The sequence below is a fragment of the Coptis chinensis genome, chromosome 9 (assembly GCF_015680905.1).
Source record: "Coptis chinensis isolate HL-2020 chromosome 9, ASM1568090v1, whole genome shotgun sequence".
Taxonomy (NCBI): domain Eukaryota; kingdom Viridiplantae; phylum Streptophyta; class Magnoliopsida; order Ranunculales; family Ranunculaceae; genus Coptis; species Coptis chinensis.
This window is the reverse complement of record NC_141464.1, coordinates 26875217-26947305: the sequence shown is the minus strand read 5'-3', so window position 1 is coordinate 26947305 and position 72089 is coordinate 26875217. Positions and strand designations below refer to the sequence as shown.

The 72089-nt window shown below is 37.2% G+C and overlaps 3 protein-coding genes across 3 annotated transcripts; 1 reads left to right on the top strand and 2 right to left on the bottom strand.

Annotated features, from left to right (window-relative positions):
* Positions 1 to 19117: 19117 nt before the first annotated feature.
* Positions 19118 to 20458, bottom strand: LOC147475378 (uncharacterized). Its single transcript, XM_086585392.1, has 2 exons — positions 20384 to 20458; positions 19118 to 19810 (listed from the first exon to the last, which is right to left on the bottom strand). The coding sequence occupies exons 1-2, from the start codon at positions 20456 to 20458 to the stop codon at positions 19118 to 19120; spliced, it is 768 nt and encodes a 255-aa protein (XP_086441518.1).
* Positions 20459 to 44298: 23840 nt separating this feature from the next.
* Positions 44299 to 47028, bottom strand: LOC147475377 (cinnamoyl-CoA reductase-like SNL6). Its single transcript, XM_086583686.1, has 5 exons — positions 46843 to 47028; positions 46564 to 46675; positions 45146 to 45340; positions 44862 to 45015; positions 44299 to 44677 (listed from the first exon to the last, which is right to left on the bottom strand). The coding sequence occupies exons 2-5, from the start codon at positions 46660 to 46662 to the stop codon at positions 44424 to 44426; spliced, it is 702 nt and encodes a 233-aa protein (XP_086439812.1). The 5' UTR covers positions 46663 to 46675; positions 46843 to 47028; the 3' UTR covers positions 44299 to 44423.
* Positions 47029 to 51659: 4631 nt separating this feature from the next.
* On the top strand, positions 51660 to 59745 carry LOC147475376 (Major facilitator superfamily protein). The gene is made up of 12 exons (XM_086583007.1): positions 51660 to 51917; positions 51992 to 52127; positions 52348 to 52548; positions 52631 to 52730; positions 52878 to 52990; positions 54555 to 54648; positions 54758 to 54914; positions 56074 to 56220; positions 56356 to 56429; positions 56766 to 56854; positions 58800 to 58914; positions 59154 to 59745. The coding sequence occupies exons 1-12, from the start codon at positions 51725 to 51727 to the stop codon at positions 59346 to 59348; spliced, it is 1614 nt and encodes a 537-aa protein (XP_086439133.1). The 5' UTR covers positions 51660 to 51724; the 3' UTR covers positions 59349 to 59745.
* Positions 59746 to 72089: the final 12344 nt, after the last annotated feature.

Below are 72089 nucleotides of genomic sequence, written 5' to 3'. Positions count from 1 at the left end.
CCTTGCTTTAGCCACGGGGCGATGTGTCATGACCTTCCCCTAACCTTGATGTCTAGTTTAGCTCGATCCCATAGCATGAGGCATAAGTTCCTTCTTATGCCTTTCTAGTTTCCTCAGATATGCTATGTTTCTTTCCTGCTTTTTGTACATGTTTCATGGATTGGATTACGGTTACACTATACGACCCACCAATAGTATTATTCGATCCTTCCGTGCAATGACTTGGCAAGGGTGGAGGATAAACCCTCATCAGGTTGCACCCTACACCCCGTCAGACCAAGTGGCCTTTAATAGATTAGCAATAATAGATGATAAATGGCGGGAAGCCTGGCAAATTATCATGGCATGGCAGGACGCAAAGGAACCTCACTTCTTTATGGAAGAAGAGGATGAGGAAGATAATGAGTAATGCGAGAGATAAGGTAAGTTTTCATTCTAGTTAGTGTCTGCTTATGTCCCAAGCAATTTCATTCTTGTTAACCCCATAATGGGTAGAACTTCATTATAGAGTTCGCGTCGGTTTTATTTCCTATATCGGTACATTCTAACTTTGTTTTGCGGATATTCCTGAATTTCACACGTTTCAATGGTATTTTTCCTACCCTCTTTATTTACAATACTTTGAGGACAAAACATGCTTCTTGTTTTGGGGGGGGGCATAGAAACACATGTAATTAAGGCATCTGTTAGGATATAGATATGTATAATATGCATTTGTTTTCTAGTTAAAATTTCAAAAAAAAAAATTCAAAAATATAAATAAATAAGTTATGATATACACTTAGGAATAGTGGTATTGTTTTCTTTCTCTATGCTCTTAACAATCTAGAAGTCTCACGTAGATTTTGCATTAGAATAATTTTTAGAAACTTAGGTTAATATATAGGTAATAATCTTTGCATCTATCTATAAATATATTACATGGGTATCGATGATTGTTAGCAGTAAGTTTCTGAAATCTAGGCTAGAGTACTTATTCTACAAATCCTGTGAGAATATAGCCTAAAGCCTTATATGAGCGAAACATTTGAGAAATGACACAAGGGAGAAGTAAATCCGGATAGAGAAATCACACGTCCACTTGTTTGATCACTATGCCATATCCTAAGCGAGAATTTAGGCCCTCTTTGGATCGATATAGCCAGAAATTCAAACCTATGAATTATTTTCTGCTAGTCGCCCCTCTGAGCCTTTCTTTAGCCTTTCATAAACCACAATTCCTTTACCCCTGTTACAAAAAACAAAACAAAATAAAAAATTCAACTTACCCAATCTAGAATAAGTCTGAGAATAGAATGAGTGAAGAAAGAAGAAGAGAAAAACACATTGTAAACAAAAGTTAGTTAATTGCATCGAAAATAAAGAAAAGAAGTTTCCATCCAAAGAAAAGAAAAAAAAGAAATAGAAATAAAATAGAAACTCCAAAAAATAGAATAAAAGGAGTCAAAAAAGCCAAAGAAAAGAAAAAGAAAATATGGCTAAGGATGGAAACAAAGTATAGAAGCAAAAAGAAAATAACAAGGCTTTCTCTAAGTTACATAATATGAAAAAACTCTATTATCTCGGACTTGTCCTTTTAAATATCCATTTCTTTCCTTCTTAAACCATCTCCTAATCCCTCGCAACACCTAATAAAGACCTCTAGCTCAATTAGGAATAGGTTAGTGTGATAGTAAGTGGCAGATATGTTTGATCGACTCCGGCTTCCTTTGTCGCCATTGAGATTGTAAGGTCAAGTGTGCCTACTTGCACAATTGGAGTAGCGAAACTTGAGTGGAAAAATCGAGTGTTGTATCTTGACTATTATTGTGAGAACCTACTTAAGGACGCTTATTCGAAGTTTCAAAACGAACCCGCTAGGCATTTCATAGTATTACTCATTGTATATATGTTTATTGTAGATGATTGATTATTATGCATATATTAGGTTAGGTTTCACTTGATTACTCTATATGCATTGCTAGTGAGAGGTATAGTTAATTTAGAGCATGAATACGAGAGACAATAGTTTTATTTTTTAGTCGTTGTAGTATAGATGAAGTTTGTGAGTACCTTCATCGAAAACTCTCACGAGGGTTATAACTCGTCCACTAGGGAATTCCTAGTGGTTTAAGCGCCTTGTTGCATATGGTCAATGCAATCGCACTCAATAAACAAGAGTAGATAGAACTCCATTTTTGGTCACTTATTCTAATTTCTCATCTTTGCTTGAGGACAAACAAAATGCTGTTTGGGGTGGTTTGATAAGAGCCCAAAACTGTAGTTTTAACCCCCGCAATGATCATACTTTTTAGACCAATTATGTGAGTAATAATTAAGAGTTAACACTGATTCGTGTTTTATGCATTTCGGTTTCAAAGTCCATTATGTGCAGAAATATGCCACTTTAGCGAGATAAAGGAGCAAAGGTCAGTTACTAAGTAGTTCCGTGATTAAAGGCCAAGATTCAAGAAGACAAAGCCTTCCTAAAGCCCGGTTAAAAGCTGAAAAGTCGACGCCGGGCGTAAAACAAAGACACAAGTCAAGTCAGAAACTTCCGAAGGCCGTATCTTTGGACTCAGACCTCGGAATGGGGCCTACCTTATGTCAAAACGACCGGCTCGGAAAGAGCTTTCCAATGGTCTACGCCTTGACCCAATCAAAGGAGCATAAGTGGACGAAAAGTCTGTTGAAGCCAACTGTAGCTGAAGAGGCCTTTTTGGACTGAAAGAATTGGGTTTTGGGCCTGATTCTCTGGCCCAAAACATGGCTCCAAGCCCATGCACGATTTTTGGATCTGAAAGTATAAAAACCAAAGCTTAGCTCTTTGTTAATGGTAGCTAGTTAGACCTAAAACAATATAGATAATTTTAGATCTAGTTTTCAGTAGATTAATTAAGTTTTAGTTCCATTTTCAATTCTTGTTTTAGATTAAGTCTTTGAATCATTGTTCTTGATTAATTAGATAAATAAAATAGTTATTTTGTCAATTTCTATTCTTGTCATTTACATTGTGTTAGATTTGATTTCATTTATTACTTGATATTCAATTCTTAGTTATTAATTCGATTTTAATTATTGTTTAATTTATATTAGTAAATTTCAATTCTTTATATCATGTTTAGTTTTAATTTAATCGAAATGATTACAGTAATGATTCTCGGCTAAACCTCCATTAGAGGGGTTGAGAAGCCTTGATGAAAGCTTGATTCGATTATCGTGAGAGTCGTCGTAATTGCCTTTCCACTCTAGAAAACGATTAGTTCACCATGAGAATGGGTTTAATCGTTCACATGCTAGTTATGAATTGGTAGGAATGCCATGTGTAATTAGGGATTAGGAAGAACCAATTGTTCTTCTCAAGGGCGTTCAATTCTGATTCTGACGATTAAATCGTTAATAGGATTAAGTTGAGTTAAGGTGGAATCAATCCCCCTCTAACTCCTTATCATCGAATCAACGTAGCATTCCCATAGTTATTTTGATAACCGACTAGTTGCATCTTGTGGGTAGTTGCATCGTAGTCTAGTTGCCACTTCGTAAATCTCTCATTAGACTTAGAGTAGAGTAATTAGACTAGAAAACACAACATGCGGAAGGACTAGGAGTGGAACGAATCACTCTACTCCACTATATCTCATAGGATTGAGAGTAGAATCTTTGATAAAAAAATAGGCACATAACATAGTTTTAGTTTACTTACGTTTTGAGTTCATCGTTCATTTCGTAGGTAGACTATTCAATTTTATCATTTATCAACTTCCATCTTACGCTCACATCTTTTCACTTTCTTTCACAACGACACAATTTTCTTCTTCAATTTTCTTTCCCTCATTTTCATCAGAATATCACTATCACTAATAAAATTATCCATCTTCCCAAAGAGAATATCAACCTCCTTCATTGCTGACGGATTCACTTGCTTCTTTATCTTATTGATCGTAGTTAGTATGTCTTTGAGTAAATTTACCAACCCAATTAGGGAACGAGACGACACTGACGAAGTTGACATCGAGAAAGAGAACGATTATTATAGTTAACAATATATGTACGTATTGGGGAAGTATGGCACAAACCATATCTTATAAGAAAGCTATTTCACAAGGCTATCTTAGGCCATCCAACCTCAGGAGCAATAACCATTAAAACCTTCCTTGGACGATAGTTAATTAACAGACACTCTCTGGGAAGGTTCTAAACGATGGTAATCCTATACCCAATTGAACCTAACAATTATGTATCAGATTATTGCCTTTTTTATGATCCGCTTATTTAGAATGCACAAGTTAGATTCTACAAGAAAGCAATAGTACTATCGAAATGGTTCATCAACACTATATAAGCGTTCAAGGCATGTTATAAGTTGCTTAAGGCACTATATATGTAGGAATTCCCACGATCATGTTATATAGTGCCTTTCCATAGCTTATCTAGTATCGTAAATAACCTAATTAGTGTCATTAATACGATCATGTTAATAAGCTTATATGAATGTGGTTCAAGGCACGATATACGTTGTTCAAGCCACTCAAGACTCCATGTCCGTTCACGGATAATCCGTTTAAGAGAAGGCATGATATATATGACGTATGTTTGCATTATAAGCTGCGCAAACATGTCTGTTTAATACATAAATCAGTTCTACCAAGGACAAGTCAGTGTAACCATTTATGGCCCCGAACCATTTACAAGTACCAAAATCCAACTCTTGCAACTACCGAAATAAATATTGGCCTAAATAAATAAGAGATAAAAAGGGGGCACCCGTTATTCCCACAAATTCCATCTGTTACTTGCGCGAAATTTACATAAAAAATTGTGATAAATGATACTTTGAATTCAAGATCATCATTTACAGTAAGAGGACGATAATTTCGCCGTTTTAGTCACTTGATTTACAACCTCAATAAAAAATGTCTCAACAATACTAACCACACAACAATTGAGCAACTACAAAAGTTAGAATCATTAAAATCGCAATAGTATCTCCCTAATCGTTTGCCAAGATACCTTTTGCATGGACCTAATATAGGATACTCGGAAGACTATTTAATATTGTCAATAGCTTATATCGTGCTATATACACTTATATAGTAGTATCTTCAAGAGAAACTATAAACAGTTGAAACCACATCAGATAATTGCAAAATTAAAGATAAAGCAGTTGAATCCATAACCAATTATAAGTTCATAAGTACGCACAAAATCACATTCTTGCAACAACCAAAATATCAATAACAAACAGTTGCAATTCCAAAAGGGAAGAAGGGCAAAAAATGTTAACTGCTTTATCTTGTGTCCTAAATGGCGACAAAGTCAGAACTATTACTATCTTGGCCTGCGACTTTTGTCAACCACTTCTGGATTCGCAGGACGGTGCTCAGCCCCCTTGTCATCGACAAAGTTTTTGCATGTACGTTTGTTGTGCCCTTCCATGTTGCACAAAGTGCAACATCTTTTACATTTTGGATCCTTATGCTCTGCTCTTATCTTTATTCTCTTCATAGAAATCCGACCAGGTTTGCGCTTCAAGGGAGGGGGTAGGACGCGCTCTTCCTCCTCATCAATGTCCCACTACTCCTTACTCGGAATGCCAACCCACACCTCACGATAACACCATTGCCAATTTGTAGTATTATAGTACGAATCGACATGTCATATGACAAGCTTGGTGGCTCACACTTATGGCTTTGTATGCATGCGCACACGGGATTCCCATATGTTTGAAATACCCACACGAGATTCCCATATGTTGGAAATACCCACACGAGTAGACCCTATTTTCAAGATTGACACGAAATATTCGACAATGGTCGGTCTTTATTATATACTCCCCAGTCCCAGCTCTTGAGTGTGTGAATTCCAATGCCTTCACTATAACAAATAGGCTTTTTAGAGACAAAACTTTTAGTGACAATAAAAAAATGTGGCTAATGATCATCTTTCACAACGTTTGTAACGTCGCAATTTCTCTAGTGTCGGACCCTTTGATGATAAACTTTTTTCTACGCTTTTTATGTTGCTGAAAGCCTTGTTCAAATTTTTTGGAAATTTTAGAAAATCATAAAAATTTATTTGGCGACAAAAAGACTGTTGGAAAAACATTTTACCAATGACGACGTATTTAAGCGTCGGTGATTATAGAGTTTCCCGACGTTGAAAAAAAAACGTAGCTAGATATTACTCTTTTGGCGGCATTTTTCATCGTAGCCAGTTTGGCATAAATAGAAATTAAAAATCCAAATATGGTGACTACCAATTCTGAATTTGTGATTTCAGCGAGTCAAAATTTTTGTTTTGAAAAATTTCAGGCTCAAATTTTTGGTTATCTCGCGCCCATCCAATTAAAAAGAAAAGGAAAAAAGGAAAAAAGAGAGAAAAAGAAAAAAATAAAAAAAGAAAAAAAACCTAGCTACTACTCAGTACTCACGCACTCTCTCTCTCCCACTGAACCGCCATTCTTCTCGCCTCCACCACCAGTTATTAAATCGCCTCAACCAATGTGAACAACCTTTCCCCATCGGATCGGAGAACCATTTCAATAGAAGGTATACTCTCCATCACTCTATTCTCTCTCTTAGGGTTTTAAATTTGATTTTTGGGGGTTCCAGCTCGATTAGCAAATGAAATTCATTCTAGGGGGTTTACTTAATTCTGGCTCCATATTTTGTTTTTCTCCACTATTTTTTTCAGTCATGGGTTTCTCACAAATTTCTTATAGAAATTATTGCTGCAAGGTTTCTTCTCTGGTCTCTCAAACAGAAGACTTTCTAGAAACCAACCTGCTGCAGGTACCTGTTCTTCTTCCATTTCTTTATTCTTTCTTTCTGGAAATTAATTGTATAAGAACAAACATGCCAATGTTGTTATTTTCTATTTTAGTTAATGAACAAGTGACAACAAATATATACTCCTTTTATTTTTGAAGGGATGGAATCATGCCCTTAACATGTCTAAGAGTGGAGATGATCACTGGGCACTATATGCGAAATCAGTCCTTGACAGAACACGACTTGCTCTTGCAAGCCAGGTTGAGCACTATGATCAAGTTCTCCAACGCTCTGCTGAGTATCTTGGATCATTGCTTGGTGTCGATCAATCGGCTGTATGTTCTATTTATATTCAGGTCTTGTATGTTCTCCTTTGTAGCTGGCTTGAATTCCTTAACTCAAAAGCACTTCGTGCAGGTAAATATTTTCACTGAAGAAATTATTCGTCTGGATCAGTGGCATCCCTGTCGTCACTTGTTAATCGTTTGACCCTGTAGTGAGGAAGACGACTAATCTCGGAAGGTACTTTATATTCTTATTCTCTACCTGATCTGTCACTAATAAATTGAGAACTAGTTTAGTATGCAGTCTCATGATAGGTCTACGGCTGTATTTGGTTTAGTGAACTAAGATTTCTGGTAAATGAGAGACGACAAGAGAATGAGAGGGAAGAAGAGACAGTTACCCACCTTCTCCAATCAATTTAAGGAAAATGAATATCCTTATTAAAAATAGTGTTGCTTTCCTTATGTTTAGAATATGACTATTCGTTTGGTCTCTTTCTCTTTAATTCCATCCATGATATTGTTACCTATCTTTACAAAATTACCCTTCAGTTTCTAGTAATTTTCATTCTTTGAATCAAACACAGCCATATCTCAGAGATTTAAATTTAATTTTCTGAAAGAAATGAAAATTACTTTCTAATGCAACCTTAGCTAGACTTAAACGGTTGGCGGTCATCAGCCCGATTGAAGCAGTTGGATATGTTGTAGTTGTTGATGAACCGCTTTCATTTGTTCGAATAAGTCTTATGAAAACCAACTGTTTTAGTGGCAAGAAGTGTTAGGGGAGAGGAAGAAATTCCAGATGGTGCAGTTGTAGTGTTGACGCCTGACATGCCAAATGTTTTATCACATGTTTCTGTGAGGGCAAGAAATAGCAAGGTGACTTTTTACGCTAATAATCATGTGGTACGTACCTTTGCTTTTGGCTTTTAGTGGACAATTCATTTTTTATTAACTTCAGTTCAAATATTTTAGTTTCATTTATTCCCTTAGCAAGTCTGTTTTGCTACATGCTTTGGCCGCAACTTGAGGATGCAAAATAGTTAACTCAATGGGGACAGCTTTAGGAGAGACAGGTAGTGAGATAACATAAGTGGCTATCTGATCCTATACTCCCCTTTCTTACCGAAAATAGGTTCTAAAACCTTTCTTCAAAAGTTTATCTCTAGTTTAGCGCCTTTTATTTCCACTTTAGGTAAAATCCGTCACTGACAACAGTGAGCGTTCTAGAGTGGAAGCACATCTCTCTTGATACCATCCTCTCTCCCTTCTGTTGGTAAAACCCTCCACTGGATAAAGTGTGAGTTCACAGGAGGAAAAAGCAAGCTCCCCTCTGCTGCCCAGATTCTCTGAGCTCTATGGCTTCGGTTCCTTTTGGACTTGGTAGTGATAGACATCATGTGAGGTTTTCTGGACCATCTGAGGTTGTCGGAGTGGAAACATCTAGACAAGGCGCGCTAAGGAACAGATCTGTGTCTAACAAGGACTCGTATGCTGACATAGCTCGAGGTAGGATGAAACAAACAATAGACATCACAGCTCTTCCTCTCCCCACGCGCAAAGGTGATAAATCGGCTATCAAATTGTCTCGAGATGCGGTGGAAAAAGGCATTGAAGCCTGCAAGTTTGCTTTAATTGCTAGGCTGGAAGCTAAAACTCTGAACTTAGAAAACATTAGAGTGGTAGTCAGCTCTGAATGGGGTCTGTCTGCAACATTCAACCTCTCACCTTTGGGGAAAGGATATGTTTTGTTCAGATTCTCTAATGAGGAGGACTATAATAGGGTTTTGTGTTGTGGTCCTTGGTATGTGCAGAGCCAATTGGTTAGATTCAGTAAGTGGACACCGAATTTTAATATAGAAACTCATCGACAAACTTCTGCGTTTGTTTGGGTTAAATTCCCAGGGTTGCCGTTTGAGTACTGGGAAGTGGAAATACTCATGAGTATGGGAAGAGGACTGGGTAATCCAATCCGTGTTGACCTGAATTCTCTGGAAAGGAATAAGGGATATTATGCTAGTGTGTTGGTTGACATCGACCTAGCCAATCCAATTCCGGACCAAATATTTGTGGAAGTGCCTGAACTAGGGATTGAATTACGCGAAAAATTCAGTTTGGATCAATCCCTAAGTTCCGCAACCACTGCAAGGTGGTAGGACATTTAGTTGCCTTTGAGTGTAGGAATGCCGCAAAAGGGAATGACTTCGGTGGCACAAGATTCTACGAGAACGTAAAACTCAACAAATGACGAGGGAAAGGTCCAAGAGAGCAGAACCTCGGGAGGACAGGGGAAGAATGTCGAAGAACCAAAAAAGGAGACCGAAAAGAAACAAGAAAGCACAGAATGGAGACCTAGACCACTACCGGTCTCTAACAAAGACAAAATTTCAAACGCAAGAACAAGTAGAGGAGAATCAATATGGGCAAGCGGATGAAACTCGACCCCTGAATCAAGTGAATGGAGAAGTTTTAGGAACCGACACCGGGGAGTCCCCTAGTATGAAAATACTGAAGTCCAACAGGGAAGCAGAAGGGACGGGATGGATCTAGACATGATCAATTATGAATTATCTCACTCTGAACCACTCGACTCATTCATGGACACTGAAGATAGAGCTCTATACAATCTGGAATCAGGCAGATTCCATCTGTTGACTGATGTGATAGACTCTACGGAGTCGGAAGCTTCTGAAGTCGAGACGGAGCATTTCCATGATCGTATTCAGCTTGAGGAGGTGGTAGTGGCTGACCCTGTTACTCCGAATGTGGAAATATTGTACGGAGTTACAACAAGATCGGGGAAACAACGTGGTAGAAGAGGGCCTGATGTAAGTAAACAGAAGGACTCGAACCCAAGGAGTTGCAATAGTAGCAAGAAGAACAGGGGTAGACCTCGAGGCTCAAAAAATAGGAATCATAGATGAGGACTCCTATGTGTTTTTGGAATGTACGAGGTGCAAACGAGGTAGCGAAAGCGAGAGAAATAAACAAGATTAGAATAGAGAAGAAGATTAGTGTTTTTTGCTTGCTTGAAACCAAAGTCAGGCAAGATAAATATGATCTCATTAGGACCACTTGTTGTCCACTATGGGAGCATATGAATAATTACAATAAGGATCCTTCGGGGCGTATTTGGATATGCTGGGACCCTATATTGATGGAATTTACTAAGATATCGGAATCGACCAAGACATTCACCTGCAAGGGGAGATTCAAACCGACCAATGAAGAGTTCCTTTTAACCTGCAAAGTATATGCCGAAATACCAAAACCTCGTGACGCAAACTATGGAGAGACTTAATTATCATCAAAAGATCGTGAATTTGCCTTGGTGTACAAAAGCCAGAGACTTTAATAACATCACCAAAGCGGAAGAAAGAACGGGTGGGAGTCCAATGCATCCCAGAGAAGTAGAGGAATTTGTAGAATGTTTGCACAAAGCAGAATTATCCGATCTGAGATTCAATGGGTTTTTTTACACATGGAACAATAAAGTGGAGGGAAAAGGCAGAATAATGACCAAAATTGACCGATGTTTAGTTAATAGTCAATGGGAAGATGAATTTGCAAATTCCATGGCAGAATTTCTGCCCCCCACTGAGTCTCTCGACCACTCGCCGATTCTTCTTTTTGATCTGATTTCGAGAGAGGGGCTTACACCTTCGTGTTCAAGAACTTTTGGCTTGAATAGCCGCTCCCACACTATCCTCCAAGAAGTGTGGGACGGTTAGTATTGTCTGCAATCCTATGTATGTGCTGATGCAAAAATTTAAGCTCTGAAGGAAAGATTGAAACCGTGGGCAAGGAACAACTTTTCAAACATCCATGGCGAGTTCAAGAGAGCCGAGAGAACCTATATGATATTCAAAGGCAGCTCAATCTAAGCCTTTGGATCCTTGGATGGCACATGTAAGGAACATGAAGCTCTACAGATACACGTTGAATTAGCGTGTATTGAAATCTCGAGATTAAATGCAAGCAAGACAGTGAATGGATGCTAGAAGGAGACAAATGTACAACATTTTTTTAAATCCATTGAAGAAAAAGAAGGCTAGAAATCGGTATTTGGGCTATCCGTAATTCTCGCGGATCGCTATCACAGACGCGGAGGTGATCAAGACTATCATCGAGTATTACAATCGGCCTTCCGAACCGGCGAGAGAGATAAGTGATGCAAACTTCTTCACCAGGTTGCAAGTCCGAAATACAATCTCCAACCACATGAAGGCCATCATGGAAGCGGAAGTTATCAGAGCGTATAAAACCGCTCTTTTGAGATGAAAGAGAACACACTCGTAGGGCGGGCGGGTTCACTCCTATTTTCTTTAAGAAGTGCTGGGAAGTAGTTGGTCATGATTTCTCACTTGCTATTCTTAATGCTTTCAAATTCTGCAAGTTTCCTAGAGGAGTTAATGCCACTTTTTTATGTCTTATCCCTAAAGTCAACAATCCCACAAAAGTTGAAGACTTTAGACCAATAGCCTTGTGTAACACTATATACAAATTTATTTCTAAGGTTATTGCAAATAGGATTAAGATAGTTATTGATGCGTTAGTGCAGTCTAACCAATCAGCTTTCATTCCTGGCAGATCCATTCAAGATAACATTCTTCTGTCGCATGAACTTCTCCGAGGATATGACAGGAAACACGGCACTCCTCGATGTACCATTAAGGTGGACATAAGGAAGGCATATGATATGGTCAGTTGGGAGTCTATAAAGGCAATGATCAGGACCTTCGATTTCCCGGACAATATGTATCAGTGGATAGACATGTGCATTTCCTCTCCTTTTATTCCGTCATGATTAATGGTGCACCGGAAGGATATTTTAATGGAGGTAGAGGAGTCAGACAAGGAGACCCCTTATCTCCGTATCTGTTTGTGCTAGTTATGGAGATTCTCAGCTGTGTGATCAGGGAAAAGCTCAACAGTAGAGCTATCCAAAGATTATTCCAAATGTAAGAAAGCGAGAATATCCCACCTAGCTTTTTGCGATGACGCTCTTATGTTCTCGCAAAGGGAGAGATCGCCTCCATACAAGCCATGAAGGAATGTCTGGACATTTTTGGAAGTGCAACTGGGTTACAGATCAATAAGCATAAGACATCACTTCTTGTGGGAGGACTTAATGATCAAGAAGCTAGTGCTCTGGCCACCATCTTAGAGTTTGAGTTGATTAAACCTCCAAAGGAAATATCTTGGTCTTCCACTTATCTCTCGCCGCCGGGCATCAAGGAATGTCAACCCCCCCGATAGAGAAGATTACTCGAAGATCTCTAACTGGAAAGCACGGGTCTTATCGCATGCGGGTAGACTACAGGTAATAAAGTCCATCCTGCTGTCCTTCCACACATATTGGGCACGAACCTTCATACTCCCCAAGACAGTACTCGAGCAAGTGGAAAGTATCTGTGCTAAATTATTATGGACTGGTACTAATAATAGGAGAGGACTGCACCAAGCAAGCTGGAGTACAGTTTGTCAATCACAGGAGGAAGGTGGATTGGGAGTGATGCATACCCATAGATGGAATGTGGGTGTACATTGTGACTGATTTTCAAAGTAGTCACGAAAGCAGAATCCATTTGGGTAGATTGGATATGGAAGCAACACATCAAATCCAACTACTTTTGGACTATGCAAGTGCCCCGAGACTGTTCGTGGACGTGGCGAAGCATCTTGAACAATAGAAACACAGCCAAGAAATTTATCAAATATTCAATCGCAAAAGGGGAAGAAACACTGTTTTGGCATGACATATGGTGTGAAAGATCACCTCTGATCGAAGACGATGAAGCAAAGGCAGAATGGGACTTTCCTCTGAATGCAAAGGTGAGTATCATCATTTCCAATGGAGAGTGGAATGATGCGGTCAATCTGATGCAGTCTCACACTTTACGGGAGGTTATTAGAGTAGTGGACATCAATACCCATCTTGCACAGATCGTAGTAGTGTGGGCCTCACCCAAGTGGGTTGTTTACATCACACGCTGCTTATAAGGCCCTCTCACCCACCAAGGACAAGAAAAGATGGCATAAGCTGGCATGGGGCAAGTGGGTGTTACCGGACACTCATTCACTATATGGCAGCTGTTTTTAAAGTCTCCCGACTCAAGACAGATTGGTGCAACGGAAAATCCTACTCTCTTCATCTTGTTGCTTATGTAATAACAAATGAATTTTTCGGACACCTATTCTTTGAGTGTCCGTATTCCAAGGAGATCATCTCTAGAGTCAAACGACTTCTTGGTATTGTCACTGATAGCAGAACAGCTAACAGGGAGTGGTCGTCGATTATGCGACTATGCAATCAGGTAGATGTGGGAGAGGTCTATAAGGTGTTTTTCTGCGCTGCTGTAGCCTATATTTGGAGGGAAAGGAATGAACGCAGATTTCAGCACTCTACCAAATCAGCAAAGAGGATCTACGAGAAATTGGTCAGAGATACAAGGAATTATTTGCAAGTCCTAAGACCAGAAATGGAGGATACGGTCAGAGCAAGGAACCTATTTCAGCGACTCAACCTTGAAACCAAGTACAAGAAGCAACAGCAAACCGTATGTGTTTGGAGACCTCCAAGTGGCAACTGAGTGAAAGCAAACACAGACGGAGCCTTGAGCAATAACGGTGCAGTCCAAGGAGGGATTATAAGAGACAAAGAGGGACAAGTGGTAGCTGGATTCAGTGGCAGTGGAGGCTGTTTGTCGGTGCTGTTCCAGGAGATCAAAGCTATCGACATTTGCCTGCAAAGATGTCTCGATGAAGGTTACAAGGAAGTGGAGGTCGAGTCTGACTCATTGAGAGCTGTGAATGCAATCAACAAGCTAGAGAAACCTCCTTGGAACTGCCTTGACATGCTTAAAGCTATAGAGATGAAAAGAGACGGATTCACTTACATATCCTTCTCTCATGCTTATAGAGAAGTGAACCGAGCTGCGGATTATCTAGCTTCTCTTCATGATGCATCTAGTTCCGTTGTACATTTTGTTCCCTCTTTAGATCATAGGTTATAATGTATTGTAAATGAAGATGCAAGTGGGCAAATGTATGTACGGAACAGTTAAATCAATACAGGTGAGGGTCTGCCTAACCCTAGCTTAATTTGGGAAAAAAAAACATTATAAATGACCTTATGGAGAAAGAAGGGAAACTGTTATAGCTGAAACCTACTTATGCAAATATTGTATAAGGGTAATCTCATTATTCAAATCTACGAGCTCTAATATATTTACTCATATTGTGTGATTTCACAACTTTTCGTACTTACTTTTTATTTTGTCGGTTCCTATTAATTAATTTATGAGAGATATATTTCTTCAGTTAACAAGATATTTTTCTTCATCAAAACTTTGAGAATTCAATTCATGTTCTTTTATCTCAGCGATGTACCCTCTATTCTCGTTAACCCTTTTATAAATGAATGAGGTAGTGAGTATCTCGTATATGTTATATCAAGGGAGATCTAGATAAGGCAATTCACTTTTCCTTTTTTAATTTTTCATAAAGGAGGGTTAATGATCCCAGTTCATATATATTTGGTTGACTGTTATGATAATATCAGTGAACTATTGCGTCTTTTGCTAATGAAATTACATACATAGGCTGACACACGTTTGTCTTTTGATTTTGATAAAACATTGTTGGCATTGTGCTTACTGTAATTTTTTACTCGCCCACTGGAATTAACAAAACTCCAAATAATTGATGCATAATAAAGTCAATATATTAGGTTTGGATTGTTTACTTGTTTTCGTTCTTAGAGACTAAACTTTAACCTTAGACTTAACTGTTAATCCTTAGCCTGCTGGTACAAGTAACTGATAGGGTTATATACTAAAAACATTACTTTTGTATTAACTCTAATTCTTTATATTTTGAATGAGAATCATATGGGCAAATGTTATGCATATTAGTTATATGCATGTGTCTAATACTTTATATTGTAAATGATATGGTGTGAACACACAGAAGATCATATCATCAATACCTTATAAAGTATAAGTAATCGTTCACAACCTAGATGGATTTGGACAAACCATTGGTACGGTTGTAGTATAATATGGTATTAGTCTATCTTGACTATAGGATTACACTAGTACATTTTGTGTGTATTGAACAGGACCAAGTGAGGTTGTTTCTCTTTATACTGACTATATAAGAGAACAAATACCTCTGTTATTATGGATGCTTGTCCTCTTAATCCGGATATAATAACGGGCACTTATGTGCATTATACATTGTTTTAAATCATCAATGAGTGAGATTCATTTGTCAATCAACAAACTCAATGGATTGGGTAATGACATTGTATGTAAGGTGTGCTGTTGATTATAGAAGGAATATGTGACCCACAGAAAGTCGGGTTGATGATATCCCCTTGAGGAGCTCAAAAAGATTTTCATATAAACCCTGTAGGTGGATTTATTCCAACAGGACAATGAGGTTGAGTGGTACTGCTCAAGGACATAAGAAGTTGATTAATGTAGTTGTCAGTAACTTGACTTAATCAACGGATATTCGATATCTTAAACATGGGGAGATCCACAAGCATATAATATGGAGCCCATAAATGTAATACATGTAATTTGGGATTAGATCAGTAGTGCAACAATAGCCTTTAGTGGAATAAGCCATTTGTTGACGGACTTGGGCCGTGTGTTCTGGGTGAACATGGGAAGCCCAAGCCCGTCAGGAGGCCCAACCCTAATTTCTCCTCATGGTCCCTGTTGTAGCCTATAAATAGAATCCCTTCTCTCCTGGCCAAAATTCACTATTCACTGGATTGAAAAGAGAGGCAAGGAAAGATAGATCCAAAATTGGATCTAGCTTTGTGAGAGAGAAGGGGGTTGGTAGATCGTTGCCCACACAACGTCTAATCTATTGAAAGGAATACAACAGAAGATCAAGGGGTTGATTGTTGATTCGGATTCATAGCTATTGGATTCTCAGAGATTACATCTTAGCCGATTCTAAAAGGTATGTTTTCTATTCCAAAACCGTAAACCCCATTAATTCCTCTGCGCGTGGGTTTTCGCGGTTTGTAGAAATTTGAGTTCTGAAATAACGGTTCCTACAGTAACAAACAAATGAGGTACCTAAAATGAGGTAGAATGGAAGAAAGAAGATGACCCTCAAGTAACTCTTTACTTCTTTTGATCTAGCAAGTCCTCAGTACATATTATTCTCTTATTTGGAGATTCTATCTCAATGTTTGATGTTTCCCTTATATATTTTGCATCTTAGGAAGATTTGTAAGGTCATTATTTTTCATAGTTATGATATCCAGTACAATGTAATGCCTTGTTGTCATGTAGGTGGGTCTTCTACTTCAGGAAGAGTAATTAGACATGTTGCTTCCTTTGGTGACCCTGAGGTGCTTCTATATCACTATTCCTAATTTGCCATGGTCAATTCCAGCAAAATTGTTGAGATGTTTGCACTAACCTTTCTCTGCTTCCCTCCCCACACCCCAATCGATGCTTGGTGAAGTTACCAGACTCTGGCGAAGAAGATGAAGGGAAAATTCAAAACAACGTAACAGAAACCAAGCCAAAGAAACATAAGAAGAAGAAAAACAAAAAGAAGGTACATGTACTAGCTTAAGCCCATACTTCTTGGTTATACTCATTTAGTCATTTTTATATTTTTTATATATATATTTTTAAATGCAAGTGGATTTAATGGACATGGAGTGAAGGATTGAAAAAATTTCCCTGTTCGATAATGTAAAATTGAGATCAAATTAGCCAAGTAGGCATGTACATTACTAATTTATCTTGGCTTTAGCTTGTTGGAGTTTATTTTGGCATTGCAGATTGTGGTAAACCCACCCTGAAAGTGTTATACTTGGAAAACATAGAAATTGAACTAATGATCTCAATATGAAGATTTTCCTGAATACATATATAGAATTCTGGTTTTGCTAATTCGTGCTCTAGATATTAAATACTTTGTGTGAGGACATTCACTAGATTGCCAATGTTTAGCTGGCTTGTTTCTTAAGTGCCCGAACTATGTAGTGCATGGTAACCCTCATAATTTTATTAACAATAACTGCTTGAAAATGTTCTTTGTTACCTTTAATGATGTTTATTTCTTACCACTTAAAAAACCGTGTACTGACTAGAGGAAATGATGAATACAGCCAGAGGCAAGGAGCCAAGGATCCCATATCAACTGACATGCCCACTGGACTAGGTCATTGGCCTCCCTATTAAGCATTCTACTAAGTAATGCAAGGTACCCTCTATTCTCTGATCCTAGCCCGATATTGACCCGACCTTAACCATTAGTGCCCCAACTGCAGTTGGTATTCATCAACTGTTTTTACTCCAAAGGCCTCAGCTATGGGGTGAGAGCCTCCCTGATGCTGGACTTTACAGATTTGCAACGGTCTACACACCTAACACGATGTTCACTACAAATACTACAATAAAATGAATAAACACTGCGGCCTAAACTTGTATTCCTGTGCTAATTTTCACATCGATGAATCGTTCTTGTCATTAACTTTTAGACTGGTGTATAAGTTTGCAAGTATTATGCTGTAAAGAGTGGGCATGCAGTGAACATCTCAAATGAATTGGCAGTAGCAAATATATGCCACCAGCTTACGGTACGCACCCACATTCATTTTTGGATTGTTCGATTAAACTTGGGATTCTTTTGTCATAATCACAACTTTAATTTATTTGCTTAAACGAACAAGACGAAGAACCTTGTGTTAGTATTGTTTATGATTTCAGTTGTTTGCATATTACTTGCTCATGTTATTATGCTCTACAATGCAAAAGGTCTAATAGATAACATTTTTGTGTGCAGATAATCGTACATCAAAACAGGAGTGTTGTGAAGAAATGGCGGTTTGGAATTGTAAGAGTCCTCAGATGAATCTATATGCTATTTTATGTTACTTTGTTTTTGCTTTTTAGTGAAGACAGTTTCATTAGTTTCATTTGCAAACTACTTACTTGAGGGATGTTTAGAATTGTTTTTGTTAAGTTAATACCTTTATTATTAATAAGAGTTTAGAAAAAAAAAAAAATGCAACTCATTTGTTTATAATGGAGTGATTTGACCCAATTTTATTTATTGAAAATTTGTTGTTTATTACATATTATTAGATATTTGATGTTATGGTTTTTGTTTTTGTTTTTAGGTTTATTTGTTAAATGATAGTTTGGGGGAAGGGGACAGGTGAAAAATAATTTGTACAGATGGGGCACAATTGGAAATGATATTAGTGATAAAAATAGTCTTTTGCAGTGTATGTAGTGTCGAAACATAAACACAACTAATAGATTTTTTTGGACTCCAGCGACGATTAAAACGTCGCTTATGACACCAATTTTTTAAATTCGTTTTAGCTTTGTCGACGATGGAAACGTTGCTAAAAACACCTAAAATTCAAATATTTTAAATCTTTAACGACGATAAAAACATTGCTTATATGAACAAAGTTTCAAATTACTGTTATCTCTAGGGACACTAAAAATGTCGCTAATACTACTTTTTTTTTAAAAAAAAATTGGACTTATAGTGATGATTAAAACATCGCTAATAACGCTAAAATTTTCAAAAAAATTAAATTTTTATCGACGATAAAAACGTAGCTAGTCATCCTCATTACCGACGATTTTGAATATGTCGCAAAAACCACATCTTTTGCTACGTTTGCATTTAGAATGCAGAAAAGAATTAGCCATGAAATTAGGTCAATGGCGACACTAGGAATCGTCGGTGAATATATGATATTTGGCGACGTTGAAAAATCGTAGGCCCATATCATTGACAACTATAGCATTAGCGACGCTGACACGACACTCCAAAAACCGTCGCAAAATGCAATTAGCGACAATTTGGCAATTTTCAGCGACAATTGTTTTTGTCGCCAATGACCCTATTTCTTGTAGTGCTTGGTGATGTTGGCTAGCACCAAACCAGTAGCCTTGGGTGTAAACCTCTCACCGCGGGCAGCCCAGTCATCCGCCATTTTTCTGTACTAGCAGTAGTGTGCACTGAGATTCTCCCTAATTGTTTCCACTACACAAACAACTAGAAGGGCTATATCATCCTTAATCATGTTGTTCCAAGACTCAACATGGTTAGTGTAGGCAATGCCATATCTTTTACTATGGAGGCGTGACATGCCCACTTATCCAACGGAATCTCCATAAGTTTATCGTAGACACTTGAGTTCATTTTCTTTATATCTCTCCTCACAGCACGGAAAAACCACTCTTGAGTTGTCTTAGCTGTTGTCTTAATCTTCCTCATAAGCGCAAGTGACGGAGTCAAACCCGACATGTTCTTACAAATGTGGTTCATGCAAAAGACATGTTTCGCCCGAGGAAACACCTCAGGGACTTTGGCTACTAGATTGGGATGCCGGTCAGATATGATAACTAACGAAGTCTCATACCCAATCACTTGGTCTCCTTGGCAACGCAAAAACCAATCGTAGTTCTCGTTATTTTCACCGCTAACCAGACCAAAAGCAATAGGGAAAACATGATTATCACCGCCAACAGCAATGGCTAAAATCAGACATCCTCTTGATCTCCCCCTCAAATGTGTGTCGTCTATTTCTATGTATGGCCTACATGTGTGACGAAAGCTCCTCACAGTAATCCCATAGCTCCAGAAGTAACACTTGAAGCGATCTGTGTTTCCCACTCTTTGTAGATCTGTAAAGCTGAAGCGATCAACCTTCCTCAATTCTTTATTGTAGGTGTTGAATAGTTGATAGGACTGGCCGAAACTACCTTGAATCTGTAGACATTACAATTATAGTTAATACAACTTCTTCCTGTGGGAATACAATAACATATCTGAATACAGTGCTGAACTGAATCACAGTCTATTAGGTCTAAAAGGTGTATAGCTTATATCATGTCTTGTGGGGCATATATAGTGTCATGCACAACCTGTATAGTGGTGTGACCAAATTCATAAGTTTAATTCTAAGCTGTCTTTCACATCGAATATAGTGTCTGTCATAGCTTATATGGCCTCACGAAGAACTTGTATTATGTCTGGAACTACTTTATAAGTTACATATCTAAGCTGTATTTCAATCCATAATTCTTATATAGTGGGAGCGGCAGCTTATATAAGGTCGTGTAGATCTTACGACATCTTCCTATGAAAATACAATAACATATCTTAATACAGTGTTCAACTGAATCAGTTTATTAGGTCTACAGCGTATATAGTGTTGTTCACAGCGTATACACTGTTTTGAACAACTTGATCAGTTACATATCTAAGCTGCCTATATGACACTGCCTAAATGACAGGCATTTCAAATAGGAACATAAGTTGACCGTCTTGCAACGCACGCACCTCTCCGAGAGCCTTTTCCCTTCCCCGCCATGCAGTTCTGTAACTGATATCTACTGAAGTCCACTTTTTAACCATTACTTTCATGTGCATTGCCTTATATGTTCTGTCATTCTACAAAAGGTTAAACTGCTTGACACCTCACGGTTAAACTCACCAGCCTTTTGGCAACCACATGTGTGTCTGTTATATACGGTTCTCACACCCCATATATATGAACCTTTTGTGCTGCAGTACACGTCAAACGGGCATGTGGGACTCAAACTATTCATCTTAGCTCCCTTACATCCTAACTGCACCCTTCTCCAGTCCGTTTTCAATCTTAATAGTTCAAAGTTATGTTTAATTGCAAAAGTCTTCATGTGAAAAATAAACAAACTCCTTTCAGGGAACTCCATACCCACAGTCAGTAAATTTGGATATGGAGCTACCCACTCAGTTGGAGATGCATCTTCTATGTGACCTTCGTCAACCACAACCTCCTTGTAGCGTTTGGATTTCTCTCTTCTTTCCTTCAAGCAGTCAACTCATTCACTACTACACCGATTCTCTTCTGTCAGCTGCGCTCCTTCTCCATCACCCATACCCCTTCCAAATGCCGGTAAAACGAGTGGTGGTTTGTCAAATATGTCATTATTAGTACCACCACTGATATTTGGATTGTCGCCGCCACCATTGTCATGCGTACACACACCGTTATCCATTACTTGGGGGCAGATATACTCAAAAGGAAGCATTATTGGACCAAATGGGCACACTCTAGGAGCGGTGTGCGGAGTTCCGAGGACGTGCTGGTATAATACTCCACCGTAATGTCCTGCACATATTGCCTGACCACCATTGCTTTCTTCCCCCACCGCAACACCAGCAACACCACTAACCTTTTCTGCATGACCACCACTCTTTTCTACCCCTACCGCAGACACACCATCAACTCCATTAACTTCTTCAGCATGACAACCACTTTCCACACCAGATACGACTCCAGCCATTCTGAAGCATACAATAACACAACCTGGGCTATCACTACCACTAAATTCTCCATAAACTAGACCATCATCTTCAAGAGCATACAATCATTGTCCATAACATCATCCCAATCTGTATCCTTCGCATTCTTAGAGTCCATACCTATAAGATCCAGTGGGTTCATATCTCTATCCATCCTCAACGTACCTACCACATCCATAGACACATGACCTTTCCCTTCTGAGTCACTGTGCAATTCAAGCGGAGCCCGTTCGCTACCCAACCCAGTTATAATAACTCTGTCTGTCGGTATGTCCGGAATAATAAGCCTCAAAGTGCTTAGAAGTTGCTCAACATTGAACGTGGTTGCCTTCCCATTGAGCACTTCAGATTAGTCGATTCCAATACAACTACTTTGGACAAGAACCGTTTCTTCCACTCCCGAAATATCCAGACTACCTGCGAACATCACAATCGACTAGTTAATGCACAACAATTTACTCATTGGTATATTGCATCTCTTGAGGGACATGTCATATAGTATCTTGAGCAGCTTATATACTGGGGCAACTTCCTATACATATCGCCGCTTCCGCAAATTTTATATAGTCTCAAATTTCTTTCAACTATTTAATCAGTGTAACTTAATTAACAAGCTGGAACAGGCATTGTATAAGCTATTCAAGACACTATATAAGCTTCCAACAAACATATCAGGTTCTCTCTTGAGGGACATGTCATATAGTACCTGACTCATCAATAGGATCATCACTATCACTTAATTCATCATCACTTGGGTCATCACTATCACTAGATTCATAATCACTTGGACCATCATCCCCGGCCAAAAGACCAATGTCTTCACACCAACTAGAACTGTCCATAAGTTCATCCCAATTTGTCCCTTCCTAATTCGATTTACTTCGACCCACATCAGTAATCCTCCAACTCACCACTTTCTGAATAAGGGAAGTAAAGCCCCCTAGTGTGAGGCTACTTTCTCCTAAGCCTATCGACACATGACCTTTCCTTTCAAACTCACTCGGCTATTTTCCAGGAGCACATTCGCTACCCAAACCATTTACAACAACTCTGTCAGTTGGTATATTAGGAATAATAAGCGTAGAAGCGCTTCCAACTTGATCGGGTCTAGGAAGACAAGATTTCTGGCGTTCCTGCACGTGCTGAGAAGACGAAACATCTACTCCAGCTGCGAACAACAAAGTGTTATACTTTAGTACCGTTTTAGTCACCTCTTTTAACGCAAAACAATGCAGGAGTCCACAATAGCACACTTACTGCCACAAGTGCCAGGTACTAGGCATGCTTCAACTAACTGATTTTGAAGCGTCTCGCCTACAACAATGCTAACTGCAGAAGAATTTAGTCAATTGCACAAGTCAGTTTGATATACATGTCAATATTATACAATATCACATCCTCCAAGTGATTTCGTAAATCCAATACACAGTAAACGACACCTTAGAAAGTGTCCTCTTATTTACCTCTCATTTAATCACAATAATTTAGAACACCATAATAACACACTTACCACCATAAGTGTTAGGTACACGGGATGCTTCGAAGAATTGAGTTTCCAGTGTCTCACCTCCAACAATGCTAACTGCACAAGAATTTAGTCAATTGCACAGGTTCGTTTACTAAACATGTCAGTATTTTACCATCGCAACCGACAAACCACATAAACATTGTTTTTGAAAGACTTTATAAAGTGATTCCTTAAATCATATATATTGTCAGTTAGTACTTATCTAATGTCATAGATCTTTTTTACCCCGTCTTACAATTATGATAAGTTAGAAAACCACAATAACACACTTACCACCATAAGTGTCAGGTACACGGGATGCTTCACCTATCTGAGTTCAAGGCCAATCACTTCCAATAAAACTAACTGCAAAACAATTTACTTATTGCAAGAGTGTCTTCTTGTGCTTATCAACGGTCGTCGTCATGCTATTTCACATTTCTGTAAAACACTTACCACCAACTTCTCCATATTTTATTTCAGGCAAAAATGATGCTTCAGCAAGGACCGTTTCAGTGACTTGGTAGGGTTCATGCAATTGAGATGGTTCGCCCAATTCGGTTTCATGCAATTGAGATGGTTCATAAATATCTGCAAAATGATTTGGTCAATCGGAATATTAGTTTCGAGTGAATCCATTAAATAAATAACAATGAGGATCACAAACATACCTTCTCTTATCCTATTCTCATAAACAGGTGATGAGCATGATTGTGGGACATCCTCCTCCATCATATCTTCGTTCTCTTGTCTGAATATCAACAAATTACCTTCTCCAACGCTTTTCTTCCTATGCACGTCCATCATCTCGATGAAATCGTTCTCATCTTCAATTGTGCAAGCGTGTTCGGAAACTAGATAGCTAAATTTAAGAGGTTTGATCTTCGTTACTTGTTCCAAAAAAACTTTGAAGTCACCAAAACATATGTTCATACGGCAAGACCTAAGCTTGGTTGATCCACTTACATATGTCACAACTCCACTGCCAAGAGTTCTAACATTACCACCCCCCTCCCTCCCCCCTTTACAAATAAAATGTCCTTTCTGGTCTGCTATTGTACTATCGTTTGCATCTACTTTATTGCAGTCGGAGCCCATTGTAGTGTCTGTTATTGTCAATTAGTATGGTTGTCTTATTTTCTACTTCCATTCATCAAATACTAAAACTTTCATTTAAAAATCTCTCTAACATTCAAAAAATGACAACCAGAAACAAAAAGATGAACCAATTACTGTCCGTTGAAGAGAAAGCCTTAAATTGTGAATAGTCTCGAGTATGTATACAACTTTTGCATGAAGTCGATGGCACTGTACTAACGTTCCAGGCTACTAAACTGGATTTTTCATAATGTATTCGATGGTTACTCTAATTACTCTAAATACTTTTTCAGGAACAAAAAGATGAACTAATTACTTTACAAGTTTGCTACTTTAAAAGTTAAAACAGTCATAAATTAAAATATTCTAGTGTGGAAACTTTAGTTAAAGTTTCGAACTTTACTCCAAAAACTAGCTTTTAACTTGGGATGTTAATGTTGTACATAAATGAAACGGCCCTAAATGAAACACATTTATGACCATCATTAATGAGCCTATATATCACAAACATTAAAGAATCTGGAGCTATAAAGTAAATAATTTAAAGCAGACATTATTAATGCTAGAATTTAAAGCGTACCGAGAGGCTTCCAAAGACACCTCCACTGAACCTTATAAGAATCTGTTGGTTGGTGGAAAAACATTGTGCACTTGGGATGCGTGAAATCAATTTCGAAATGAATGACGAGGAAGAAGAACAAACGGGGGCAACTAGTGTTCAGTCCGAACAAGGCCGAGATATTCCCGCGAGATATTTCTTCTCTCCCATGCATTTAATGCATGCAATGAGGTGTCATTTAGGAGGGGTACAATTGGAATTTCAATTCTTAGCTATAAGGGCAAATATGTCAATCTGCGTGGGCCCCAAAAGTGGGTTCCACGTCCTATTTTGGAATGCATTAGTGGGGGTCCGATTCGGTAAATTCCCCAGAAAAAAATGGAGGCCGTGAATGCGGAGCTATCTACGAAACTGAAACTATTTCTCTATCAGAACAACGAAAAGAAACAACATACGATTTTACGAAGTCATATTGTAGTGGACAAGATTAATTTTCTGCCAGTGAGTGCGAATGCTCTTGGAAATTCAATTAGGAAACTGATTTCCAAGAAAACGTTCATGCTTTGTTTCGGGCAAAATCTAATGTTCAAAATGTTAATGTGTTATTGATCATAAATGAAGTCACAAAGAACAACGCTACGAACTAGCATTAGTAATCCTTTGGGAACATGAATTCATTTATCCAATTATACTGATTCAATGATGGCCTTTCGAATTCCAAACGTTGGCAATGTCTCGAGAATCTTGATGTTCACCTTGTGGAACTCAGTCAACTCATAGGTTGAGGCGCCTTCAAAATCAGCCTAAATGCATCGTATAGGCAATATTAAATCCAAGACCATTATATAGACGGGCAGGGAACACCATAGTTTACAACTTTACATAACACTTGAGAATCTATCCAAGTACTCAAACACTAGTTTCCATGACGGACTCTGAATGGGATTATTCAGTCTCTGAAGGAAATGAGTTTAGCGACTTCGAATATAAAGTTAATGAGCAAGTAAGTGATGATTCTGTTGAAGACCAATACGAACACGACTATGATTCTGATGAAGACCAATGCTACGACTATGAAACTGAAAATGAAGAGTACAGCAATGACGAATCCGATGATAATACTGATGATACCAGCAGCAACAACAAAAAAATGGTCTTTTTATTCCTAGCTTCCATGATTGATGAATATGGGGACCTTTATCTTTCCAAGGACTACGGAAATAGCTATCATGAAAGGTTCCTTAATGATGACCGAGAGTCCGAGACGCCTTCAATGAAAGTGTACTACGAAAGTGACCGAGACGATTATTATTGGGATTCAGGGAATGATTGGTTCCTTAATGATGACGAACCTTACGATCTTTCCGAGTTTGATGGAAATTTCTGACTTTGATTTCCTGGATTAATGATCTTGTACTACCTCTCATGATGTTAAAATTTCAATGTATTATGACTACTTTCTATATGTTTCTAAAGTTTAATGCATTATGACTACTTTCTACAAAAATATTGGATGCCATGCAAATAATTTTATTAGATTTAGAGGAGAAGACTACTGTACTTGCAAACTGTCAAGTTTTGGGCCTAAAACTCAGCTGTAGCCGCCCGGGTTCATGCTTATCCAAAACAAGTAAAAAAGTATAGACATCTTCTATAGTTCTATCAAAATGGGGTCCACAATTGTTTTCCATCTTATTATATTAGAAAATTTTGGAATACGAATAATAGTAATTTGGTGTCAAGTTTGTGTCCATCACAGGGGTACAATAGTCAATTCGCTCCTAATAGAAAATTTTATACGCCTCTCGATTTTTCCTTTCTCCCTCTCGGTCTCCCCATCTTGGCTTCTCTTCACACACGCTTTAACCTCGCCCACCCTTTCTCTCCGCCCTATCTCAACAGTTCTTGAATATTCTTCTCTCAAACTCCATAGCTCTTTCTCAAACCCCCATCAAAGAATCGAAAAAAAAAACCACCGTCAAAGGAACAAATTGCATTTAAGGTTGCTTCATCAATTGTTTACGCATATGTCTTTGTAGTTGTTCTATCGTGAAGATTCGAATGGTCAAAATCAATGCACCATGTCCACTAGAAATACTTCCCTATAATGGTTTTATGATGGCTGAGAATCCCAATCCAGGTCCAGCAGCAGAAAGAGGTATCCGCCTCCACCTCGCTCCTTCCAGTTTATTCTAAATCGTCATATGTTTTATGGTTTAAGTAAGGTTCCAGGAAGCACATGCCTTGAGGAATTTCCCTGTAGAGCTCCCCTAAAGTTTCTCTTTCTAAAGTTTAGAGTGTGTTCTCATGGTGTAATGGTATTGTCACTCAATCGGTTGCTTTGACGGGTGTTTCAACCAAATATGATCAAAACACCAAGTGTTGATAAAAAGACGAAGAACGTAGAAAAGTAATTAGAAAAATGATGGTGATCGGGGGAATGATGAGACTGTACCTTGCGGTTGCCTACGTACCCAAATTATCAGTGGGATCAAGTCTCAAGAACGTAGTTCGAATGAAAAAATAGTTTGGTATTTATATAGGTAGAGTAGAGAGTCCTTGTAGCTCAAGTAATCTTGTAACTTGAGTAATTGTGATAGACTATAACTTTCAATTGATAATTATCTCTTTGATAAAAACGAATCCGGGCATAAATCAATGTACATTAGTGGCAAGTCATGTGGCTAAGGTTCACCTTAGACACGTGAGTTAATGGGCATGTACATTGATCCATGGTATTGCAAAAATTGGGTTTAGCCACAATGTCGATTAAATGAATAAAATAGACTCCTACTAATGGGCGTTTGCCACGTAGGTGGGGTCGAACATCGCCCTCTTTGGCATCGCGAACGGTTCACATGGCAAAGAAAGAAAAAAATCAAAGAAAACTTGGAATAAGAAAAGAGTAAGCGGAATGTATAACAAAGTGTCGTGTTAACGTAAACGATAGGAAAATGGACAATCGAAAAAAATTCGTGAATTATCGAAAACGAAATAATGTCAAACTAACGTATACGGGATGCAATGTAGTTAAAAAATGGCTGAAAAATGCACAGAAAAAATAAAAGATGCACAGAAAAAATTTCAAAAGAAATTGATTGCTGAAAACTATACCAAACGCATTACGTAATAATACGAAAGTTGATTAGACCGTTGAAATTAAATGTAAGGGCAGTTTAATAATAATAGAAAGAAAATGAATTTAACTAAGAATTGGATTCAAAGGTTGCGGATAAAAATGCGGAGTAGATAAGAATTAAGATTAGAGACGGAATTGGATTAGAAAAGAATGTAGAGTAGATAAGAATTTGGATTAAATAAAAATTCTTCTATTTGATCCATCCAAAATACGTTGGGGCTGTTTAGTTGTTGGTTGGCGAAACCATAAAAGGGTGTATAAAAGGAATACGGTCTCCGGCCTTAACTCAAAAGGCAAGCCAAAACCGGAAAAGCACCAGCTTGAAGCCATGCAGTTTCATCGTCCATATCTATTGTGATTTTTCGAAAGTTCACGAGATCAATTATAATAAAGGGGACATTAGATGTAGTAGAAAGGCCTTCAGAGTCACGACCACCACTTCTCATTCTAATCTCGAATCCATGTTTCTTACTACAAAGAAGAGCAGCTTGGATTCCAGATTCAAGATTTGGTGTAACTATGACAAAAGGCTTTGGGGCTCTGAAGGATGAAGTTCTAATGGTTTCATGATATGAGGACAAGAGAGACGAGTAAGAAGTTGTGTTAAGGGAATATATTTGCAGTGAGGCATTCAAACAATGAAAAAAGCTTTCATCTGTCGAACTTGAAGTACTACTGCTCAAAAAAAGAAACTAAAATCAAGAAAACAACAGGAAGCAGTGTGAGAAATATAGCCGAGATTGGGACCATGTCTCTAATTCAGTTCTACTCATGGGTGATTTAATTTTATTAAACTATGGGAATCAAAGGCGAAGAACGGGTGCGGTGGGATTGGTGGCATACTACTTAGTACTTAGTAAACCAAGACTAACTATTGCCAGCATTGGACGTACCAAAACATGTACTTGGCTAAAAAGAAACTGATATTGTTGTGTTTTGTCTTTTGTTCCTTCATATGATATGTGGCGTTTAGAATCTGAAAAGGGTGACTAATATACATGAATGGACTAACACGATACTTAGCAGAATTTGAGGGGAGTGGAAAATCGGCCACACAAACAAATTTAAGGAGAAAACTTAAAGAAACACGTTGACCAAAAAATAAAAAAGGTATACTGAACATGTGTAGTTGAATTATTTGGATTTAGTTGCTTTTAGTTAATATGATTGTTGACTTGTTGACTTTGGTAGGAAGAATTGATATGACGAAAAGTTTTTCTTTTTTTGTGGTTTGTGCCGCAGGTAGAACCGGTGGTATTACGGGCAAAAGATATTGACGAAAAGTTTCGAACGGAAATATCACAATGCCGTAGAAAAAAAATAATAATAAAGAAGCTGAATAAAGTGTTCGCTTAGAAAATTAACGTAATGCGAATTTTTGCCGCACAGAGAAACGACGGCTGTACGAGCCTCGGAAAGTTTCTCTCAGAAAGTTCGGCTTAATGCCTTAGAAAAAATAATGAAGCTGTAAAAAATTATCGTTAGGAAAATTTATCGTAGAAAGATTGGCACAATGCCTTAGAAAAAATAATGAAACTGACGAAAATTTTCGCTCGGAAATTTTTTCGTAGAAAAATCGGCACAATGCCTTAGAAAAAATAATGAAGTTGACGTAAAGATTAACTCGGAAAAATTTTCGGAGAAAGATTGGCACAACGCCTTAAAAAAAATAACAAAGCTGTCGAAAATTTTCGCTCGGAAAATTTCTCGTAGAAATCGACTAAAAGTGTCTCCCAGAAATATTGGCCCAATGCCTTAGAAAAAATAATGAAGCTTACGAAAAGTTTCGTTGAGAAAGAGCGGCGCAATGCCTTAGAAAAAATAATGAATGCGGAAGATAGTTAACCGAAAAGTGCTAAAGCCGGCGAATCAGATTTCGAAGAAGAAAACGAAGATTTACTCGAGCGACCGTAAAATAGAAAGAGCGGCGCAATGCCTTAGAAAAAATAATGAATGCAGAAGATAGTTAACCGAAAGTGCTAAGCGAAGCGAATGCAGATTTCGAAGAAGAAAACGAAGATTTACTCGAGCGACCGTAAGATAATTGACAGAGACAATTGATTAGGTAATTGTGTAAATGTAATACCATAGAGCTAAAACTTCTTTTAATGAAAAATAAATAAAAATAAAGTATGCGTTTGCTATTGAATGTTGTTGTTGTGACAGATAACATATCTGTGGAAAACTGACAATATTGTTGATTTATGTAGTTGAAATGAAATAGAACGAGAGGCCCCCATGTAGAGAAAAACGTCCCCAATGCTAACTTAACTCGGCAAAATTAGACTAAGCAAGTGTAAAAACGTTAAATTTAGACTGACGAAATTAAACGTGGTAATTTCGTTTAATTTCGTCAGATTTTGTCGTAGTGATAGTACCGACTAAGCGAGCGTAACAGCGTTCATGTTAGACTGACGAAATTAAACATGGTAATTTCGTCAGATTTTGTTGTAGCGATAGTGACGACTAAGCGAGCGTAAAAACGTTCAACTTAGACTGACGAAATTAAACGTGGTAATTTAAATCAAAGTTTGTCGTAGCGATAGTAACGACTAAGCGAGCGTAAAAGCGTTCAACTTAGACTGACGAATTTAAACGTGGTAATTTCATTAGATTTTATCGTAGCGATAGTAACGACTAAGCAAGCGTAAAAGCGTTCAACTTAGACTGACGAAATTAAACGTGGTAATTTCGTCAGAGTTTGTTGTAGCGATAGTAACGACTAAGCGAGCGTAAAAGCGTTCAACTTAGACTAACGAAATTAAAAGTGGTAATTTCGTCAGATTTTGTTGTAGCGATAGTAACGCGACTAAGCGTAATGCGTTCATCTTAGGCAAAAATTAAACTTGGTAATTTCACGATTTTTTGTTGTAGCGATAGTAACGACTAAGCGCCGTAATAAATAAAATAGTTTTTAGGTATCGAAATTAAAACGTGGTAATTCGGCCGATTTTGTTGTAGCGATAATAATGACTAAGCAAGCAAAAAGCGCTAAAACTTTCACCCAGACGAATTTAAACGCGTGGTAATTTCGTCAAATTTTGTCGGGCGATAGTAACGTTAGCGATGGAAACAAAATTAAACATTAGAACTCGGGTTTTCGCTCAACTTGTTAATTTTGTCCGCTCATTTAGTAAAATAATTTGTTCGCGGCGAGCGAAAACAACGCCGTCGGTATCGGAAAATAAACCAACAATGTCAAGGCCCTATTTCGCAAATAACCAAGGTTTATGGATTGGATGACGCTTCGTCGCGGGAAGTTGACCCATATCATATATCATGTGTTTGACAAGGCACACACTTCTCGGACAAACGCTTAACATCCTTTGGCATGTATGCCCACCAATACCATTGGGTCATTGCTATGTAAGTGAGACTTCGCTCCCGGGAGTGGTGTTTACATAGTCCTGAATGAATTCCTTCGAGGCCTAGTAAATTGTTCGTTCTGCCCAAACAACGAAGGATAGGATTGAGACTTGTGCTGCTGTGATAGAGTTTTTTAGTCATCAGGAATTCCTGAGCATCGTCAGTTGCATAATTGTCGTCAGTAGATACCGAGACATTATCAGTGTCAAGCTCGTTGGAATCATCTTACAGCATAAGTGGTTAATCCAGTGTTGTCATAACAGTGACGACTTGATTTTTCACAGATAAGTATGCGATAGAATCAGGATGCCTTACATCATAACGCGGATCTTCGCATGCGGTAATGATAGATGTAAAATTTCATGCAATTCGTTGAATGAAGTCTAAATAAACGTCCATTCTATCATTGTGAGCCGCATATTATCATTCAAATTGGCTAACGACTAGCTTAGAATAATTAATCGTAACTTAGTCGTCCCCAGCTGAAGAGTTGTGCGTATACCACAAATGACAGTTCCGGACTCGGCCATATTATTTGACGCGTCAAATCCCTAATGTAGAGACCTCTCAATTATGTTTTCATTCAGCTTCAAGATGACATAAACAAGACTGGAGGTGGACTTATTATGCAAACTATCGGTGTAAATCTAGCAATTAGCTGATATATCCGATAAATATTTCAAGTCATCGCCCCCGGGAGGTAATGACAATTAGAGATCGACGTTTTCCTCATCGAGTAATGCTTTCGACATAGGAATATCATCAATAAGAAAATCAGTCATTAGCAAAACCAAAGTTTGTCTCTGTTTAATTGTATGAGTGTCAGAGACAATGTTGTAAACGCTAAGGTAATTTTTCCATTCTGCGACTCGATCCGTAGACATTGCGAAAAAACTTGCGCAGCGGATATTCGACAAGTATAAACTTCGACTACTCCTTCTTTGAAATAAGCTTAAGACGTCTGACAGCATGAAACAAGGCCAGTGTAATATTTTCAATACAAGAATGCCTCGAGACATATGACGGACATTATCCACAACAGATGACGAAGAATCGTCAGAGGCAATAACTTCGTGCTGAATAATTTGGCGCATCGGTGGAACGGTAGTCAGGTCGTATACAATCGGATGTTGAAAAGGAATAGGAGGGAGTAGTGCGATACCGCCAGGTTGACCTGGAACTGCACATTCGCGATGATCGTCAGTAAATGCATCGAGAACTTAGGCTCGTCGAGTATTCGTCATAACTTTTGTAGAACGTGATCGTCGGTTTTGCATAAGAACCGCAGACGGCGCCAACGTAGAAAAGTAATTAGAAAAATGATGGTGATCGGGGGAATAATGAGACTATACCTTGCGGTTGCCTACTTACCCAAATTATCAATGGGATCAAGTCTCAAGAACGTAGTTCTGAATGAAAAATAGTTTGATATTTATATAGGTAGAGTAGAGAGTCCTTGTATCTCAAGTAATCTTGTAGCTTGAGTAATTGTGATAGACTATAACTTTCAACTGATAATTATCTCTTTGATAAGAAATGAATCTAGACATAAATCAATGTACATTAGTGGCAAGCCATGTGGCTAAGGTTCAGCCTTAGACAAATGAGTTAATGGGCCTGTACATTGATCCATGGTATTGCAAATTGGGCTTTAGCCCTGTCGATTAAATGAATAAAGTGGAGATTCCTACTAATGGACGTTCACCACGAGGTGGGAAATGAAACACCTTCCTTTGTGTCATGCGAACAAAGTTCACATGGCAAAAGAAGAAAGAAAAATCAAGAAAACTTGGAATAAGAAAAGAGTAAGCGGAATGTATAACAAAGTGTAGGTGTGAACGTAAACGATAGGAAAATGGACAATCGGAAAAAATTAAGTGAATTATCTGAAATGAAATAATGTCAAATTAACGATATCACGAAGTGTGTCGTGAACGGAAACGATAGGAAAATGACAATCGGAAAAAAAATTAGTTGAATTTATCGGAACGACATAATGTCAAATTAACGATATCACGGGGCGCAATGTAGTTAAAAAAATGGTTGAAAAATGCACCGAAAAAATAAAAGATGCACAGAAAAAATTTCAAAAGAAATTGAGTGCCGAAAATGTACCGAACGCATGACGTAACAATACGAAAGTTGATTTCGACGACGCGTACCACCGGTATAGCGATACTAGGATTAGACCGTTGAAAATAAACGTAGGGGCAATATAGTAATAATAGTAATCAAAGGAAGTTAGCTACTAATCGGACTCAAAGTGTTCGGATGAGATAAGAATTGAGAGTAGAGATGAAGTTGGAGTTGGAGAAGAATCCCACCAGTACTTAAGTCGGTTTGGATAATAGAATTAGATAACACATATACCACTGAGTCTCCCACCATACCATAAACTGTTTTGGATGAGTACTGTGCTTGTCTATTTATTCGGTTTTAAAACTGATAGTCACCCACTTTCTCGGTCTCCTCTGCTTTAAGGTAACTTCTTTCCTCATCTTCTTCTTTCTTGCCTTGATGTTTATGGTGTCGTGATTCTTTACATCATGCAAAGATCTGCCACATGCTAGGGGAGACGGATCATGCGTCTGATGGAGGACTTAAAATCAGTTTTGGTTACCAACGCAATGGCAAAAAAGGAGATTCATGTGAGTTATCTAATTAATATAAGGTCCCATATGGAATCAAGATACCTAACAGGAGCAGCTCTTTCTCTTGCTTGTCTGGGGCTGCCTTAAGTGCCAATGCAATATTGGCAAACACAAATATCTGCAATGGTTTGATTGGCCTTGGGAAATACTACCTACTTTAGATTCTCCAAAGTCATCAATTTCAACTTTTTAAAGTGACTTCATTGTATTGTATCTAGAAGACGATTATTTGTAAATAGCGATATCTTCTCGTATTGACTGTGGTCGTGGATGTTAATTGTTCCTTGAAACATATGTTCAGAGTTTGCAGGTTTGGATAACTCCTTAGCAAAGAGATTATCATATTGACATGGTGCTTGGTAGGGGACATTTCAACCTTCAGATGCTACCACATTTGGTAGGAAGACGAGGTAATAAATCTGGATCCCTGGAGATAATCTCTATAAAGAAACCACATAAGCTTAGGGTGGATACATTACACAGCCCCGTCAGAATCTTATTCAGACCTTCATAAAGAAAAAGGTGAAAATCTGTTTCCTCATTGAACTCAAAATTTGCACTAAGCAAAGAGGAAAGGGTCTCTGAGCTAATGTTTGACGGTTTGACTCTGTTGAATTTGATTTCTTTCAGATTTGGTCTTGTATGGTCTGATGTTATCTCATCATCTTTTCAAAGTGGAATCTCATATCTAAGCTGTAGTCCATCTTCTTCAAGTGATCCATGTGAATGGGATTCCCATAGACCTGCTGGAGAATATGGTGAGGGCGATACTGATGGCGCCAGCACTCAAAAAACTTGTTTCAATCACACACGATATGGTGTAGCGCCAGGAAGGGAAGGGCACCGTATCTGTGTTGCCTTGATCTGACCCGGTTCACCCTTGTGGAGTTAGTAAATCTGGTTTTTGAGCAATCTGACCCGATTTTTTTTTTTTTTTTTTTTGGTAGAAACGACCGTACTATACGGGCGAAATATAATCGAGAAGAAGAAGATGCGTTGACGATCGTAGACTTGGTGAGGTGGAAAGAAGGTGACAGATATAACGAATACACGAGGCCACGACATAATCTAGCTCAGGATCGAGCAGCTTCAAATTGGATCGACTAGGATATTAAGCTTAAATTATTGAGTTTCGATAAAACTTAAATTTGGCCTGTTGAAGAAGACAAATAAAACGGAGAAAAGTGCGGAGAATATGACAAAGTGGTGTCGGAAACAGATATGTTAGTATTTTTTTTTTTTTATTAGTTATCGTAAAATTTTGGTTAAGTCTGAAAAACTGACGAAAAGATTTGTATTTTTGTCGCAGTTTGAAACGGAGGAATTACGAGCAAAAGATATTGACAAAAAACTTCGAGTGGAAAAATCTTAATACCTTAGAAAAAATAAAGAATCTGAAGAAAGGTTTTGGTCAAGGTGATCACGCCGCAATGCCGTAGAATAAATAAAGAAGTCGGAGAAAATTTTTGCTCAGAAAAATCGACTAAAAGTGTCTCCCAGAAATATTGGCCCAATGCCTTAGAAAAAATAATGAAGCTGACGAAAAGTTCGTTGAGAAAGAGCGGCGCAATGCCTTAGAAAAAATAATGAATGCGGAAGATAGTTAACCGAAAGTGCTAAGCGAAGCGAATGCAGATTTCGAAGAAGAAAACGAAGATTTACTCGAGCGACCGTAAAATAGAAAGAGCGGCGCAATGCCTTAGAAAAAATAATGAATGCAGAAGATAGTTAACCGAAAGTGCTAAAGCGGCTTAATCAGATTCGAAGAAGAAAACGAAGATTTACTCGAGCGACCGTAAGATAATTGACAGAGACAATTGATTAGGTAATTGTGTAAATGTAATACCATAGAGCTAAAACTTCTTTTGATGAAAAATAAATAAAAATAAAGTATGCGTTTGCTATTGAATGTTGTTGTTGTGACAGATAACATACCTGTGGAAAACTGACAATATTGTTGATTTATGTAGTTGAAATGAAATAGAACGAGACGCCCCCATGTAGAGAAAAATGCCCCCAATACTAACTTAACTCGGCAAAATTAGACTAAGCAAGTGTAAAAGCGTTCAACTTAGACTGACGAAATTAAACGTGGTAATTTCGTTTAATTTCGTCAGATTTTGTCGTAGTGATAGTAACGACTAAGCGAGCGTAACAGCGTTCATCTTAGACTGATTTCGTCAGATTTTGTTGTAGCGATAGTAACGACTAAGCGAGCGTAAAAGCGTTCAACTTAGACTGACGAAATTAAACGTGGTACTTTCGTCAGAGTTTGTCGTAGCGATAGTAACGACTAAGCGAGCGTAAAAGCGTTCAACTTAGACTGACGAATTTAAACGTGGTAATTTCATTAGATTTTATCGTAGCGATAGTAACGACTAAGCGGAAATAAAAAGCGTTCAACTTAGAATCGAAATTAAATTAAACGGTAATTTCGTCAGAGTTTGTTGTAGCGATAGTAACGACTAAGCGAGCGTAAAAGCGTTCAACTTAGACTAACGAAATTAAAAGTGGTAATTTCGTCAGATTTTGTTGTAGCGATAGTAACGACTAAGCGAACGGCGTTCATCTTAGGCGGACCCAAAATTAAACGTGGTAATTTCGTCAGATTTTGTTGTAGCGATAATAATAACTAAGCGAGCGTAAAAGCATTCAACTTAGACTGACGAATTTAAACGTGGTAATTTCGTCAAATTTTGTCGGAGCGATAGTAACGTTGCGATGGAAACAAAATTAAACATTAGAACTCAGGTTTTTCGTTCAACTTGTTAATTTTGTCCGCTCATTTAGTAAAATAATTTGTTGCGACGAGCCAGAAACGAACACTGTCAGGGGCTGTCGGAAATAAACCAACAATGTCAAGGCCCTATTTCGCAAATAACCAAGGTTTATGGATTGGATGACGCTTCGTCGCGGGAAGTTGACCCATATCATATATCATGTGTTTGACAAGGCACACACTTCTCGGACAAACGCTTAACATCCTTTGGCATGTATGCCCACCAATACCATTGGGTCATTGCTATGTAAGTGAGACTTAAGCTCCCGGAGTGGTGTTTACATAGTCTGAATGAATTCCTTCGAGGCCTAGTAAATTGTTCGTTCTGCCCAAACAACGAAGGATAGGATTGAGACTTGTGCTGCTGTGATAGAGTTTTTTAGTCATCAGGAATTCCTGAGCATCGTCAGTTGCATAATTGTCGTCAGTAGATACCGAGACATTATCAGTGTCAAGCTCGTTGGAATCATCTTACAAAGATAAGTGGTTAATCCAAAGGTTGTCATAACAGTGACGACTTGATTTTTCACAGATAAGTATGCGATAGAATCAGGATGCCTTACATCATAACGCGGATACTGTACAGTAATGATAGATGTAAAATTTCATGCAATTCGTTGAATGAAGTCTAAATAAACGTCCATTCTATCATTGTGAGCCGCATATTATCATTCAAATTGGCTAACGACTAGCTTAGAATAATTAATCGTAACTTAGTAGTCGCCCCAAACAAGAGTTGTCGTATACCACAACAATGACGGTTTTAGGACTCGACCATATTATTTGACGCGTCAAATCCCCAATGTAGAGACCTCTCAATTATGTTTTCATTCAGCTTCAAGATGACATAAACAAGACCGGAGGCGGACTTATTATGAGAACTATCGGTGTAAATCTAGCAATTAGCTGATATATCCGATAAATATTTCAAGTCATCGCCCCCGGGAGGTAATGACAATTAGAGATCGACGTTTTCCTCATCGAGTAATGCTTTCGACATAGGAATATCATCAATAAAAAAATCAGTTATTAGCGAAACCAAAGTTTGTCTCTTTTTAATTGTATGAGTGTCAGAGACAATGTTGTAAACGCTAAGGTAATTTTTCCATTCTGCGACTCGATCCGTAGACGTTACGAAAAAACTTGCGCAGCGGATATTCGACAAGTATAAACTTCGACTACTCCTTCTTTGAAATAAGCTTAAGACGTCTGACAGCATGAAACAAGGCCAGTGTAATATTTTCAATACAAGAATGCCTCGAGACATATGACGGACATTATCCGCAACAGATGACGAAGAATCGTCAGAGGCAATAACCGTCTTTGAATAATTTGGCGATCGGTGGAACGGTAGCCGGTCGTATACAATCGGATGCTTTGAAAAGGAATAGGAGGGAGTAGTCGCGATACCGCCAGTTGACTGAACCGCACATTCGCGATGATCGTCAGTAAATGCATCGAGAACTTAGGCTCGTCGAGTATTCGTCATAACTTTTGTAGAACGTGATCGTCGGTTTTGCATAAGAATCGCAGACGACGCCAATTATGTTTCAACCAAATATGATCAAAACACCAAGTGTTGATAAAAAGACGAAGAACGTAGAAAAGTAATTAGAAAAATGATGGTGATCGGGGGAATGATGAGACTGTACCTTGCGGGTGCCTACGTACCCAAATTATCAGTGGGATCAAGTCTCAAGAACGTAGTTCTGAATGAAAAATAGTTTGGCATTTATATAGGTAGAGTAGAGAGTCCTTGTAGCTCAAGTAATCTTGTAACTTGAGTAATTGTGATAGACTATAACTTTCAATTGATAATTATCTCTTTGATAAGAAACGAATCTAGACATAAATCAATGTACATTAGTGGCAAGTCATGTGGCTAAGGTTCAGCCTTAGACACATGAGTTAATGGGCCTGTACATTGATCCATGGTATTGCAAATTGGGTTTTAGCCCTGTCGATTAAATGAATAAAATAGAGACTCCTACTAATGGACGTTTGCCACGTAGGTGGGGGTCGAAACAACGGGATTAACAAATTGTGGAGGCGAGCAGAGAATATGAAAACTGTCGATATTTCATGGGATGAATCTTTGCAGGCGGTTTTCTTTTATTAGATTAAAGGTCACCTTATAAGAAAATTAATTACTGCTTTTTAGTTCTCTAGGCTAATAAGTTTTGCTATAAGATTGCCATTCAACAACGCTTCAATTCTGGACAAAGTTGATTTTACTCAAGTGTGACCATCCTTTTCACAAATGTATACTATATATTTGATTGTGATGAGTAGGGAATGTGGTAGGTGCATATAGTTGTATCAAGAACATTCTAATTCATCTATTCAAAGACTTAATGAATGTTAAGTAGGTTTGTGATGGCCTTAACTTATTGCAAGCTAAGTGGTATTATAGACTCTTGACAATGGTTATTGAAAACATCAATTAGTGTAATAATAACGCTTAATGCATGGTGCATAGTGGATATCACCTAAAGTCACCAGAAACTACTGTTTTTTTTTACGGTTTCCTCAAATATATTTTGGTACTTTATATGCACTGCTTTTAACTATATCTATGCTTCTTGGGTATTTTTTGTCAACTATATATGTATAATGTTTTGTGTTTTTCATTTGATATATATATTTTTTTCAACTATTATATGTAAGGTTCGTATTTCTGAAATGTAACTGGAATTAATTTCCTTTGAAATGTTGGACTGTCAAGGTTTTCAGAGATGTATAATGAAAGAGCAAATGTGAATTAGATATGGGAGCAACTCACTTATCCCTGTTGCAAGCAAAAGTCCATGAGGGCTTGAGGTGCGGTTTTAGTTCTCATATTTTTCATGTTTGCTACAAGTGTACTAGGTTTTTTGACTGATTCATGTGATCTCTAATTTAGGATGAGGAAGTCAGTTTTGCATACATAAGTCTGCGTGGAGCAGTGCACACCTTGCTACCTCCAACACCTCTTTATACAATGCAAATACTAAATATTATTTAAGAGTTACCTACTTATTGAATCCTATGTGTAGCTATCTGTTAAATTATCCGATAAATAGTTCCAGCCTGATAACTCTTGATAAGCAGTACATATGCCCTGTGGTATAACATTCACCCGTAAAGTAGGTTTCATCCCCCATATCCAACTAACAATTAGTGTTACTAAATGAATTGCATATATACTGGGCATATATTATAAAACTTTACGTGATTTCATTAGGAAGATTATTGTGTCATCTTCTACTGTTGGTTTGGTTTGATTGCCAAGATAAATTAGTAATGAAGGTGGTGTTGGATTTTGCCGCTAACTTGTCGGTGATATTTTTGATTTTACTGGTTTTTGAAGCTTAGGAGAAATGATAGCACTATTATGCATTCCATAGATAGCTCTCCTTGGCTCCAGGTAACCCTATATATTGAATATTATATGTAGGTACTTCTATTTTTCTTTTTACCCTTGGTGTCGCACATCTTGGCCTCGATGGATTATAGATATATGGCCAACTACAAAATCTTTTCAAGGTAATAAGTGAATTATGTCTGCAAATCCACGTAACAGAGATAATTCTTAGAGTATAATATGGAACTTAGCTTCTTGCAATGGGAAAATTGTCAAAATGTTCTTTGTTGTTTGTCTTTGAATCACTTTATCATATATAACAAATTAAAGTGGTCGAAAGATTCCGGTATGATAAGAATTAGTAATATATAGAATTACTTCATCATACTAAACAATGATTTTCGTCTGTTTGCTCAAAGAGCAAAGAGAACACTTAAAGTAGGAGTTGCCATTGGAACTACTGATGCCTCAATGGATGAATGGATGTAGATATAAACTTCTGTACATATGTTATGTAAAAAGGAGTTTTTAAGGCCACATAATTTAATATCCTCATCTTGGGCTATATAGTAATTGGTCTGCAATATATTAATTTTGATGGAGATTATGATATAGGTACTTGTAATACTAATTTAATAGTATTTAGAGGATCATGAATCATAGATTATTTCACATTGTATAAAGAATGTAAATAATATCCCCCTTTTGAATTGGAGATTCCCCAGCTGAACAATTTTCCATGCGGAATCTTTCCAGAACTTTGTTAATATATGCTTTCTGAGACAATCCTAACCATCCTTGTGAACGGTCTCGAGAAATTTCGATGCCAATCACATAGGCTGCCTCCCCCATATCTTTCATGTCAAAGTTCTTGGCAAGATACTTCTTGGTTTCATGTAATAAACCAAGATCACTACTGGCAAGTAAGATATCATCAACATACAAAATCAGAAAAATAAACTTACTCCCACTGACCTTCAGGTATATACACTTATCAACAGTGTTTTCCTTAAACCCAAAGGAGGTAATGGTATTATGAAATTTAATATACCATTGTCTAGAAGCTTGTTTAAGTCCATATATTGATTTCTTAAGCTTACAAACCAGATGTTCTTTTCCTTTTTCTGCAAAACCTTTAGGCTGATCCATGTAAAGTTCCTCATCTAAATTTCCGTTCAGAAAAGCGGTCTTTACATCCATTTGGTGTAATTCCAAATCGAAATGGGCCACCAATGCCATGATGATTCTAAATGAGTCCTTCTTGGATACAGGTGAAAGGTCTCGTGTAATCAACACCGCTTTTTGAGTGAAACCTTTGGCAACATATCTGGCTTTATGCTTATCGATATTGCCTTTACTATCACGCTTGATCTTAAAGATCCACTTTCCCGCGACTTTCTTGCATCCTTCAGGCAATTCAACAAGTTCCCAGACTTCATTATGTTCCATTGATTTCATCTCATCCTTCATGGCGTCAAACCATTTAGAAGAATCAGTGCATTTAATGGCTTGTTCGTACGAAACCGGTTCATTATCAGTCCCAATGTCATAATCATGTTCTTGTAAATATACCACGTAATCATCTGAAATTGCAGATCTCCGATCTCTATGAGATCTTCGTAATGCAACTCCTTGTGGTTCATTTACAACAGGTTCATTGGCGACATTTTCGTTATGGAGTGGTTGGTCGTTTATTTGTTGTTCATTGTCATTGTTATGATCAACAACATTAGGAACAACTTTTCTAGAAGCTAAAGGTAAAATTACTCGTACCATAGCTTCCTCATTTACCACATTTCCTAATTGTGTCCTATTCTCTTCAATAGTCACATAACGTGGTAATTCACTCCCACTAATTTCACCATCATCAAAGAATATGGCATTACCGGTTTCCATGATTCTCGTACTTTGGTTAGGCAAGTAAAATCTATACCCTTTGGATTTCTCTGGGTAACCGATGAAGTAACCACTTACTGTCTTGAAATCCAATTTCCTTTCTTGTGGGTTATAAAGTCTAACTTCCGCTGGACATCCCCAAACATGCAGGTGCCTTAAGCTAGGTTTCCTTCCAGTCCATAACTCAAAAGGAGTTTTTGGAACTGACTTACTGGGAACCCTATTTAAAATGTACACAGCGGTCTTTAGAGCTTCAAGCCACAGTGAAACGGGTAAGCTAGAGTTACTTAACATACTCCTAACCATATCCATGAGTGTAATGCGATTAACCTTTCAAAGAACACCATTCTCACTGGCGAGGCGTTCACGGCATTGTATATTGAGCACATATGCCACGCTTTTCTAGAAATTTAGCAAATGGACCGTGGTGTTGTCGACTCATCATAGCGACCATAGTACTCACCACCTCTATCGACCTTCACGATTTTCACCTTTCTATCTAATTGTCTTTCGACCCCGCGAACGCATTACACCTCAAGGGGCATCCATCGACCGAGATTTTTCATGCAACAAATAGATATATCCATAACGTGAAAAATCGTCAATAAAAGTGATAAAGTACTTTTCCCCACTAAGGCATAGAGTGGTGAATGGTCCACAAATATCAGTGTGAATGATCTCAAGGAGACTTGAGCTTCTTGTGGCGCCTTTCTTAGTGTGTTTGGTTTGTTTACCCTTAATACAATCCACACACACTCCAAGATCAGTAAAATCTAGATTCTCAAGAATCCCATCTCTTACTAATCTCTGAATTCTTTCTTTGGAGATATGCCCCAATCTTTTATGCCACAAGAAAGAGGACATGTCGATCATAATGACTACGTTTAGTTCCAACTTTAGGATCTTGAGAATCATAAGGGTCTCGGCAAAGTGGTTATTAAGTTTCATCCTATATAAACCATCACATAATATTCCGAACCAACTAGACATGAATTCTTAAATAAACTAAAAGCATTTGTTACCAAATGAGCAAAAATAACCATCGAAGATCAAGTCTAGATAATGAAATAAGGTTTCGAAATAGATGGAACATATAAAGTATGAAATAAGTCCAAATGAAAACCACTATCTAAGATAAGTCTAAAGGTCCCAACAGCTTTCAACAGGGAGCTTTGACTCGATTCCCCATCATAATGAATTCCTCATTTGGGTTTGTGATTCGGTCGAAATCTAATCCCCTCGCATCGAATTAGAAACATGGACAAGATAGCACCGAGTCAACCCACCAAGTATTAGAAGGAACTTCAAAGGTTTGATTCAAACATACAAAAAGAAGACATACCTCTTTTTCAAACCATTCCCTTCTTTTCTCGACAATCTTTTGAATGTGTCCTTCCTTCTTACGTAATTTGCACTTATTGTCATATTCCTTCTTTTTTGAACCCGAGGAGCATGAGTAGGTTTATCCTTGTGAGGTGCCTTTTTTTTCTGCCATTTTGAGGCTTTCTTCCTTTATGTCCTGATCCTGAGGCTTGAGTCATGAGATGAACACTTTGCAATCCTTGTTGCTTAAGCCTTGTCTCCTCTTGAGCAACCATACTGGTCAGTTCATTCACATTCCATTTCTCCTTAATGGTGTTATAATGGATCCGGAATGGTTCATCTTGAGAAGGCAAGGTATTCATAATAAACCCAACAAGGAAAGACTCTTCAACGCTTCAACCCTAAGGTTCTCGGTTTTGCGCGTTAGGTTCGTCATTTCGGGGATGTGATTATACATCCCACGAACCCCATCATACTTCATAGTGGTCAGCTGGGCCAACAAAGTCCCCGCAAGGGATTTGTCAGCGGTTTTGAAACGATCTTCCACAGATTTTAGGAATTCTTTCGCGTTTTCAGTCTTAGGAAGCGAAGATTTAATGTTTCCAGCAATCATGGTTTTCATAAATCCAAGACTAAGTCTGTTTGCCCTTTTCCAAGCATCATAAAAGGCCCTATCCTCTTCATTAGTTTCATTTGTGGGTTCAGTGGGCTCTTCATGCTGGAGTGCCAAATCAATGTCCATAAAACCTAATTGGAATTGAATATGTTCATACAAGTCTGAAAAGTTTGACCCGTTGAGGATAGGCACAGACAAAGCATGGGGTTGTAATGCATTGGGAACAACAGGTACTGCAACAAAAAAAATAGATGCTCACTACATTAATTAAACTTAATGCTTTGAATTTAACACAAATAATCCATAATTTATGATGAACAAGGTAGTATTATGATATGACCTTTGGGTCTATATCACAATACACAAAAATATTCATTCATGTTATAAAAGCCATAAGTAATAGGACTAGTTAATCATGTACGTAAATTAGATAGGTATGTAACCTTTGGGTATCCAACTCCTATTCTAACTAGCTAAAATGCATGTGCTTTGCACATGGATAATAAATAAAACTTATTAAAGAGGATGCAAACTCCACTAGTATAGTTGGTTTGTCAACCATTCATGCAAACTGCAAAGAATGGATTACAATAGCATCTATGCAACATTTCTATATATTACAAAGGGTCATACTGAATCCACATAGGAGATTACACCAATAAGAGTAAGAGTGCATGTGTTAGTCACTCTGACTTGTCCTCTTCTCAGTAGCAATGACAATGTTGCGTGAGTTCTCTTATGCAGTAACCTATTAACTAATTTAATAGCATACACAACTTTAACTTAACAGAGGAGTCACTTGAGGTGTTGCCTGAATATCTCTGCTGAGGCAGCCCAGTTTTTCTTGCTAACTCAACAGCCTCTTCCTCGGTCTGAATCACACGGTCAAAACATATGTACCTTCCACACACTGTGTTCCTTAATGCTTCATATATGCACACATGTGCCTCTGCTACTCTACTCACATCAGTGGTTGCTAGCAGCCCCTCCGCATACATCTCTTCTGCCCCTGCAAGTTTGGAAGGAGCTCAGGGAATTTATGATTAGAAACAAATAATTGCTAATGAGCCATGGATGAGGCGAGACATAATCAAGGATATGGTGCTAATGAACGTTGCATTTGAGGAAAAGAGAATTAACTTACGTAAGATATTAACTGCAGTTATATGGTAATGGGAATGACTAAAGAAAACCTTTCAAGTAGACGACCGAGGATGTTGGATTCCTAGGATAAAATTCTGGCCCTGTAAGGAGGCCTGGACAAATTGTCGCCAGTTTCACCTCATTTCTTTCTGCCATTCTCCATGCAGCTCTCTTTGACATCGTTTTGCCCAGCGCAAACCATAACTGTCAGCGTTCAAAACATCAGCAATCATCACTAGGACACTCTCTGTGGTATCTTGAACAATAATCGTATGACTACATACATATTTATCCTTTTATTGCTATAAACATTATATGACAAGAAGAAAAGTACCTTCTTCTCTCTGCAGATTGATTCTTCGCTCCAACAATTGTGGTCGACAATTGGAGGGACATTGTGGAGGGAATAATCCCACCACACGCAAGCCACGAGAGATGATGTGAAAACACATTTTCGAACAGATTCAATCCTTGCACAAGCCAACACCACATTCTCACTTGCCTTCACTTCTAAGTCTGCCATGTACTTCTGATTGAGACAAAACAGTCAATGAATAGATGTTAAAGAGAAAATTGTATTCATCTTAACTACCCAATTTAAAGTTTAACACCCAGTTCAGTTCAATAATTAACAATGAGGCATTACATTTTAATACAAATTACATGGACACTCTTGAAAACCACACGACATTTCTTCCTAGAATAATATATACGCCTAATTTTCCTTTATAGCAATTAGTTCTGGGCATTTAGCTAAATTGAAATTTGTTTTTAATCCAGAAAACCCGTAATGAGCCACAAATATGAAGTGACGAAGTAACAAAGACATAAGTGCCAAATTAACACGAAGATAATGCATGGGAGTTTTTAATGTGTGGCCCGTTTGGGCAAGTGCACATGCGGGATCAATGCCTTGCCATCACAAATACACTCGCAGCGGCAGTGCATATCAAAGTAAGGAAGTGGACAAAGAAGTTAAAGATCCTAGAAGAAAGGAAATGAAGGAGGAAGAAGAAGAAGATGAGGAGAAGTTGGTTTGTGTCACCAGTGGTCTTTCTTATTTGGGTCTTTTGCTGTCGTTAATTGTCTCTTGGATTGTGGATACTCTGTTAGAATCACAGTTGACAATGAAGGTATATCCATTGACTTATCATATATTTGTACTTCTTTATTATTTTTGGCCTGTAATCCCAGTACCTATACAGCTTAAAATTAAAAGTCGCGATTGCTTATAATGACGTAAAATACAAAAATCTAGAGTTGACTTGAACTTCAAAACTATAACCCAAACCACCATCCTTTCTTTGACCCAAACCCCTAAAAGTCAGCCGCCAGCTAAAGATGGAGGCAGGAGGATGGGAGTTGATATTCACCACCACATAGAGGGAATGAGGGAGAGGGACGGACTGGAGCAGATAGAGTACTATAGTGTCTCTAGGTCAGTGTTTTTTCCCCTTTTGCTACTCTGTTTTCCCTGTTATGCTTCTCTTGGTCATGGGGGCATAATACTTGGTGATGCGCATACAGAACCTAAAAGGGTAGGTACAAACTGGAACACCTTAAAATGGAAGTAGTGAATCTGGTAACACTGATCTGAATCTAACAGTAAATTAAGAGTACACTACGAATAAAGGTATACATACACATCACCAAGAGCTAAGTAGTGTACCACAGTATACCCATTTTTTTTATCGGTGTCTAGAAAAAACGATGAATGTTATGTGAGCCTATTTTCAAAATGAGATAGAGCACCTTCTGTTGATATACGCAAGCTTTCGTCTTCACGTAATGAATTCTCCAGTAAGGAATACAACATAGGCAGGTGCAAAGCAATGAGTTCCACACTTCCATGGCATGTCATCTTCTGCAAATGAAGAGACACACAACAATACATTAAAATCCATATCCAAACCAAAAAAAAAATCATTATCAAACAATTGGTAAATCATTATTTCAAAATATTTCCACTCAAGTTGCACATAACCATTGCCCATTATTGATCAAATCATTTTGCTCAGCTTGACGAAATACCTCATCAGCTGATCAACAATGATTGCCCTCATCACCGATTTAACCTGCAAAGGTAAGATGGTGCAGTATTCCCTTTTTGGTTACAGATATTAAGTATTCCCTGGTGTTGCAGTTATGTCCTTCCCTGCAACAAATTCCCACTTCAGCTTCAACTTTGAAACAGTGTATGGGCTGAGCTTTACCTCTCTTTCTCAGATCTCTCTGTTATACATATCGCGCCATGGTTTACCCATCGGGCAGAGAAACACGTCAAAACAAACTTAGACTGATTGTACTTGAGAATCTACGAAGGATTAATCGAGTAGGAGGAACATCACTTACATTTGAAGATTTGCTTGCATTAGAATGAATTACACACCATGCAGAGAAAATGAAGAGAACATGGTATTGTCTTAGGCTGCCTGAAGGAAACACCATTATAGTTGGAAATTAATCTCACAAGAAAGGAACATGAGATCTAGTTCAATATATAATGTGAAGAGCCATTCAACTTTATGAATTTGACTTCCCTTAAAATGGTTACGTCGCGTGCCTTCTTGCCTAGCTTAGACTTTAGAGTTTAGACATATCTATAGTTGTCCATGTAGGGGAACTCATCTTTCATTAATAATCCACTCTTCCATGAATAGATAATTAGATATATGGTATTAAATTATTATATTCTTTCTTGTTTCTGGTGTCTCTTGTTCTACACGTGGATGCACAATTTCTTGCAAAAAAAAAAAATTCATTGAAGTTTCTAATTGTATACTTTAGCAAAGATCAGCTTTTGTATTGACCCAAAACACTCTATAGCTTAATTAACTGGATAAAATTAGAAGATGATAAGTTATATTAAGCGGATTAACACACTAAGGTCAACTTTCTTCTTAGTGATGCAATTGTGGACTTTTGAAGCAAGAGTATCTAACAACCATTGCTTCAATGTATACATATTAGACGCTGTATGTCTATATGTACGGTTCTTCCTCCAAGTAAGAGTAGGTTTTTGGGAGTTTACCTATAACACATGCATGCCAAACTTAGTGAACAACTAAGTAGTTTTATATTTGAGAATTCTGTTCTGAAGTGGAAAGCACAATGTTTTGACATGCATGTGTTCTTTTGCTTGTTCGGTTGTTCCTGACATGGAAGTAAGTTTGCTCAACATACTTTCTAAGCTGTATTTCTGTTATCTTTGTCACAATGGACTGATCCCTTCACTTCATAATAGAAAAAATAAAGAGAACAACATTACCTTTCTCTGTAACGTTCTGAGAATTTCCATAGGACTCAATGTCATCAGACTTCCCCATTCGAGCGTTGGATGCACCCATTTTATGACTTTTTGAAAATTTGTCACCCCGTTGCTTTCCCTTGCAAAATTTCAACATAAAAAACAAAATCCCAAAACTAATCAGCACGAATGCCGCCACAATTGCAGCCCAGAAGAACTTTTTTGTTTTCCAAAAAGTTGTTGATTCTGCAGTACTTGGTCCTTGTGATGCTGATGGCCCATTGTTCTCTATTCCAGATCTTACTCCAGAACCTGAGTACGCAGAAAGAGGTGGTGGTGGGAGTGCGGGTTGATCTAGTGGTGAAACTGGAATAATAGTAGTATTGAATGGATTTCCATCCGTTCTGCACAACAAATCTATGATTTACTAATGGCTAAAAGAAAATAACTACTGATCTGAAGATAGAACTTGCAATATTTTCTCCTAAAGACTATTATTTAGAATAATGATAGAAGCATGCTAGTAGGAGTCAGCGTTATACGAAAATGAATCTGGGGTTTAATCTGGGGTTTGAAACAGAAGAGATGGGAGAGAAGGGAAATTAATCGGTTCGTATTCTCGACTTTTCCTTTTCTTAACCTATTATTAAATAACCAATTATTGCTAATTAAATGACATTTATAGAATTATTACTAATTAAATGACATTTATAGTAATGCGTAGAATTGAGAATGGCGTGGATTTGGTTTTCTAATATACTGTCACATGAAAAGACTGATTGCTCCTATTTAAAGGTGTTAAGTAATATTTTTATTTAAGGACAGTATTGGTACTGAAAGTTTATAAAAGCATAAAAAGACAAAGTAGTCCTCATTAATAAATATCTAGGCATCTGATTTTATTATTCATCAAGGGTATTATGCGTCAGAAAAAGACCCGGATGAATTTAAGAGGCCACGATCATTATAGGCTATACTACTAGTAGAGATTCATAATACACATTAATTATCCTATTTCAATTTCTTAAATTTTAGTAATAATTAACCTTTGGGCTAACTATCATATATTTGATAAAGAAATTGCAATGGTAATGCCATTTTTTAATTCATGTGTTGGTATGCATAATTTTCCAAATATTTTGGCCACTTTGGCGGCGTGCAATATTCAAAAAATTATAAATACCAAGAAACAGTAAATGGCATTTAGCATAAATCATGCAGCGGAAATAAATATCATATCATAAATAAATAAATAAACATAAAACGAACAGTTAAGAAGCATGAGATTAGTTCAAAAATTATTCCGAAAAGAAAAAAAAAAAAAAAATTCAAAAACTGTACAAAAAAATAAACTGTTCATGCGTCAAAACCTCAATACTTAATGAGTCTGGTACGCTAATCCATTGATATATATCATGGTAGGGGATGTAATAGACCAACACAAAACCTGGCTGTCTTTAAAACATTAGAGTGGGCCTGGTCAGTATCGTTATACACATAAACATGTCCGAAAAGGTATGGTACAATACACTATACACAGTAAAAAAAAATAGTTGTTAACATGTCCGGCACATAATGTGTAACATTGTGACCGAAAAAATACAAATAAAAAATACGGTCCTGTGACCCCACTTAGCTTTAATCCAAAAATAGTAGCATAACATGTGTACTATTCATTAGAAACATGGCATCCTCAAACTTGACTTTTGTCAGTAACACAGAAATAATATGCCTTAAAGGTACACATGCATGTGAAGTGCAAACAAACGGATCTGTTGCATACAAATGATTTGACTAATATTATTTAGTTAAAATTTGAGTCTAGCTCCCACTAGAGTTCAGAGAGGATATTAAATACAAAATTATATATATTCTGACGTCATCGTGTTTGTTTTAATCCTCAAACTTCATTCTCAAATTAACAAATAACATGATCTAGTTTGAAACCAACAAAAACCCATAAAGTAGCCAAAAGAAATATTATAAAATATGAAAGGCTATATAGTCATGTGCTCATAATCAGTTAAGCAAGACAACAAGAGTGTTCAACCTAACATAGTTTGCATTATATCCCAAAAAATTCATGGAATCACATTAAATAAATATCGGTCAAAAACAACACTTTCAATATTATTGAAATTACAATTTTATAGGAAATAAACATAATTCAATCCTTTGCTCCGATACTAAATGTAATACTAATTTAATAGTATTTAGAGGATCATGAATCATAGATGATTTCACATTGTATAAAGAATGTAAATAATAAAACAATAAAATTGTACCTTGATCCATTGTAAGAGTGATGTCTTGAATCCGATAGCAAAACACCGTTTCTCTTCCAAACCTTTATATTCTTTATTGTGTTAATTGTTGTAGTGTGAAAAATGGGGTTTCTACACTATTATATAAAGGATGGAGAGAGGACGGTGGTTACACTCTTAATCTTCCAAGTCTGTTTATCTCCCTTTCCCATAAAAGGTGAAATAGAAAAAGTAACATTCTTCTCTTAATTAGCCAATGTAATTAAGGCATGAGTAAATAGGATATTTACTTAGAAGTAACCCACACATCAATTTAGAAACCAAAAGTCTATAAAGTTTTGACTTATTGACCACTTTATGGAGGATATGATATAGTGGTCTTTGGACTATTATATCATATCTTACAGTACTAATATCGGAGCAGCTGCAACCTTATGTAAAAGACATGATGGATGACTTCTAGGTGCAGATTACAGCAGGTTCAAGGTACCATCCAATAGCTCGCGAAGGCTTTTGCAGTAGGGATAATAGTCTGACATGGAGATTAGAAGAGCATTGTACTATTATTTTAAAAAGCTTTTGAAGAGTGTTTTTTCAAGTGACTTTACAACCAGTTTAAAGTTTTTCAAGTGACTTTACGCAAATATAATTATAACGCTCATAATTTAGTTAAATGGGATAATAGGTATGGTGGAATTTGCCCGAACTGGGTATATAACTTTGTACAACCTATGTGAGCATTCTTTTTGTTGTTTTTCTTATTTCATTTAGTGTTCTTTGATGAATTGCATTCAAATAACTGCTCTCTTGAAATTGAAAGATTGAATGTCGAGAATGCAAAACTGGCGGAGATTGACATGCTTCAAGAAGTTACTAATTAAAGCAAATTGAAGAGCACACCATCTGAACATGAGATGATGTTGTTGTTTGGCCCGTGCAGTGTCTTATCAGACATTTTATACCTCAGCTTGAGAAGAGGATAAAAGAGTGTGCAGAAAAAAATTTATCTGATGGCTGTTGTAGGACAAAGTTTTAAAGTAACTCTATGTGAGGAGAAAGAGTTATTTTCCTATTGGCCTTCTATGTACTAAATATTTCTTTCAAAACTTGAATGATAATGAATGTAATCAATGTACTTATCAACTGTACATGAAAATTATGAAATGTACAGGAACTGAGCAGCTCAGTATTGGGTTGTTGTTGTAGTTTTTTTTTTTTTTTTTTTGACAGTTTCTATTCATGCCGCGTATTTTACAGGCCAATTATAAATTTGTAAAAATACGTGTGTAGCACGTGCATGACCAGAATCTAACAGACTAACAGTGTATATTATTGAGGGCTATGTTATTACCATTTAGTCCCGAACTCCCAATACGAAAAACATTAACACTCTTCTTCTCCGATGTGGTCAACTACAACTGTACTACTTCACTCTCCTAATCCGACAACCATCAGATCACACACACAATCTTTCCATCCTTCTAGTTACCCGAAACGCACTTTCCATTCCGGGTTTTCTTCTTCTTCATCAAAATCTTTTAAAATTGTAGCAGGTTCTAATAAGCAACTTGGAAACTCACCTACTGAAAAACCAGGTTCTCATTTTCTTTCACCTCAAAACCTTCATACCATTCTTCTTTTGTTAATATATATGACACTGTATATGCAGATGAATCATTGTTAGTGCATAAGAAGGGAGATGATGGTGATGGTGATGAAGGGGTTGTTGACTTGGCCTGGTTACCTGCTTTTCCAAATGTCTTGATAGCTTCTATGACTAACTTCCTCTTTGGTTATCATATTGGGTATGTATACATCATCATGTATGTATGTAGTAAAGTATTTTATGTATGTATATGTATATGCATGTCAGCATGTGTGTGTGTATGTATGTATATGTGATGGACAGTTGTGCTGTAATGTTTGAATATGTTCTTTGCTATATTGGCAAGATGAATATGTCTAGCTATGAACTTACTGATTAACTGTGAATGCATCGCACTTGTTACCATGATTTGTTGACAGGGTAATGAATGGACCAATAGTATCAATTGCGCGCGAGCTTGGTTTCGAGGGGAATTCCTTGCTTGAGGGTCTTGTGGTTAGCATATTTATAATTGGTGCATTTATTGGGAGCATTACTTCTGGTTCGGTAGTAGATAGATTTGGTTATCGACGTACGCTTCAGATATGCACTATTCCGTTGATTGTTGGTGCAATCTTGTGGTAATTACTTATGTTCATTTGATGATTTTGGCTTTGTATTGGTAATTTGTTAAGTTGGGGATTGTACTTGGATTTGTAACAGCGCACAAGCTCATTCCTTGGATGAAATACTTATGGGAAGGTTTCTGGTAGGCCTTGGCATTGGCATCGACACTGTTCTTGTTCCAATTTACATTTCTGAGGTACTCAGTCTGTGTAACTTTGAAAATTCATCTTATCAAACTTTCATGCTTTAAAACTTGTATTTTTATTAGTACCAAAAAAAGAAATCGTCCATTCATAGGCGACTGAAATAATGTATTTGTCAACTAATGTACTGACTATTGTAGATTTCTCCAACAAAATATAGAGGATCATTGGGGGCATTGTGCCAAATAGGGACATGCTTAGGGATTATTATGTCTCTGTTCCTAGGAATTCCTTCTGAAAGTGATCCACATTGGTAAGGTCATATTCTACTTTATTTTGTGACTTGTAACCGAATTTGGATAGAATACACAAATGCATAGGGACAACGCTACTTTTGATACCCTCTCATCTTCATTTTCCTTATAGAGGTTTATGACGTTTTGGACTGTATTCCCAATCCCTCTCAATATCATGAATAATATCGTTCGATTTAACATTAGAACCTTGCATCTTCGTTTTTCCTTCTCGGATAGTTTCATTAGAGGCTTATGAGTTGTGACGTTCTGTACTATATGTTTCTAATCAAGAAGTATTGTTATTGTGTGCGACTTATTAGCCTTGTTTGAACTTAATCAGCAATCGTTTTCGATTCTGTAATGACCAGGCATAATAGGGATATGACCCTGTTAAAACTCAGAATAATATTATTTGGTATTGGCACATTGTTGGGATCCCATCTTCCTCATTAAGTGACCATTTTCACTCTTAGAATTGAGAATGCTCAACCCTCTCTTCTCTCTCCAAAACCCTAACCCAAAATTTTCTACTTTAATTATAACTTAGTTCCCCTCTATTAGAGGTTACAAGACCTATTTATAATTCATAAACCTGGGTTAAAACCCTGATTCTGAATTTAATTAGGTAAAATGTCCATTCAATTTTTAATTATGAAGGAAGGACACAGATTTTTTTTTTTTTTCCCGTAATTTGATGTCGGTTACCCCTCGGCATCGTTAAGTGAGTGAGCACTCATCTTTGAATTGCATTTTCTTCTCAATGTGTGGATCATCTTTGCATTATAGTTTCATGCACAGTCATCTTTACATTTCTCAAATTCACAGACTTTTTTTGCATTGAAAGTCAATGCACAGTATCTTCGCATTCCAATTTCTTTTATTTTTTTCCTACCAACTTTGCGATTCACAGTCTACTTTGCCTTGCAACTTTGCAATGTGCGGTCTTCATTCAATTGGCGGCTCCAGATAAAGGACGCTGCCAGTCACTTGGTCAAGCCACTTATCCTCTAAGAACAATTAAAAAGTCAACAGTCTTTTTTCATTATAAAATTGGAACGGTGGACTTTTCGCCCGTTCCCTGTCTATAGTTGAGGGTGAGCTTTCTCAAGTCCCCAAATTATTTACAGTATTTACTAGTTCAACAAAAAATGGAAATAAACATTACAAATTGGCCCTAAGGTAACTTTTTGTTAGGTGACTTATTTGAGTAAGTCCACCAATTATTCGATTAAGTATGACCTCACCACTATTTAGTTGACTTGTTTTGTTAACTCTTCTCCTTTGCTTTTGGTCTGTCCTTCTTATTGGCAAGCATCCATGGCTCTCTGAGGCTCCTATATGGAAGTCTTTCAACCTTTTAAACCCCTATATATTGATGTCGAGAAACTTTAAATCCTCCTACATCAAGGGTAGATAATCTTGGTTCTGAAAATGAACCTATCCTAGTTAAATACTTGCAAACTGAATTGAAGAGAGAAAGAAAGAGATTGCATTATCATTATTTAGTTGATTTGTTTCATATGAACTACACTTGTCGAATATGATTACTTTGAACCAATCAATTATTATCTTGGATTGCAGGTGGAGGATGCTGCTCTACATTGCTAGTGTGCCGGGTTTATTCGTTATACTTGGAATGCAGTTTGCTGTTGACAGCCCACGTTGGCTTTGTAAAGTATGATCCCACTTGATGTATTTATAATCTCAATTTATGTTTGTATATAAGTATGTATAGTATTTCATTTCAAGTTTTTTCTAGAAGCTATAGTCTTACCCTTGGGTAGGTTGGAAGGTGGAATGATGCCGAAAAAGTTATCTGCAGTCTCTGGGGAAAGTCTGAAGTCAAGAAGTCAATTGAGGAATTTCAATCAGTCATTAGAGACGATGGTAGTGATGTGACGAGTAATTGGTTGGAACTACTTGTTGAGCCCCACAATAGAGGTAGTGTTTAGCAATTTACCAATTCCATATCGTTTGCATGACTAATGGAATTCTAGTAAAATCTGTCATGTTTACTATGATTCAGTAATTAAATTGTCTTTACTTAGCACCCTTATATTTGATAAAGATATTCGGACATCAAGTTAGTTTACAAGTTTTCTAACGTTTGTGTCAGTCATTCATGCTCTTCAAGGAAGACCAATTATTTGTCTGTGGTCTGCACATTTTTTTGTTTGTTTGGATAAGCTTTAGATAAATACTTTCCCCAACCTGTCCTCTGCAACAATAGTGTAAAACTTGTTATCAAGAAGAGGTACAAAGTAACTGATACAATTTACATTTGATAGAGCTGCTAAGTAATCAGCAGCTCTATTGGTCACCCTATAAACAAGGTTAATAGTCTAAAACTAACAAAAATGAAGGTAACTGGAGTAGCTTTGATTTCTTCCACTAGGTTGGCACATTACGAAGGTAGTTTCTTGCTACCATGCAGTATCATCATTATAGACCTTAAGGAGTCTGAGGTCACCATGACTAGTAATCTATATACTCCTAAGTTACATGGTATCGCCATATTCTAAAAAGAATCTGTGTCGGATACGTGTCATGGTGTCTGTGACTCTGTGTACACACAACACTCACACACATTGTATTGTGATATACATCAATATGTTTTTTGCTGTGATGGACACTTCTTGTCCGTGTCGTACACGAATGCACTTACTCGTGTCAAAGTTACTTAGGTCTACTCAGATAAACATGTAGTCCCTGTAGAATAGCAGTGAGTTCCATTTCATTCCTTTTGTAGCTTGGTATTACCTTTCCGTTATGGTCTCTGAACAAATGTCCTGAGCCACTTCTTGGTTCAGACAAAGCTCCATCTGCATCAAGTTTGTACATTACTTGCTCTGACCTCATCCACAGTTCCACACACGGTGTTTCTGAGTAATTGCATTATACTTCACCATGATGTCAAATCTTTCCAGTATAGCTGTCTTTCCAAATGACCTTGTATAAATTCCTGCATATCCTTTAGTACCATCTTTTACTACTTGCCTTGGCTGTGACTTGGTTTGCACTTTTTGAGTTTAAAATTGCCCCTGGAAAGTTTTTTCCTATTCTCATACTATATGCACTGATTTTTCGGGTATGACTACAGCTGCTTTCATTGGTGGGGCTCTTTTCGTACTGCAACAATTTGCTGGAATTAATGGAGTTCTTTATTTTTCGTCACTAACTTTTCAAGATGTTGGCATCACAAACGGTGCTTTAGCAAGCCTCTTTGTTGGACTTGCAAACTTCATAGGTTTGTATGATAATGTTGTTTGTTGTGAATTCAGATAGTTTTACTGTTTAGGATGTGCTTAGGTTACAAGTATAATTTCCTTATTTGGGGTAAAGATAACAGTCTGTACTTTTCCTTGATGATTATTTTCTACAGGTTCAATGTTTACTTTAAACTTAATTGATAAGCAAGGGAGGCAGGCACTTCTGATACAAAGCTACTTAGGGATGGTGAGTTATAATTGTGTTCTACAGGAAAGTTTTGATAAAATATATAGGGTATCATATATGTGAACTTATTTTAACCTCCTGGAACATCTTGATATAAAATTTAGAGGTGTTTGCATTTTCATATTTTTGTGATAAAAATCTCAAGTCATATGAAATGCACATAGAGATATAATGAAGCAGTGTGACTTTACATTGTGCATGTCATGAAGGAACATTTTCTATAACATTCGTATTGCACTAACTCCCTAAACAAATAATCTTTAGATTTTAGTTTCGGAGATTAAGCATATATATATATATACCTTGTGATATTGATTGAATTTAACTTTTGTGCAGGCAGCTTCAATGTTCCTCATAGTCTGTGCTATAAGCTCTCCATTAGATGAGCAACTTAGTCACAATGCATCCATACTGGGAACTCTCATGTATGTACTCTTCATTCAGTCTCGATCAACAATGAATACAATAAGTACCCTACATCACTCGGTAAAAAAACAAGACATTGAAATCGTCTGTCCACAACTAATAGGGGTGTTCCGGTTGAATCCTGTTCCTGCATTTAACATTTATAGCCTTTCCTTGGCCTAGCTAATTTTATTCTATTCTCCTTACATTTTTTTCTGGCTTACAAGCCTGTTTTTAGTGAGACCAGTAACTTGGTAATGCTCGCGGGTTGGAACCCCCGACTAAGCTATCACCCCTTGTATCATCACCCAAAGGTTTTACCAACTAAGCTAGTTGGCACCTGTCTACCTTATTTATATTTTGTTTGCTTTAATCTCTCATTTGTAACTTCAAGCTTACTAATGGACCATTTTTTAGCAATGACACTGTCATCAGTGTTCTCTATATGGGACCAAACGATACGAGTGTACGAACTTGATTTTGACACTCTGGCTTCTTGGTAATACGCTATTACTCCTTCCATTTGCTGACTTTTCTTTAGCCAATCTCATTCTCGTGTTACCCTTGTAACTTTTGTCGCAACATGTCTTTGTCTTGCCGGACATGCTTTATAGGTATCAGCACTTAGAAGTCCAGCTCTATGCATAGTTTAATTTGCCTTGAGTCTGATCTCTGACAACACGTTTCCAGTAACAAAATTCATTGTGAATAGTTGGGATTCTCCCTGAACACTTGATGTCCTGATGAAGAATGATCCAGGCTATACAAGTTAATTGCTCTATGATAACTCCTGGTGCTAAATTCTTCATTATACCTTCTTATGCTAGTGCCCTTTAAGTTAGGTTCTGTGTAGTCTTTCTGGTCTAACTTGTAGACGTTCTTATCATATCTTATGATTATGTCCTTAAACTAAGGTGAACCAGGGTAAGTGATCTGGTTTGCTTCATGTTTGGAAGTACTTAATTCTATATTTAGCTTTCTTCCACTCATAGTAAAAATAAATATGCTCCTAGTAATGCAGTGGATGTATAGTTTTACATGGTCACTTTTATGGTGTCTCATGGTCATAAGAGGCTTAGATCCTCATAGTGGCCGGTTCGTTCCTTATGTTGTATTTCATGCGTGTACTCTCTTGATATAATATCAGTCAGTTTTCTTGATGTGAATTGGATGCGGAAGCACCTCCTATCAACACAACACACCATTGATAAATTCAGGCTAAATCTATCCCTAATTTGATATAGAAGGGGATTTTTGTATAACCTAAACTCTACACGCTTTTAATCTGAAAATCACAAACTATATTCTCAATAAATCAACCTACTAGTTCATACGGCCAATGGTCTTATTTATACAATTCAATCCCTGTAGTCCAAGGAAACCTAAATAGAAACCAACTCTTATTAAAATAAACCCTACTAGAATAGCAATTACTACATAAAGCAGACTTCTAATTATCCTTTTTAATAATTCCATCACTTCTTCACAATATTCCGTAAAAGTGATTTGTGATATTAAAGTTTATGGGTTACAAAGTTCTTGGCTCTATTTAGTTTGTCTGTTTCGCAAGAACTGCACTCATAAAATTATTTTTGGAATATTGCTTTGTTTCCACATCCAATACATAGTAATGTTTTTTCTTGTAAATTATTATTTCATTTGTTCCAACTTCCAACACACACACACACAAAAAGAAAAAGAAAAAGGCGTTACTTTATTTGATAATGATTCTGATACGACCCTTCCATGTAATTTTAATGATTAAGAGACTGTACGGTCTTTGGTTTGAAACTTTGAATAGTTTTACAAATAATCATGGAGGTTATTGCAACTCATATCGTGAAAGTGTAAGTGCTTTGTTAATTGTAGCTAACTAACCTGAGCTGAATGCCTATGGTCGGTTTATTAAACTTTTGATGTTGAAAGTTATTGTGAACTCATCCTTCCACTGTACTATCCATGTAGGTACATATTTGCCTTTGCAATAGGTGCTGGACCAGTAACTGGTCTTATTATACCTGAAATTAGCAGCAGCAGGACACGTGGAAAAATCATGGGATTCAGCTTTTCTGTTCATTGGGTATGTAAAGCTTTCGTTATTGCGTTCAATAATACATTCTAACTCGTGTGCTAGTTTCCTTGAATTGGTGTTTTGAAATCATACATTTGTTTGCATTTTTGCAACTGTAATGATAAGTCTTGAGATCAAACTGTTATTCTGGAAAAACGACTTTCTTTGTTATTCCAATCATACATGCTTAAGTTCTTTATCCTGCTGAACTTTGAAGTGTGATTGTATTATATGTTTTTTAATTTCAGGTCTGTAACTTTCTGGTGGGCCTTTTTTTCCTGGAATTTGTTGATAAATTTGGAGTTGCTCCTGTGTATTCAACCTTTGGTGGAGTCTCTTTGTTATCAGCACTATTTGTGAAGGTTTTCATCGACGAAACCAAAGGCCGCTCCCTTGAGGAAATCGAGATGTCTCGAGATCCTAATTTCTCAGCGAAAAAGTAACCAAATCTAAGACATGTCAGAGAACTGCAGAAAAAGGTTTAGAAAGTAATATTTTCAGCAGTCGTCAAGCTGAGGTTCGGGAGATTCTTGAATTTTTCAGAAGACCGCTTGGCGGATAATGTCATAGGGCGGTTGCATCTAAATCACCATGAAGAGATTCTTCATATGTCTATGCTGCTTGCCAACAGACTGCAAACACAGACCGAGGTGGTCATCTCCAAAGCCATTAATGAGTAGTCCACTAATCCTGTTAAGCTTTTCCTTCTCAAAATTTTTTTTTTTATACGGGTAACCATATAAGTTGACTTGTTGACTTTGAATGGTACCTTTATATTCATGTAATACTTTTTTTTTCGGCTGCAAAAAAAAAAAAGGTTCTTGGAATTTTTTTTTGAAAGCTATTGGTGTATTTTTTGTTTCACTTTTTCCCTCTCAGTTTTTGTTATATTTGTTCTATTTTCCTTGTCTTTTTGGATTAATCAGGGCTATAGAGCTTGCGTTAAATTCTGCATTACACCTCCAATCAGTGGAGGTTGAATAAAGAACCTACTTGGTATTTCTTGAATCTAGTTAAGTGACTTTAAGTCCAAGTATCCAACATCTTATAACATGTGTAGAGAGTCCAGGCAGGCAGCAGCTAATCTATTAGGGTCTCTAAGTTGGTTGGATTGTATGTTTATGATTTCTTTTGCACCTCTTGTGGTGAGGGAAAAGCTGAAAAGATCTATGTTTGAGTGCGTATCAATATCAATCAAAGACTATTAATATTGAACAGTGGAAAATGTTCCTAAGAAGCTACATTATCACCTTTTTTTTTTTTTTTCAAGACGGAGTAACTCTAGAGGACAAATCGCGGGAAAAAGTAATTTGAGATGACACTTTTTTTTTTAATCACTCACAAGGATCGGGTAAATAAAAGGTCAAGTATACCCTTGATGCAAAATTGTATACCCTTGATGCAAAATTAAAAATGGCTCGGGTAGATGAAATGTCAAGTATACCCCTGGTACAAAATAATAAACTGTCTGACCCAACCGAAACGACCCGGTGTATATATGAACAATAATTGTTTATACCTATTTGGGATATGAACAATCATTGTTCATACATTAACATTAGCTATGAACACTCATTGTTCATATAAATAATTATTGTTGATTGTTCATACCTATTTGGGGTATGAGAAATCACTATTCATAACATAATGTATGATCAGTAAAAACTCATATTGGAGTATGAACAATAATTGTTCATTGCTTATGTTCATACCCAAATAGGTATGAATAATTATTGTTCATACCTCAACATGAGTTATAGACAATTATTGTTCATACCTATTTAACATTGATTGTTTATACCTAAAATAGATATGAACAATCATTGTACATACCTATTTGGGGTATGAACAATCACTGTTCATACATCAATATGAGCTATGAACAATCATTGGTAATACCTATTTGGGGTATGAACAATCACTGTTCAGACATCAACATGAGTTATGAACAATCATTGTTCATACCTATTTGGGGTATGAACAATCACTGTTCACACATCAACATGAGCTATGAACAATCATTGTTCATACCTATTTGGGGTATGAACAATCACTGTTCACACATCAACATGAGCTATGAACAATCATTGTTTATATCTATTTGGGGTATGAACAATCAATGTTCATATGAACAATTATTGTTCATACCTATTTGCAATATGAACAATAATGTAGGTATGAACAATAATTGTTCATATATGAAGAATAATTATTGTTCATACTTATTTGGGATATGAACAATCAATGTTCATACCTCAACTTATTGGAGTATGAACAATCAACAATCATTGTTCATACCTAATATTCGCACCTTTGCGTGTGTTAGAGATTTATATTCTTTACTCTGTTCGATGTAAACTCAATCTTTTCCTTACTCACGAATTTTCGTTTGTTTAGCTCGAGTAGGAATTCGTTCCACCTAAAATCTAGGACAACCTACACTTGATTATGCTCTTAGGGAACTAGTGAGTAAATTCTTTATTGGGATTGTTTTATACTAAAACTACTTAGCTATTTTTTTTAAAGATTTTTTTAAAGTAATGTAACATGCACACTAAAACAAAGTAAAAATCGATTTATAGAAAGGTGTAGAGAGTTAGTTCTCCTCATGTGAAAACAACCTCTATTGTTTGACTCTAGTTTATTGCATCTTATATTCTTTTAGAATTCATAGACAAATCCTAATTAGATTGTATTTTTGATCCCTGACAATACAACTTATATCTAAGATTATATTGCTAGCATGAGAAACCAAGGAAATGACTTATCTTTAAGTCATCAACTTAATTCCTAACTAGACTCTACATCACTACCATTTTGGGGTAGGATATAAAGTCTAGTTTGTTTTTTCTAAACAACTAACTAGAAAATCAATACAAAAGGGGTTCCTCACATGAGCATCATTAACCCTCCACAAAGGGAGAGTCTAGCTCATGATCATGGGCCGGGATAAATATTATGCTAAGGTAAGAGGGAGCAAGAAGAATAATAAAAGAGCTAACTTGCCTTAAGAAATTGGGATTTTATTTAGAACACAAGAGTTGCTACCATTAAAACTATTACAAGCTTTCTTACTTCAAACTAAAAATTAAAACTAAATTACAAGACAAGGAAATGAATAATTATTCAAAAAGGAAGTTAATGCTCCCCAAATGTGGCTAAGGACTTACTCCAAAAAGCAGCCCACACTTAAGCTTTCTCTCCTTTCCTTCCCACGTGAAATCACCTCCCCCTCTTTATTACATTTATTACAAGCTAATCTTAAAAACCAAATCATGCCAAAATTTCACTATTTTGGATAGACATCATTTAACCACATGCAAGGTGTCCATTTGTGCCAATAATTTGGCACTTTTGTCTTGACATGCTTCATGATTGATGACTTATCTCTTCTTGTGGGCCCAAAAGATGGGTCCATTTGCTGTGTCCATTGGTGGGCCCGGACATCAATTTCTACAATTTCTTGCCTGAGATAGAGCTAGTTGTGCTGATCATCTAGACATCTTACTTGCCGAAACCGGAGTTCAGGTTCAAGTGATATGAGATCCGAAAGTTGACGCTTTTCTTTCCCCGTCTTCATTGAGCTTCCCACGGCTGATTTGGAGGACTTCAGATATACATCATTCCCGTGCTTTAACCAATATTTTCATGTCTACTATGAAAACCTGCAAAAGTACGAAAATATAATTATTTCATGATTATGAAACACATGATTAACCAAATTGATATGTCTCAATGGGGTTTAATATTACAGTTTTGGGTGCTTATCACACTACCCCCAAACAGCACTTTGCTTGTCCTCAAGCAAAGAAGAGACATTAAAACAGATAAGTGGCCAAAAATGTGTAGTCCTAACTAAATCTCGTTTCGCAGAGTGCGGTTGCATTGACCGTATGCAGCAAGGCCTTAAACCACTAGGAATTCCCTAGTGGACGAGTTATAGCCTCGTGAGAGTTTTCCAAAAAAGATACTCACAAACTTCATCTATACTATAACGACTCAGTAATAAAAACTTGTTTCCTAAATTAATCTCATATATCTATACATCTCCTTAGTGGGGAACGAGGATTAGTTCCTTTGAAACTCAAGTTAATATGCATACAATAATTAAAACATCTATAGATTTAATTCGTGACATTCAAGCATTTTTAGGACACGCAGGGTTCTATAGGAGATTTATTCAAGATTTCTCAAAGGTTGCTCGACCTTTAACCAATCTCTTGCTTAAAGATTACGTCTTTGACTTCACTTTCAATTGCAAACAAGCTTTTGAGACTTTAAAATCCGCCCTAACTATTGCTCCCATAATTCAACCACCTGATTGGTCTAAACATTTTGAATTAATGTGTGACGCGAGCGACTATGCTATTGGAGTTGTCCTAGGGCAACGCCAAGAGGACAAACCAATTGTCATTTACTACGCTATTAAAACTCTTAATGAAGTTCAACGTAACTATACCACCAATGAGAAAGTGTTTCTCATTGTGGTATATGCCTTGGATAAGTTTTGTCCTTACCTAGTTGGTTCTTCCACAATAGTCTACACTGACCATGTAGCGCTTCATTACCTATTAGCGCAAAAAGATGTTAAACAGAGGTTGATCCGATAGATTCTCCTTTTGCAAGAGTTTACTCTAGAAATCAGAGATAAAAAAAGTTGCAAGAATGTGGTTGCAGACCATTTATCACGACTCGTTAGTAAGGTCGATAATGATACATAACCCATCTGTGATTCCTTTCCCGATGAACACTTGTATTATGTCTTTTCGTCTCCTTGGTATGCTGATATAGTAAATTACCTAGTTACCGAGGAAGTTCCTTCATCTTGGTTACGTAATGACCGAAAAAAGTTTTTATCCACTGTGAAATTTTATTTATGGGATGATCCCTACCTCTTCAAGTATTGTTCCGACCAACTAATATGTTGTTGCATTCCCGAATGGGAACACAATGACGTGTTATCCTTCTGCTATGAACAATCTTGTGGTGGTCATTTCAGTGGTAAGAAAACTGTGGCCAAGATTCTACAATGTGGATTTTGTTGGCCAACACTGTTTAGAGATGCACATGAGCATTGCAAAGTATGCACCCGCTGCCAGCAGCTAGGATGTATTACTCAACGCAATATGATGCCCTTAAATCCAATTTTAATTGTGGAAATTTTTGATGTGTGGGGCATCAACTTCATGGGTCCCTTTCCAAACCTCTACATACTGGTAGTTGTTGACTACGTGTCAAAATGGATAGAGGCAATGGCATGCTATGCAAATGATCATATAAGACTGTCGTTTTGTTCATAAAAGAAAATATTTTCTCTTGTTTTGGTGTTTCCAAAGCTATCATTAGTGATGGGGGAAAACATTTTTGTAATAAAATATTTGAGTCGTTATTAAAGAAATATGGAGTCACTCACAAGGTGGCCACTTCGTATTATCCTCAGACCAGTGGCCAAGTAGAAGTCTCTAATAGAGAGATTAAATCCATTTTAGAAAAAACAGTTAATCCATCTAGGAAAGACTGGTCTCTCCGATTATCTGATGCCGTGTGGGCTTATAGAACGACTTTTAAGACACCTATAGGCATGTCTCATTACCGCCTTGTTTTTGGAAAATCTTGTCATCTGCCGGTTGAACTTGAGTATCGTGCTCTATGGGCCATCAAAAGCCTAAATTATAATACTAATGCGGCAGGTGAGAAGCAAAAGTTGTAGTTAAATGAGCTTGAGGAGATTCGGAGTGATGCCTATGATCTCTCGAAATCCTATAAAGCCAACATGAAAAAAGTGCATGACAAGCACATCTTGATAAAAGATTTCAAAATTGGTCAAAAAGTTTTGTTGTACAACTCAAGATTACACATTTTTTCAAGAAAATTAAAAAATCGATGGTTTGGTCCTTTCATTGTCTCTGCTGTCACCCCTTATGAGGCTATCTCTTTGAAAAATTTAAACTATAACAGCGAATTTCAAGTAAATGGACAACGCCTTAAACATTATCATGAGTTGCGGTCTCCAGATGTCAAGAAGACTCTTCTCCAAGATCCAGTCTACAGAGACTAATAGATTCGCTGGTGTACTTCCTTCCATGTGTTTAAAACAGGGAAAGTATGCCATTAGGGTAGCCAGGCCCTTTTCTATTTTCTTTTCTCAAATCTCCTAAAGTGTGTGGTGGCAAGCGCTCGAACCTTAGTCCACAAAAACTCTAATCATAACTGAGTATAAATGTCTTCTAATAATCGAGCAAACGTGCCTTCTAGTAAACAATAGGTACCAAAAATTTCCCCTCCTTCCTTCTCTTCCCTTTTCTATTCTCTTCCTTGCGAACTTTAGCTAATTATTTGGTGTAAATCCCACCCATCTCAAATAGGTAATGGTCGTAGTATTTTTGCTCGTAAGCGACGTGCGCATAGGATGGGGTGGTGTATGAATTGTCAAACACCTTTCTGTCCAGGTCTTGAATTACTATCTGATATGAGCCAGTATAATGTATATTTTTGTCTAACACCAGCTTAGCAGGATAAACTTCGTCATCGCCCCGTTGCTCCCACAGGTTGGGATTCGTCTTGAGGATCTGACACTAAAAGACTCACATTCGTCTTGAGGATCTGACGTTAAAAGACTCACATTCGTCTTGAGGATCTGATGTTAAAAGACTCAACATGTATATATTCGTGTCTTTTATTTTTCCCTTTGCACTAAGCATTGTGCACAAAGAGAGTCGTGATATGCAACATAGGTTGTTCCCTAATTCATACGGGCAATGGATTCCACCAGGCCAACCCCTAGCAGTTGCTATCTGATTGCATTGCGGGGCAGTTTGAGGTTTTACCATATGTACTAAGGGTAATATTATTACTAGACCATTGGACATTGGTCAGGGATGGTACCGTCCTGAACCCTAGGCCCCCAAAGCATAAAGGTTAAGCCACAGTTTGGCTGGATTGGGTTTGCTCCAGAGCCGATATGACAGTTACCTGATTTTACTGTTTGTGGTGTTTCTTCTGGACTACCAGTGTTGTTGACACATTCATCTCCCCTTGTAAATTTGTACATAAAAAAAAAATGAATGAGCCTTTGTCATATTCCATTGGATGGCATTTTTAATGTCGATCATTTTGGCTGCTCATTCATTCCATTTGGAGTTGAAAAGAATCGAGATTTCACGTTTGAAGTTTTCGGACCAATTCGGGACATAATGGGAAATTATTTATGTTATTAGATTATTGTCTTCCTAATATAAATAGATTAGTTTGTTCCTTTATGCATTGGGCCTAATCTTTAGGCCCAACGGACTAATAGTAACTCCATCAGATTTATTCACTAGGCCCAACGGTCAGATATCCCAATGGTCAGATCCCAACGGTCAGATATCCCACCGGTCAAATTTCCAAACGGTCAGATTTTCAACTATAAATCCGACACTCCTCATCAAACTTCACTCATCCCATTCTCTCACTCTCCACAACTTCATCTTCACAAATTCTCACCTTCTTCAACATAATGGATCCGATCGAGAAATTCGAAAAGGAGCAACGTGAGGGGCTTTCACAGTCATCCTGATAACAGTATTTATCGTTGTGATACTGTTAATCATGCATAGCATCATCCAGAATATCTAGATCTATGTAATCTACATATCTATTTTCCTTTGTCGTTTTGTATATTAGTGTGGTGTGTTAAATAATTCTCAAACGTTGGTACGGGTTACGTATTAAATGGAGAAGTTCTTTTTTTAATATTTGTGTGTATTAGTTGTATTTTTACCTTATCATCAACCCCAAATATATATATATATATATATATATATATAAACAATAACAAAGAAGCAAAATCTAGAACTCACAAAAATAATTCAATCTCAACTCATTGTGTTCTTAGAAGATCGCGCATGCTACACGGTACGTCTAAATCTTGTCGCCCACGCATCTCAATTAGTCTATCCATCTTCCATTATTGAGGTATGATCATCAATTCAGAAATTACCTGTAGGTCTAACTGCCATGTGAAACCTTCATCCGTATTTTCTACCATTGGAACACCTCATTAATTGTTTTTGGAAATCTGACATGAAAAGACATACTATGGATACCCATATATAGTTGTTGTTACATAATTATGTGAAACAACATCACATGGTTCACTTGTGTTTTTACAATTTAATTCTGGATATGACTGCACTTGGCATCCTGATTCGTACAGACTCATATATTGGCTATGAATCGCTTCTTTTCAGCCAGTTTCTTCTCACGCATTCTTCACTATCCTTCCCTCACTTATACTTTCAAATGGATCAACCAAGAAAGATAGTGTCCGAGAAAAACTACCTGAATTTTTTTGATGATAGCTGATTTTCTCCTTATTTTGACACTGAAATTGTACGTCGGGGATGGATGCCTCTTCTATATCATGCAGAAGCAGCTTATTCCAGAGAATTGGTCTGGATGTTCTACCAATTTAGCGGACCTGAAAATGGAAAATTCTATTTCCATGCTTATAGACAACGATTTGAATTGATTAGGGAAATTATCTCCGACATACTTCAAATTCCAATAAATAATTCGGAGTTCCATCTTCCAGAGTCCACATTTGATTCCGTCAGAAATTTACTACGGTCCACCGTATCTCGTGGCGAAGTTGGAAATAAAATCACGTTGTTCTTCAACGTTTTTGAAACAGAATCAACGATATGTGCTCCACTAGTTGGGACACAATGTGGTGGGTACGTCACACCAATCTGAAGTCACCAAGCCTCAACTCCACCTACTTTAGATTATGCAGAATCAAAGGGATGATTTTTGCATTATCCAACACCTCTGGAACGCGATCACCAGGAAAACAAAAAAGTTAGCACCTCTGCCTACTTTAGTCATGAAAATTATGATGCGTTAGGGTTATCCAGCAGTTTCTTTGGAAATACCTCTTCAAAGAGCGGCCATTACTGTACTTCACAAAGACTATGCCGGTGGTTTTGGACTCCAGATACCCTGACAGATGAACTGGACGACCAAAGCTCAAACTCTGAACATTTCTTTGATGAAAATGTCATGCAAAACATTTTTAATCCCATGGAAGGCATTCAATTTCTTCATCAAGGCATGAGGGAACTACATGCACGTCAGGAAATTCTCATCAAATCTCTTATGGATTTCCAAGAACGTCAAGCAATGCACAATGTTGAACAGGAGGACATCTTAGAAAATCATTCTCAGTCCTTGCAAAATCACGCTCTCCTAATGGAAAATCAAACTACACTCTCTATCAACCAGGGGGACATCCAGCTGAAGCTCAGCCAATAGATTGATGAACTAAACAGTCTAGTGCATGATCTGAGTCTTCATAGTCATCATCTTAATCCGTGACTTTCTTCTTAAAATAATAATAATAAATAAATAAATAATCTAGTAAATTATTACATTTTTCGTCGTCTGCTATAATAATCTAAAATTTGTTGTTATCTTTGTGTCTTCTTTTGTACGAAATGCCTACTAGGATTGTCATATTTCAAGTTGTGATATGAACAATTTTAACCTGTTATTTTAAACTTGATTGCAGGAGGTTCTATCTTCTTCCATACTCATTCATCCATCCAGTCAGACTTTATTGGACATTTTTCTTCTTACATCCTTACCCATCTCTTTACTCTATCACACATGGCATCTTCATCAAACATGACACCTCCGAAACTCATTCCTGAGCAATCCTTTCAGGCTATGATGGATTCCATTACTTATGCCCATCTTTTCCGTGACTACATCACTAACATCGGGTGGTCTTCCCTAGTTCTTCAACCTGACCAAACTTATTCTCCAAGTTTGGTTGCATACTTTTATGCTAATATGGAAGACACACCAGCATTCAACCATGCGCATGGCTTCTTCTTAGACGGGTTCACAATCCTAGTTGGTGGCACACGGCATATTTTTTTCTGAACAACAGCTTGCCCTAACTTTGGATCTTCCCTATCACGAGCCGGCAGCCACATGGCATTACATCTTCCACAATTCTCCCTGTTCATTTCATTGGCCTGCTTTTCGCGTAGCTTACGGTGATGGTCTTTAAATTAAACAAGTAGGAGAAGGACCTATGTGCTAGCGAGACATCACCATTCCCTTAGCAAGCATGACCATGAACATGGGGAATGCGATGTTGTTTATACTCCTGAACATCATGGGAGATTGGCACTTTTCTACTGCCAATGAGGCTGCCTGCGTAGTATTCAATGCAGTTGCTCAAGGTTATACATTATTTGATATCTTAAGCTATGTTATCTTCAATCTGAAACGAGCTCGCACTGTTTGGGATCAATATATACTGTTACCGGTAACCGCTTGCTGAATTATAAAGACACATTTCCCGCAGTTTTCAGCTACATTTCATAACTGGGTCAAGGTAGATTCTATGTGTCCGACAAACAAAATAATCTGCTCATTGAGGTTTCGGCAATGGCGACGTCCTGCTCTGTACCTGAGGCATGTTTGTTGTTACCCGAATGATGAAAAAATGTTGGCACATTTGAACAAATCCGGAGAACAAGAATGGGCAGAAATTTGGCAGACTATTATCTTTTGGCGCGATGCAAAGGAAATGCAGTTCACCATAGAGGACGCCAGACCAACATGTCCTACTAGATGGTAAATTTGAGTATGCCATTGTACATATATCTAACTGTAAATAGTTATGTTTCGTGTGCTATTGTTTTTCTTTACTTCTGTATAATATATTATGTTATCCAAACTTTCTGTTCCAGCAATCCAGCCCTAATTTTGCTCACGGTTCTCAGGTAATTTCTTTCTTTATCTATTGATACTTTGAGGACTAAGCATCATTTATTTTGGGGGTGCTTTAAACATATATAAAAAATTAGGCAACTTGTAGGCTGTATATAGTTTTTATTTTCTTGTTAATAAATGTACTTAGTGACAAAGTCTTGTTTCCTTTTTAATGATGAAAATTGTCTAGAAATCTCACATTAATATTCGAATTAGGATTTGTTTTTAAGAAACTTAAGATAATACGTACGCAATAGTTTTTACATCTTTTCATGAGTATTCATGCACTAAGTATCATCGATTTTACATAGCAGTAAGTTTCTGAAACCCACGGTTAGTTTACTTAAACTATCAATCCTATGAGAATATAACCAAAAAGCCTCGATATGTGTGATATGTGAGTAATGACACAGAGGAGTAGTGTTCCGAGTAGAGAAAATTACACGTCTACTTACTTGATCACCACCTGAACCCTAAGCGAGAATTTAGGCCGTCTTTTGATCGACATAGCCAAAAATTCATACCTGTTACAAATTCTACCGTTAGTTACTCTACTGAACCTTTCATCAAACCTTTCATTTTCACCAAAAATTCCTTACCCATCTATTAATCCCAAATAAAATAAACCTACCTAAATGATGAGTATGAGAAATAGGATGAAATGTAGAAAAATAAAGAGAAAGACTTGTCCCAAATAAAAGTCAGTTACTTGCTTCAGAAAAGAAAAATAGAATCATGTTCTTAAGCCTTAGGTTAAAAAAAAAAAAAAAAAAAAAGGTTCAAAGGCTTAAGAGCAAAGTAGGAAAACTCAGGTAGAAGCAGGAAAAGAAGACAAGGATTTCTCTAGTGTAAATATCTTGAAGACCCTATTCTCTCATATTTGTCATTTTTTATTTTACATTTCCATTTTCTTCTACACCATCACCTAAGCCCCACAATACCTAATAAAGACCTCTAATTAGCTCAATTAGGAGTAAGATGGTGTGATATTAAGTAGTAGATGTGATCGATCGACCTTGGCCCCTCTGTTGTCATTGAGATGTGAGGAAAAGTGTGCCATTGCACTTTGGAGTTAGGAAAACCTGGGTGGAAAAATTATGAGCGAATTTGTGTTTCGACACATACCTGTGAGAACCCATTTAGGGAAGCTCTCCAAAGGATCCAGAAACGGCCCTACTTGTACATTTCAATGTAAAGTTCACTGTATGCATATTAACTTGTCCAAAACTTATCCAAGGCATATACCACAATGAGAAACACTTTCTCATTAGTGGTATAGTTACGTTGAGCTTCATTAAGAGTTTTAATAGCGTAGTAAATGACAATTGGTTTGTCCTCTTGGCGTTGCTCTAGGACAACTCCAATAGCATAGTCGCTCGCGTCACACATTAATTCAAAATGTTTAAACCAATCAGGTGGTTGAATTATAGGAGCAATAGTTAGGGCGGATTTTAAAGTCTCAAAAGCTTGTTTGCAATTGAAAGTGAAGTCAAAGACGGAATCTTTAAGCAAGAGATTGGTTAAAGGTCGAGCAACCTTTGAGAAATCTTGAATAAATCTCCTATAGAACCCTGCGTGTCCTAAAAATGCTTGAATGTCACGAACTATTTTTGGTATAGGAAGTGAAGCAATTTTTTCAATCTTATCTTTATTGACTTCGATTCCGTCCTTTGAAACAATATGCCCTAGAACTATTCCTTTTGTAGCCATAAAATGACATTTTTCCCAATTAAGAACGAGGTTTTTCTCTTCACAACGTGTAAAGACCTTTTCAAGATTTGATAGACAGCTATCGAAAGAATCACCATATATTGAGAAGTTGTCCATGAAGACTTCCATAAAACGTCCAACCATATCACTGAAAATGTGAAGCATAGAGCATTGGAAAGTACCAGGTGCATTGCAAATGCCGAAGGGCATTCGTTTATATGCAAATGTACCAAATGGACATGAGAACATTGTTTTTTCTTGATCAGCAGGATCTATGACTATTTGGAAATATCCTGAATAACCATCAAGAAAACAATAATATGCATGACTGGCTAACTGTTCAAGCATCTGATCGATGAAAGGAAGTGGGAAGTGATCCTTACGAGTGACTGCATTAAGTTTGCGATAGTCAATGCATGTTCGCCATTTCACTGGAATACGAGCGGAAATGCATTCATCTTTATCATTTCGCACAACTGTAATGCTAGACTTCTTGGGAACAATGTATACTGGAGTCAGCCAAACACTATCAGAGATAGGGTAAATAATACTCGCATCGAGTAACCTTAAAACTTCCTCCTGTACCACATCTTTTATGGTTGGCTTTAGACGACGTTGCGGTTCACGCGATGTCTTAGCATTTTCTTCAAGATGTATGCGATGGGTGCACACTTTAGGGTCAATGCCTTTAATGTCATCGAGAGACC

Bases quoted from the DNA above. Each gene is read 5' to 3' on its own strand.
- LOC147475378 (XM_086585392.1), bottom strand. From the start codon at position 20,458: ATGGTTAAAAAGTGGACTTCAGTAGATATCAGTTACAGAACTGCATGG. The intron at 19,811-20,383 runs GTGCGTGCGTTG...TAATGTCTACAG, and splicing joins GGGAAAAGGCTCTCGGAGAG to ATTCAAGGTAGTTTCGGCCA.
- LOC147475377 (XM_086583686.1), bottom strand. From the start codon at position 46,662: ATGGAAGTGTGGAACTCATTGCTTTGCACCTGCCTATGTTGTATTCCT. The intron at 45,016-45,145 runs GTACTTTTCTTC...GAACGCTGACAG, and splicing joins CAATCTGCAGAGAGAAGAAG to TTATGGTTTGCGCTGGGCAA. The intron at 44,678-44,861 runs GTTTTCTTTAGT...CCAAACTTGCAG, and splicing joins CTCGGTCGTCTACTTGAAAG to GGGCAGAAGAGATGTATGCG.
- LOC147475376 (XM_086583007.1), top strand. From the start codon at position 51,725: ATGTGGTCAACTACAACTGTACTACTTCACTCTCCTAATCCGACAACC. The intron at 52,549-52,630 runs GTAATTACTTAT...GATTTGTAACAG, and splicing joins ATTGTTGGTGCAATCTTGTG to CGCACAAGCTCATTCCTTGG. The intron at 56,430-56,765 runs GTGAGTTATAAT...ACTTTTGTGCAG, and splicing joins TACAAAGCTACTTAGGGATG to GCAGCTTCAATGTTCCTCAT.